The following is a 72089-nucleotide window of genomic DNA, read 5'->3' as shown; positions in this document are numbered from 1 at the left end:
AACCATTAATTAACAAACTCACATCTGTCATGGATTTCACTCAAACCCAAACCACGTCTATGAGCATAGCATAGCATAGTAATATAAGCAAGCGTAGAAGTAACTCCCAGGGGTTTGAATATAACAGGGCAATAGGTTCTACCTCATCACCTACTTCCCAACCCACAAGTTAATGACATCCTAATCATGCAATGTTTGAGGATTGGAACTAATGCATAAAAACTGGGTGATAAAGGGGTATGATCAAAGTGTTACTTGCCTTGCTGACGATCCGCGAATCCTAGAGACTCGTAGTAACACACTTCGCACTCCGGGAATTCTCTCGCAAGAAAACAATAGCATACATAAGTAACAAGCAACGATGCACAAGCAAAACTCAAATAAAAGAGGTTGACCAGGAAGTTCAAATTAAGAACTCCGGTTCGCAAAAAGAATCAAATCAAATGGAGCAACGAAACTCAAACGGCGAAAGAAAGAAGCTTCGTTTTCTAATCTGAAACTAGGTCAAATTTTACAGTAGCAAAAACTTGTTTGAGTTGGTTAAACGGAAAGATGGTTTCGAGATGAAACTCCAGGCGCTTGAATCGCCTGATTCTGATAAATGAGCGAAAAGATAAATAGAAACTAAGATCGGATCAGAAATCGCGATCTGGAAAATCACGGAATAAATCCGAGAAAAAGAAAAATGATGAACAGTTAACGAACGGACGTTCGTTATCTGGATCTAAACGAAGAACGCGTTCGTTAAAACGAACGAACGGGCGAACGCTCGCTAAATAAATAAACCGGAGAAAAACCGATCTATTAAAAAACAAAAACTAGGGTTTCGAAAAAGGAAAAAAATAAACCGAACGGTTTTTTAAAAAAACCGACGGCTCGGATCCGGCGGATACCTCCGACGAGAGGTCCGGCGAGGCGGGGTGCGGAGCGGCGGCTCGCGGGGCGGCGGGGCTTGGCGGCGGCGGCGAGCGCGAGGCGGCGGCGGCTACGGGCGGCGGGGTTGGCGGCAGCGGTGGTGGTGGTGTTGGGGTTCGGGGCGGCGGCGTATATAAAGGCGGCGGGGGCGGCGACTTGGAGGAGGGGGCAAGGCGCGGCGGAGGCGGAGTCCAACTCGGACTCCGGTCTGAGTGGCGGCGGCGGCTGGGCCTTAGGCCCAGTCGGGCGCCGACCGAAATAAAATTCTAGAAAAATAAATAAAAATCTAAAAATGCCAAAACAAATTTTCACCGTCTAAATAAAATATTTAGAACGGGATGAACATTTTCTTCCCTAAAATGAAATTTTGAAAACATGCAATTTTTCTAATGCAAATAAAATCCGAATAAAATCAAATAAAAATCAATTTAATGATTTTAATATTTTCCTCCAATATTTAATTTATTTTGGAGAAGTCATATTATCTCCTCTCTTTAATTTTTAATGTGAAATATTTTTCGGAGAGAAATAATTAAAATCAAATCCTCGTTTCATTATTTGATAAAAGAATCAAATATGAAAACCGGGAAATCCCCAACTCTCTCCGAGGGTCCTTGCGTTGCTTAGGATTTCGAGGATTACGGAACGGAAAAGCAATAAAACATGATATGCAATGATGATCTAATGTATAACACTCCAAATTGTAAATTTGGGATGTTACAATGCCGCTATGTCGTGCTCCGACATGTGGGGATATAGCCACATCGTGGGTGTTACAAGTTGGTAATCAGAGCTTTCCCCGACTTAGGAGCCCCCTGCTTGATTGAATCACTAGCGTTGTTGAGTCTAGAAGATAATGTTTTGAGTCTTATAGGATTATATATATCGGAGAGTAGGATTCTTTTTACTCCTCAGTCCCTTCGTCGCTCTGGTGAGGCTTCCTGACGTAGAGTTTTGACTCTTCTCTCCTCAAATTTCATGATTTTTTTAGGATCACGCAGGTATCTTGGAATCGTTCTGATGGTTTTGTGACGAGAACATTGTTCTTGGTGCCTCCTGACATTTAGGGGTTGTGGCAGTGTCCCGGGAAGTTAAGCTCCGAGGTGTTGTCGTCACAATTTTATCGTTGCAGTTCTGGAATACCTGAGTTCGCCGACATCGAAAATCTCTTTTATGCAGTTGTTGGTGAGATAACCTCGACGCCACCCAGTACTGGGGCGGGAGTTTGGGAGTATTGCCATAACTCGTATAACGGATGCTTTTCGAAGGTTGAGGTAGATGATTTCCGAAGATTTCTTGGTTATGTGTTGAAGGATGGATACAGCTGGATGTAGGATTTGCTAGTTTTGGGTGAGATATTATGCTTCCCCTGTATCCCCAACACCTGATTGCATAACCAGAAAGTTTCGGGAGTTTATAAGTGGGAATTCAAGTATCATGTAGGATATCTTTTCAACAGACACATGATACGATATGGGATCTATCATATGTTTGTTTCCGGCTTATTTTGCAAGCCAATCCTTTGTTTTTGTTTTCAGTTGTGGTATTCGAGTTGCTTCGAAGTCAAATGTTGATTCCATACCTTTCCTAAGCAGTGTTTTCATATTTCTATGGGAATACTAATCCTTCATGATAATCGAGATTGTCATGTCAATCCTTTTTCAACCGGTGTGCTTCCCTTCAAGTGGATCCGATCATTTCAACATCCGCAAGATCAACTCAAAGTCTTCTCATTGTTATTTGTTTCATCCGTCCCAAGTTGCCTTTGTTTTTCCCGCGCCCCACCCTTTTTCTTCAAGGATTCAGATTTCTTAATCAAGTATCCATCTTATTGATGTGAAGTCTCTTCATTCTTTCTTCAATGTTCTTACCCGGTGATTTCTCATGGAGATGCTCAGAAGCTTCAAGTTCATTATTTTTCATTCTCTTTTCTTCTCCGGTGGATTCAATTCAAGCTTTGGTTTTGAGCATAGTCCTTTCTTTTGCCCAATTCTTTTCTCATGCCGGTGCACCTCATAATCATTCCCCACTTGCTATTCAATTATTCCGGAGTGCTGAAGATATCTCAGAAGATTCAAGTTGCCATTCTCAATTCGCTCAAATTCTTTCGAGGTTGTAATCTCATTCAAGTCATTTAATTCAACCGGCGCAATCTATCTTCAAATCATTTCAACGGTGTTTCCTTTCAGTGGGCCCTAACCCACAGGTCTTTTCCCAGGATCTTACCTGACTTTTCTAACCTTCCCGGAGTTACTTTCAAATTATTTTCAAAGTTTGACGTAAGAATGAGTTATCATCAATCAAATGCCTTTCTCCAAGATCTTTCAAACTCTTTTCATCATTGGCTCAATCTCTTCGCTTTTGATTCTCCCAGAGTGTCTAACACAATTCAAGGTGGTGTTTCTCGTCGTCATTCTCGGAGTTGAAGACCGAAAAAGTGTTTCCTCTAAATCTTGGTCCATTCTCTCGAAGATTCGTGGTGCTAGCTTTATGCCATCCTCTCATCATTGTTTTCGATTGTGAGAATTATTTTCACCCATTCGGGGTAATTCAGGAGTCCTTTCAGTTTGATTCTCCGGAGGCCATCATTTCGGGTTTATTCATTCCAGCTTTCAGCTATATATTGTTCTCCAAATCTTACAGGTGCATCATTCAAATATTCTCTAATCAGCTCGTGATCTATTCGTTCTCATGTATCTAAATTCCTTCAAGTATCTTCATTCGTTTTCCAATTTTCCCGGTAAATTGTGCCTTTGCTACGTTCATTTTCAATTCTTACGGTGGTTTGTTCAAGAATTCTCTTCCATTGTTATTGTATCAATTCATTTGTTCTTTCAAATCCTACCGGTGGTCCATTGAGTTTGCGCTAAATCTATCTTAATCTTTTTACGAGAATAAGTAGTATGCCAAATCTGTTGCTTGTCATCAATTTAAATTGGTGAAGGACACGCATAACATAATTCTTATTCTTGCTTCATCCAAATGATGGATTCATTCTTCCGGAGTTTGTTCATGATGAATAAATTCTCGGTCTTAATTGTTTCATCTTTTCTTTTCCCGGAGTTCCAAGCTCTCATCATCACGAAGATCCATCTAAATCATTACAAGGCTTCACATTGTGTTTTCAACTTCTCTTTCTTTTTATCATCATTTTGTTACCGGAGTTCTTCATGGAGGTTCTACATTGTGGTTCGTCAAGGATTCCTTTCATTCTTCAATTGTCCTCAAGGTTTCTCTCAAAGTTAAGATCCACCAAGCTATACTCTTAAATAAACATGGTGTTCAACACATGTCCAGTTTTGAGGAGTTCAAGCTTTCTTCATCTTGCATTCTGAAGTGAAATTCTTTCTATCTTATCTTTTGAGGTGGTGTTATGTCATTTTGACAGCTCCCTTCATGTTTCATGATTCACAAGTTGGCCGAAATGACATAGTTTAAACACATCATTTTCAATTCGTTCATGAGATCCTTTGCAAACCATCAATTTCTTCGTTGGAGGTTATCTTGGTATAGATTTCACCTAATGCCTTCCATTGGGAATGTTGCACCTTGTGATGATTACCTATGATCCAAGTTTTCGTATCACCTCGGTGGAAGAAGCTTTCTATCTTTTCTAGCTCTCAATCAAATCTTTTTCCCGTGAGTAGCACGTTGTCACCTCATAATTTTGAGATGTATTCCATAAGCCCATATCAAGCTTATCCTTTCGTTGTTGATAATCCAACAACTCCATTCTAGCATTTGTGGTAAGCGTGCTCTCTCAAGATCTTGTTTCCCTCCGTTCATTCGATTCCATTCTTTCATTTCTTCTAGAGGCATAGTGATGTTGCTCTTTTCAATCATCGTCTCGAATTGCGAGGATCGTGTTCTTTTTGTGCTTATCCATTTAACTGGAGTGTCGTGCCCTCTATTCAAGTCCTCTCATCTTATCAAGTTTTCCATCCTTTCTCAACCGGAGTGCTGTTTGAAATCGTTCTTACCCCTTGTGCCATTCTTAAAATAGTTCCGGAGGCAGTGTGTTGTTGATTTCATCGAGTATCCTCTCATACTGTCAAGTTCATGTTCAATTCCTTCCATTTACAGCCGGAGTGCTGCCCAAATTATATCATTCTTATTCCTTCTCTACCTTGTTTTAACCGGACTGTTGTGTCTATCATTCTTCTGCTAACCGGAGTCTCATCCAAGTGCTTTCATTTTGCCAAGTTCATATTCTATGCCTTCCATTTCTAACCGGAGTGTTGTCGTAATTGATCCTTATCGTTCCTTGTACATTTCGTTTCTAGCGGAGTGCTTGCATGTACTTCTTGCCAATTACAACCCTTTACTCATGTCTTTCAACCTACAAGGTTCTAGTAATGTTCCTTGTTCCTCTTTTCTAACAGAGTGTTTTCAACTTTGTTCATCTTCGTTGTATTCTTTCTTTCAAATTGTTCAACCTCGCAAGGTTCTTTGGTTTCACTCATTTGTCAAAGAAGCAACTTAGTTTTACCTTTTCTCTTCCTCTTCCGTTTCTCTTCGGTGCCATCCTAGATCTCGGGACGAGATCCTCTTATAGTGGTGGAGTGTTGTAACGCCCCGAGACTGATGCGCCAGGTGTCTCCCAGTTATTCGCCGTCATTGCCATGTCATTCGCTTGCGTGTTGCATCTTGTCATGTCATCATGTGCATTGCACCATCATGTTTTCAAAACTTGCATCCGTCCGGGTTCCCCCAGTTCTGTCCGTTGTCCGTTCTGAGGCTAACCACACTCGCACGCGCCCGCGGCATGTCCGAAATAGTATTTTATAAGTGGCCGGAAAATTTTCTCGGAGTGGGTTGAAAGTTGGCGTGCGGTGTTGTTTTATTGTTAGTAGGTCACCTGCCAAGTTTCATCGCATTCGGAGTCCGTTTGACGCCCCAACGGTTAACTATAGCGGCATTATAGCCGGTCTAACATCGGACGTTTTCGGTCTCCGAAAACTGTTGCCGGGTTTTCCCTCACTTTCCTCCCTAGTCCGTCTACACAGTCCACTACATACCGCCAGGCCCAACCTAACCTCTCTCGTCAGCCCGCGGCCCTCCTCACGCGCGCATCCAAAAGCTGTCCCGGACCCGACCCGGGCAGTCGTCACCAACGGGTCCGGATCATCCCCAAACATCTACAAAACATCACCGTTTTCTTATTTGGAATCCACTAGCTTTTTATCTCAACCATACGATTTTATACGGATGGTTCAAATACCCCTTCCTTTTCCCTATATAAAAAGCCCTGGTCCTAAACTGGTCTAACCCTAAAATCTAGGACATTTGTCCCTTACCCCGCCGCCGCCGCATCTTCAACGGGATCCATCCCGAGCCAACCCGCGCCTCCTTCCTCCACTGTTTTGCCTGAGCCAATCGACCAGCTCCTCTCGATCCACCACCCAACCACCATCAACTCCTCCTTGCGTCGATCCAGCCGACAAGAGAGGAGTTCCTCCTCTGTTTTTCTCCTCGTCACCGCTTGCTCCTCGCCGCATCCACCAGGACCGGCCTCGTCCCGCTCCTCTTCTTCCGTTGCTCTCCCTTTCTTCCTCCTTTTCTCTCTCTCACTTCTCGATCTCTCTCTGTTTTGAGCAGAGCACTCCGCCGCCAAGGACGCCAAGTCTCGCCCCACGCTCGGCATGCCTTGAGCCACCCGAGGTCTTCCTCCTCGTCGACGCTGCTCCGGCGAGCAGTACCAGGACGCCGCCGCCATGGCCTCAGCTCCCCGCCCGCCTCCGGCCACATCCTCGACTGGAACCGCCGGAGTCCTCAGCGCTGCTGCCTCTCCTACGCTGCTTCTCTTGCCCGAGCGCCTCAAGTCCGGCCGACGGAGATCCCTCGCATCGAGTCACCGTCGCTTCGATCTCGCGCCATGCTTCCTCTGTTTCGAGCAGACGAACGAGACAGCCATGGCCCTGTTCGACCGAACCGGCCAGAACCACGGGGCGTTGACCGCGCCTTTCCTCGCCTGCTTGTACCTTGCCCCTTGCCCGGATTCAACCGTCCCCGCCGGCGCGTCATCTTCAAGCCATCCGGTGTCTGGTTCCCCGTCGCTTGTTCTCTGTGCGAGGGAGACAACCGGGGAAACGCCAAGTCCCGCTCGATCCCCTGCGTTGACCAGACGAGCGCGTCCGCTCGCGGGATCCAGCCGCGCCCGCTCCAAGGCCCGACTTGCCTTGGCCTCCTCACTGACTGGGCTCGGCCCATGGTGAGGCCACCCCTGAGCCCCCCTTTTTTTCCATTGTTGGGCCTGCTAGATTCGGCCCGATGCCTATTTTTTTCCACAGGACGAATTTCTCTATTTCCAGAAAACTACATATTTACAGTTTACACCTCCATATTCATGCATATAATAATTCCACAACCGTGCATCAGAATTAAACAAACTCTATATGAAACATGCTTAGAATTTTGTTTAGTTTCATAATAGGCAACTTTCATCCATGTTTAAATTCGTTAAAATGTTGTCTGATTTGTTTTTGCTCATAATGCCGTGCTAAAATGTTTTAATTCATAACTAATTAACCGTAGCTCGGATTTTAAATAATCTTTATATGTAAATGGGGTAGAAAATTGCCTAGTTTAACATGGTGGCATTGCTTTGCATGTTTAACAACTCTAAAATATGCTTTAGGGCAGAATAGTACCAAACCTAAAATATGCATATGAGGATTTACCGGAATTGTTGTTCGTTGTTTCCGACCTCATTTAAACTTGCCTAGATAGGTAGTTTTGTTGTGCTTCACCCCTTGCCATGCTAACCAACATTTAATTTTGTTGAGTACTTAAACAGGAGAGAACTAAATAATTGTTGTGGTGTTCCGTCAATACGCAACTCGTTGCATATTGAGCTCCACTTAATTTGTAGTTTTGTTTGTGCATTTTGCCTTGCCATGCCTTTTTAAACCGGACATGCATCATACTTGGTTGCGCATCATGCCATGTTTATGTGATGGTTGTTTACCATGTTATTTGCTTCTTTCCGGTGTTGCTTCTTCGGGTTGGTTCCGATAACATCGCGTTTGTGAGGATTCGTTCAACTACGTCCGTTTGTCTTCATCATGTACCCGTTCTTCTTCCTTGCGGGATCTCAGGCAAGATGACCATACCCTCGAAATCACTTCTATCTTTGTTTGCTAGTTGCTAGCTCTATTGCTATGCCGCGATACCTACCACTTGCTTTATCATGCCTCCCATATTGCCATGTCAAGCCTCTAACTCACCATCCTAGCAAATCGTTGTTTGGTTATGTTGTAGGTGAAGATGGAGTTTGTTCCATGTTGGAACATGGATATTGTTGGGATATCATTACTATTATATCTTGTTTACTTTAATGCACCTATATACTTGGTAAAGGGTGGAAGGCTCGGCCTTATGCTTGGTGTTTTGTTCCACTCTTGCCGCCCTAGTTTCCGTCATACCGGTGTTATGTTCCTTGATTTTGCGTTCCTTACGCGGTTGGGTTATAATGGGAACCCCTTGATGGTTCGCCTTGAACAAAACTCCTCTAGCAAGGCCCAACCTTGGTTTTGCCATTTGCCACCTAAGCCTTTTTCCCTTGGGTTCTGCAGACTCAAGGGTCATCTTTATTTTAAACCCCCGGGCCAGTGCTCCTCCGAGTGTTGGTCCAAACTGGGCGATGTCCGGCGCCCCCTGGGCAACCAGGGTTTATGCCAACCCGACGTCTTGCCCATCCGGTTGTGCCCTGAGAACGAGATACATGCGACTCCTATCGGGATTTGTCGGCACATCCGGTGGCTTTGTTGGTCTTGTTTTACCATTGTCGAAATGTCTTGTAACCGGGATTCCGAGTCTGATCTGGTCTTCCTGGGAGAAGGAATATCCTTCGTTGACCGTGAGAGCTTGTGATGGGCTAAGTTGGGACACCCCTGCAGGGTTTTGAACTTTCGAAAGCCGTGCCAGCGGTTATGGGCAGATGGGAATTTGTTAATGTCCGGATGTAGAGAACTTGAAACTTAACTTAATTAAAATGCATCAACCGTGTGTGTAGCCGTGATGGTCTCTTTCGGCGGAGTCCGGGAAGTGAACACGGTTCTTGTGTTATGCTTGAACGTAAGTAGTTTCAGGATCACTTCTAGTTCACGACCGTGCTTTGCTTCTCTTCTTGCTCTCATTTATGTAAGTTAGCCACCATATATGCTATTGCTTGTTGCAGATCCACCTCACTACCTTTTCCTACCTTTAAGCTTAAATAGTCTTGATCTCGCGGGTGTGAGATTGCTGAGTCCTCGTGACTCACAGATTACTTCCAAAACCATATGCAGGTGCCGATGATACCAGTGCAGGTGACGCAACCCAGCTCAAGTGGGAGCTCGATGAAGATCTTGTTCGTTGTTTTGTTTTGTTTCCTCGTGATCAGCAGTGGAGCCCAGTTGGGGCGATCGGGGATCTAGCATTTGGGGTTGTCTTTCTTTTTTTTGGTTCCGTAGTCGGACCTTGGTTGTATTCTGGATGATGTAATGCTATATTTATGTATTATGTGAAGTGGCGATTGTAAGCCAACTCTTTATCCCTTTCTCATTCAGTACATGGGATGTGTAAAGATTACCCCTCTTGCGACATGCCTGCCATGCGGTTATGCCTCTAAGTCATGCTCCGACACGTGGGAGATATAGCCGCATCGTGGGTGTTACAGTTTCTTAGATGACGCCTCCCAAACGCCCCCTTTCCCATAGATCCCCATCACCATCCCCATCCCCCACTCCAGAGCGTCGCAGCCTAAGCCCGGCTACGCTTCCCGTGGAGCTTGAGGAGCGACTGGCCCAAAAGAGGTGTATAGTGGTCTCTTCGCCCGACGTCGCTGAGGAAGGTGGCGACCATTACTGGCGGCAGGCACTCAAGCAGCGGGCTAGAGTATGCGGGCATGTCTTGTCCGCCGGCTACGACATCGAGGTCATCGACAACGACGCCCTGAGGCGGGATGTGTCACAGGTTAAGTGGCCCACCACTAGTAGAAAAAGGGCCTATTGTCCCGGTTCGTAAGGGCCATTTGTCCCGGTTTCTGAACTGGGACTAAAGGGTCGTTACTAAAGCCTTAGGCCTTTAGTCCAGGTTCTTACACGAACTGGGACATATGGGCCTCCACGTGGCTGATGCTGCGAGCCCAGGCAGGAGGGCCTTTGGTCCCGGTTGGTGGCACCAACCGGGACCAAATAGGCTTCCACGCGTCAGCAGCAGGCAGGAGCTGAGGTTTTTGTTTTTTTCTGAAAGGGGGTGGTTTAGGGTGTTTTGCTGAATCATATAATTTAGGGTGTGTTAGCTAATAGAGAGAAGTGTCCTCTCTTATCTCTGTGCTTGGTTTACCAACGCTACTGCTATGCCTAAACATGGCTTAGATTAAAGTGAATGCAACATGTGTGGTGCATGTGGTAAGTAATATTAATCCTAACATGATCAAGTTTGGATTAGTACTACTTTCAACATTCACCACACGCATGTTGCCTTCACTTCAATCCAATCCATGTTCATTTCACCCATTGATATATAATAACTCTTCATGCCTCCATCATGCATGCATCATCATAATAATAAGTCCTATTAAGCATCATCATACAACTTCTACTCGTTATTAATAACAAGTCATACGATCATCATCGTCATAGTCATCGAACCAACCCTACTTAATTGTTCTAGGCACATGATCATCAGTATTAGGTAGGACCTAAATACCCTCTTTAAGTTAAAATAGCCTAAAACAATATTGACCCTGACTCTCCATTATGGAGAATGGAGATCATCATGTCTCCAATTCTTGCGCTTCGCTTCCTTTTGCTTGCTAGAACCTCCTTACGACTGTCCATACATTTTTTCCATCCTTTGATTTGCATGTCTCCATTTCTTTTAGAAATCCGGTATGGATAGTTGAGATTCGTAGGATGACCTGGCTGTATGTTCAAAACATTAAGGCTACCTTTCTGATACATCAAATGAGGCACACAATCCTCTGGGATTATCTGTTGAAAAACATAGTAATAACTTCATAGTTAGCAAATGATGTACTATTTTTAGAAGTATGCAAAAGATGCATGAATGTCGTAATAGTAAAAAATCTTACCAGGGTATCTCCATAGTAGTTACCATAGTTCAACACGTGCACTAGTGGCACGTATTGACCATAATGTTGAGGAGTTTAATTGTAGATATTGTAATTCTCAATATCAGTACAAAATACGATCAGATGATTTTTCTCCTGATAATTTAAATTGGAGCCTTCGGTGTAGTAGGTTCTGTCTACCATCTTCCGCACATTCTTTGAAGAATGAAAAATAAGCTGTCAATGGAAATAAGTTGTCAACTATTTTGAAATGAACAATATAAATTAGCAAATAACTATGTTTGAGAAACTCACATAGCGGTAGAATTGGAGCCGTATTAATAAGGACCCAAATGTCCATATTGTCTTGCTCGATTTCAGGATCACCAAGATCCATGGTGACAAGCATATCCTCATGAAAACCATACATATTGCAAAGTGCTTCCCATTTTTTGCAACAAAAATGGGTTACGCTCTCAGAATTGTACATCTTTACTTCAAAATCCACACCATGATGGGTCCATAGGTGAATTTTCTTTGTTTTGAAACTTTCATGGTCTTCAAAACCCATCCTCTCCAAGACATAGTGCTACCTCTTAAGCACTGCGTTGGTTTTCCCTTGAAGAGGAAAGGGTGATGCAGTAAAGTAGCATAAGTATTTCCCTCAGTTTTTGAGAACCAAGGTATCAATCCAGTAGGAGATCATGCTCAAGTCCCACGCACCTACACAAACAAATAAGAACCTCGCAACCAACGTGATAAAGGGGTTGTCAATCCCTTCACGGTCACTTACGAGAGTGAGATCTGATAGGTATGATAAGATAATATTTTTGGTTTTTTATGATAAAGAGAAATAAAGATGCAAAGTAAAATAAACGGCAATAGAAATAGCAAAAATATTCCAAAAAGTGATGAAATATTTTTTGCTCAGGAAGGTGCCCTAGGGTTCACAGAATATTTATGAATTATCTCAGATTTTTCTGAGCCATAAAAATTAGGGTTGCTTTGAAGCAAACAGATCTGGCTAGGGTTTCTGAGAGAAAATGAATATTTTTCATTTAAGAAAAATATTCCAAAGATTATTTTGGGGTGGATCAGAAGTGAAATGATGATTTAGGAGGGAAGTGAAGCACTTGGGTGAAAGCCAAGGATGCCCAAGGGTTCAAGTCCTTATGAAAAGATTCAAGAACTCCAAGTTTCAGAAAATTTTCAAATGAAAATCAAGCAAATTAGAGAAGGCAAAAACCAGGCTGTCACAAACCTCCCCCACTTAGAATGAATCTCATCCTCGAGATTCGGTTGCTTGGGAAAACAACTCTGGATACTGATCCCTAAGGAATTCTTCCTGCTCCCAAGTCGCTTCTGACTCTGTGTGATGCTCCCACTGAACCTAGTAAAATTTTCTGACTTTACTACGAGTGACCCTTTCCACCTGATCCAAAATTTTGAACGGTCTCTCTTCATAAGTTAAATCTTTTGCCAATTCTATCTCAGCCATTGCAGTCCTTTTCTCAGGCGAGGATATGCATCGTCTCAATTGCGAAACATGGAACACGTTGTGCACGTCTGCCAATTCAGCGAGTAGTTCCAGTTGATATGCAACCGTACCCACTCGAGACATAATCGGGAATGGACCAATAAATCTGGGTACCAGCTTTCCGTGAGTCTGAAATCTCTTGACTCCTTTCATAGGGGTGACTCGGAGGTATACGTGTTCTCCGGGTTCAAAACTGACCTGTCGATGCTTTGCATCATAATAAAAGATAACCCAACATGCGACACGGTCCCGATCACCCCCAACTGGGCACCACTACTGATCATCAGGAAAGGAAATATAGTATCGTTGAGAGTCTTCGTCGAACTCCCACTTGAGCTCGAGCGTGTCACCTGGAGCGGAATCATCAGGCCCTGCATCTGGTGTAATAGTAATCTATGAGCCATAGGGACTCAGCAATCTCGCACCCTCGCGATCAAGACTATTTAAGCTTATAGGTAAGGCAAGGTAAATATGTGGAGCTGCAGCAAGCGACTAGCAAATATGGTGGCTATCCTATTCGCCAAAGAGAGCGAGAAGAGGAGGCAAAGCGCGAGCGAGAAACTAGAGAGCAACCTGCGCAGACATTACTCCAACACCGTGTCCACTTCCCGGACTCCGCCGAGAAGAGGCCATCACGGTAACACACTCAGTTGATTCATTTTAATTAAGTTAAGGTTCAAGTTATTTACAACCGGACATTAACAAATTCCCATCTACCCATAACCGCGGGCACGGCTTTCGAAAGTTCAAATCCCTGCAGGGGAGTCCCAACTTAGCCCATGACAAGCTCTCACGGTCAACGAAGGAATAGACCTCCTCCCGAGACGTTCCGATCAGACTCGGTACCTCGGTTCTTCAAGACACTTCGACAGGTTAAAACAAGACCAGCAACACCGCCCGAATGTGCCGACAAATCCCGATAGGAGCTGCACATATCTCGTTCTCAGGGCACACTCAGATGAGACTAGCTACGAGTAAAACCAACCCTCAAGTTTCCCCGAGGTGGCCCCGCAGGCAGCTCAGTCGGACCAACACTCAGAGGAGCACTAGCCCGGGGGGGGGGTTTAAATAAGATGACCCTCGGGCTCCAGACACCCAAGGGAAAAAGAGGCTAGGTGGCAAATGGTAAAACCAAGGTTGGGCATTGCTGGAAAAGCTTTAATCAAGGCGAACTATCAAGGGGTTCCCATTATAACCCAACCGCGTAAGGAACGCAAAAAACCGGGAACATAACACCGATATGACGGAAACTAGGGCGGCAAGAGTGGAACAAAACACTAGGCGAGAGGCCGAGCCTTCCACCATTTACCAAGTATATAGATGCATTAAGATAACATGGCAATATAATGATATCCAAACAAGTAAAATAATGTTCCAACAAGGAACAGCCTCCAATCTTCACCTGCAACTAGCAACGCTATAAGAGGGGCTGAGCAAAGCGGTAACATAACCAATCAACGGTATGCTAGGACAAGGTGGGTTAGAGGTTTGACATGGCAATTTGGGAGGCTTGAAAGCAAGTGGTAGGCATCGTAGCATTGGCATAGCAAAAGAGCGAGCAATCTAGCATAGCAAAGATAGTAGTGATTTCGAGGGTATGATCATCTTGCCTGCAAAGTTGTCAGAGTTGACTGGATCCTCGAAAGAAAACTCAACGGGCTCCTCGTTAGCGAACTCGTCTCCCGGCTCTACCCAAACAAGACAAACAAGCAACAAGGACACAATCAACCACGTGCAAGGATCAAACAATATGATGCAAGGATGGTATGCTATGCGGGATGCATATGCAAGATTTGACAAGGAATGCATGAACCTGGCCTCAACTTGGGAATCCAAGTGTGCCACTGGAAAGGTGAGATGAAATCGCTTGAAAACGATATAAAGAACGCCGGAATCGGAGTTACGGTTTGGAAATGGCAAGCAATTCAAATATGACCACGTTCTGCGATTTACAGCAAGTAGCCATCTAAATGCAATGAGATGAACAAGCTACAACACCCAAACATGACAACAAAATACATGGAAGGTATGCATTCATTATGCTTAACAAAAGTCTAGCACTGAGCTACGGCCAATTCATCCATTAACAGGTTCAAACAAGCATGGCAAAAATGCATATGACAAACAGATTTCAGACTTAGTGAAATTAACACTTGTCTGGAATTTCAGATCAGGTAGCACACTTCGGAGCAACAAAACTACATGCTACAGGACCTGAACATGGCAAAGTAAAGCATCGCATGGAGCTACTCAAAGATCTTAACAAAAGTCGCTTAGTGACCTTGAGCCAAAAGGGATCATAAAATACAATTGCAAGCATGTGAACATGGCAAAAACATAAACAGTTCTCAGACTTAGTGAAAACTGGAGCATGCTGAAAACAGATATCAAGTAGGCTTGTTTACGAGCTCGATGCACTCACTACAGAGCAAGTCATGGCAAGATAAGCATACACCCATCAAGAATACACAAAATGCAAGCTAGAAATGGCAAGAACAATAGCATAGCATGCACGGATCAACTGCAACATCACCGGCAAAATCGCTAACAAGTAGACAATCTTCCCAGATTCACGAAATAGCAAAAGTAGAGCTCGATTGACTCAAGCTAGGGTGCTCCATAATTGAAAACAAAGACATGGATGGATAGAGCACTACAAGATTAACAAAACATCTTTACTGATCATCCTCAAAAGAGGCACGGATCACTAGGAAACAACATGAACATATGGCCATATGAGATAAGCAGGTCAAGGACTTAGTGGAAATGCTAAGTCCCTGAAATCAGCATTACCAAGTGCCTCACTTTGCAAGCTTGTGCTAGCCACCACACACATCACAAAAATACATGGGTTGCACCTCTGGAAAGATGGCAAAACCCTTAACAAAACATATGTAGAGCTCATGGGCATATCATGCACACATTAATCATGGCAAAAATGACAAATATCTAAATGGAGTAGCAGATCTGACAATTAACTCAAGTAGCCCTCTTCTAACAGCATTTCGGGCATCAAGATGAACTCAAATGAAAATGATGCAATGGAATGAAATGATGTACTCTCTGAGACGAACATTTTGATATGCTATATGCCCAAAATGGATCTACGGAGAGAGAGTTATAGCACGATGAAAAATGCCAAAAACTTAAGGGGAGTGGAGAGAAAGTCAACCCTCTCTAGGGTTTACTGTAGCACCGAATCAGATCTGGGTGCACGGACTTCGAGGCGGCGGCGCTCTCGCGGGAGTTGACGAGGACGACGGCGGCCGGAGAGGCGAGGTGGCCGCGGGCCGGAGGAGGGCTCGCCGGAGGACGAAGAGAGCACGAGGGGGCGACGGCGGTCGTCGTCGGCGACCTGGGCGGCGAGGTGGGCGCCGGCGACGAGGAGGCGGGGCGGCGTCGGCGCGGCCGGCGGCGCAGCGAGGTGAGGCGGGCGGAGCTCGCCGGCTCGGGCGGAGGAAGAGGCAGGCGGCGGCATTTGGCGGTTGGGCCGCGAGGGCCCCGAGGGGGCCGAGCGGGCCTGGGGCGGCGGCGGCGATGTGGGGCTCCCGGGCGCCACGTGTCGGCCTCCGGTTGGGGCGGCGGCGATGTCCGGCGCGTCCGGACGTTGTCCGGCGCGCAGAGAGAAGGGGAGCTAGATTAGGGTAGGAATGGATCCGGGATTTTTGGGGGAGATGCCTATTTATACATAGGAGGAGCTAGGAGAGTCCAAATGAGGTGCGGTTTTCGGCCACGCGATCGTGATCGAACGCTCTAGATGATGGAGAGGGTTTAGGTGGGTTTTGGGCCAAATTGGAGGGGTGTTGGGCTGCAACACACACGAAGCCTTTTCGGTCCCTCGGTTAACCGTTGGAGTATCAAACGAAGTCCAAATGATACGAAACTTGATAGGCGGTCTACCGGTAGTAAACCAAGGCCGCTTGGCAAGTCTCGGCCCAATCCGGAAATGTTTAATCCCCACACACGAAACAAAGGTAGAAATGACCACCGGAGGAGAACGAAGCGCCGGAATGCAAAACGGACAACGGGGAAAATGCTCAAATGCATTTGATGAACACGTATGCAAATGCAATGCACATGATGACATGATATGAGATGCATGGCAACGATAACAACACACGGAGACAAAGACCCGAACCCGATAAAATAAAATAACTTAACGCCGGAAACGACAAGAGTTGGAATACATATTGGGAAAGTCATATCCGGGGTGTTACAGCAAGCAATCTTCCCATTTAACTCCTTTGGCTAGCACATAGGCTCGTAACATATCTTCGAGTATTTGATTTACACGCTCTGTTTGTCCATCTGTCTGAGGGTGATAGGCAGTACTATATTTCAGTGCTGTCCCCAAGGCTTGATGGAGACGGGACCAAAAAGCGGAGGTAAACAAGGAACCTCGGTCGGAAGTGATAGTTCGGGGTACTCCATGCAGACTGTCTATCCTGGATACATACATCTGTGCAAGTTCATTTGCTCTGTATCTGGTGCTGATCGGGATGAAGTGAGCAACCTTGGTTAGGGTGTCTACTATAACCCAGATTGCATCCTTGCCTCGCTGAGTCCTAGGAAATCTTGTGATGAAATCCATGCAAACGTCATCCCATTTCCACTGTGAAACTGGCAGCGGTTGGAGGAGTCCGGCTGGCTTCTGATGCTCTGCCTTCACCTTGTTGCATATGTCGCAACAGGCTACGAAATAGGAAATGTCTTTCTTCATTCCCTCCCAACAGAATATTTGTCTGAGATCCTCATACATTTTCGTACCTCCCGGGTGAATGGAATATGAGGATTCGTGTTTTTCTGACAGGATTTTCTTCTTCAAGTCCGATTGATTTGGCACACAAATTCGTCCACGGAATCGGAGGGTACCGAATTTGTCCTTGGAGAAGTTAGGGGTCTGCTTTGCAATCTGGCCCTTGGCACGTCTTTGCAGCTTGGCGTCAGCTGGCTGGGCCTTGCGGATCTCTGTCTCAAGTCTGGGGGTAACCTCCAAAATATTAGCGAGGCCAGCATCCACGATGACCAAATTGAGCTGAGCGATCTCCTCTTGAAGTTCGGTAGGCAATGATTCCAATATGGCATTTAAGCTGACGGGCTTTCGACTGAGGGCATCGGCAACGACGTTGGCCTTGCCTGGATGGTAATTTATTCCAATGTCATAATCCTTGACCAACTCTAGCCATCTTTGCTAACGGAGATTTAAATCTGGCTGAGTGAAGATGTACTTGAGACTCTTGTGGTCGGTAAAAATTTGGCACTTTTTCCCAATGAGGCAGTGTCTCCAAATCTTTAATGCATGAACTACCGCAGCCAATTCCAAATCATGAGTAGGATAATTTCCCTCATGGGGCCGTAGCTGTCGTGATGCATATGCTACTACCTTGCTGTCTTGCATAAGCACGCAACCAATACCTTGTCTGGAGGCATTGCAGTACACATCAAAACTGTGATAAATGTCTGGAAGAGTCAATACTGGTGCAGTTGTCAGACGTATCTTTAGCTCATTAAAACTCTTCTCACAATCCTCCGTCCACTTAAACTTCTTATCCTTTATGAGCAGCTCCATCATGGGTTTAGCAATTTTGGAAAACCCTTCAATAAAACGACGATAGTATCCATCTAATCCGAGGAAACTCCGGATCTGTGTCACAATCGTGGGTGGTACCCAATCGAGCACATCCTTTACTTTGCTTGGGTCCACGGCTATGCCTTCAGTGGATAGTACATGTCCGAGAAACCCAACCTTCTTGAGCCAAAATTCGCACTTACTGAACTTGGCGTATAGCTGATGGTCACGGAGCCGTTGTAGTACTGCTCGGAGGTGATCCTTGTGCTCCTCTTCACCCTTGGAGTAAATGAGGATGTCATCGATGAAGACTACCACAAATTTGTCGAGGAAGTCCATGAATACTTTATTCATCATGTGCATGAAGAAAGCAGGGGCATTGGTGAGACCAAAGGACATCACGGTATATTTGTAAAGACCGTACCGAGTAGTGAATGCTGTCTTAGGAATATCTTCCTTTTTAATCTTGAGCTGATGATATCCGGTCCGTAAATTGATTTTTGAGAATACCTTAGCCCCACTGAGCTGATCAAACAGATCATCAATCCTTGGCAGCGGATATTTATTTTTGATGGTGACCTCATTCAGTTGGCGGTAATATATGCACATACGGAGACTACAATCCTTTTTGCCCACGAAAATAGCAAGTGATCCCCATGGTGAAGAGCTGGGACGAATATAACCCTTCTGGAGTAATTTGTCAAGTTGTCTCTTTAGCTCCACTAATTCTGATGAGGGCATCCGGTAATACTTCTTGTATAATGGTGCGGTTCCGGGCACAAGATCTATTGCAAACTCTAGTTCCTGATCTGGTGGCATGCCTGGCAGTTCTTCTGGAAACACATCAGGGTATTCACTGACCACAGGAATAAATTCCAATTCAGCCACAGTGGTGCAAACTAGTTCTGGCTTGGGTATAGTCTTGCGAGCATAGAACTTGGTAAGTTGCCCATTCAAACTGTTCAAAGTGACTTCTCGTGTTGCGTAGTTTATGCAAACTTGATATCGGGTCAACCAATTCATACCCAATATAATATCTAACTTTTCAGACTCAATGATTATCAGAGATGTTGGAAAGTAGACCCCGTTGATATTGATCTCCAGATCACGGCAGACTAGATTGCTCTTGATTATAGATCCCGGGGTTTGTACCAGCATATGTTTGCCCAAAATCGTGCAAGGAAAATTGTTTTGGGCAGCGGAACTCCGAGAAATAAAAGAATGGGAAGCCCGAGAGTCAAATAAAATTACGGCAGGTATGCCATTAACAGAAAACATACCAATGATGACTTCGGGCTTTTCTTGGACTTCATCTGCGGAGATATGATGCACGTGCCCAGTGAAGTTTTCCTGGGTTGGCCATGACTCCATAAAGTTGACTTGTGGCCTGCTTAGAGCAAGTCTAGTAGAGCCCTCAAACCCTCAAACCCCTAAAAATAACTGCCTTTTTACAGTTTTCATCCAAAAAAGCCGTAGACTAGAACCTTTAAAGCCTCAAACACGTAAAAAAATTTAGAGGTCCAACCCTCAAACTGTTTCCCAACCTGTAGAAGTGAGGGTTGAGAGGAAAAACTCCCCCAACCTGCACTCCTCTTTCCTCTCGCGCGGGAGGGAAGTTTCATCCTGCCTCCCCGGCTCCTCCCGCCGCCTCGCCCCGCGCCGGCCATGGAGTCCTCCGCCGCCTCGCCCCGCGCCGGCCATGGAGTCCTCCGCCGCCGCGCCCGCCGCGCCCACCATCCTGCCCGCCCCACCCGACTCGGGCCCCGCCTCCTCCCCCCTCCCCGACTCCCGCCCCAGCCTCCATTCCCGCCCCGCCGCGGCGCCTGCCCCCAAGAAGTGCCGGCCGAAGGCGGCCTCTCATGGGCCGCGAGGGACGGCCTCCAAGGTCGCCGGCTCGTCCCCGGCCGTGAACAAGCCGCGGAGGAAGCCCGCGGCGTGAAAGAAGCCCATGGCCCCGCCCGCCGCCGTTGCCGAACCTGCTCTCGCCGCGCACGAGGTGTTCGAGGAAATGCCAACCCCATCCTCGTTCATGGACCTTCTCCAAAACACGGAGGTGGACCTCAGAGCTCCGCCTCTAGACCCCTTTAGGGTTGGTGACGACTTGGAGGAAGATGAGGAGGATGAAGGGGATGACAGGGAGGAGGTGGCCGAGATAGGGGAGGAGGCATTCACCGCCGCTTCCCGCCCACACGCGCGGTCGACAAACTACACCGAGGCGGAAGATATCCTCTTGGTTCGTGCTTGGGCAGCTGTGGTGATGGATGCAAGCACCGACACCGATCAAACCGGTAAATGGTATTGGTAAAGGATCGAGGACACGTATTGTAGGATCAAGCCGAAGAATAGTGGGTTCATCTCTCGCACTTACCGGTCGCTTCAAGGCCGGTGGGAGTTGATGAAGCCCGCTTGTGCTCGTTGGAGTGCGGCCATGGACCAAGGGAGGGATGCACCATAGTGGAACCGTGGAGAGTGACTATGTGAGTACACATCTCTTCACTATTTTGATTATGTGTGTGTACTATGCTATTGGTGAGTTCTTATGTGATTATGTGTGGTTGATAGGAGACAATTGCCGGCATGAGGTACAAGGAGATGGCCGCTTCCAAGGGCAAGCCATTCCCATTTAAGCATGCTTGGACAATTCTTCAAACATTTGACAATTGGAAGTTGAGGGATCAAGAGACCGCACCCAAGAAGTCGGCAATTCTTAGGATGGATGATAGTGAAGATGAGGAGGAGAGGAACTTGGGAAAGCCCGAGGGAAACAAGAAGGGCAAGCTAAGGGTGAAGATGGAAGGAGAGGCGTCAAGCCTAAGGGAGAAGATGGAGCACATGATGAAGGCAAGAGAGGAATTGACAACGAAGACATTGGAGACGAAGCTTCTTATCACCGAGAAGAAGAAAGAGGTCAAGCTTGCACAAGTTGAAGCAAAGCGTGGAGAAGCAAAGCGCAAAGCCGACTTGGAGGAGAGGATGATCAAGCTCAAAGAGGCAAAGGTATGGAAATAACTCATGGTGGAAGAGAAGGAGCACATGATGATGTCCAAGAAGGACATGGATCAAGACCAATTGCAATGGTGGAAGGACTACAAGGAGGACATCGTGGAGAGGAAGAGGATGTTCCGTGGTGCGTCCTCTACTTTTCGAGGTGACACTCCGATGAGTAGTTGTGGCGATGGCGGTGTGGACGACTCCGCCGGCGCCTATGGAGATGCTTGATGGAGCCCGAATGTGGTCTAGGAGGTGGCGCCGAGGTGTAACTTTTTGGTGATGGTGCCGATGAGAGGGGGAAGATGATGATTTTGTGATGTAAACTATTAAACCATGCATCAATGATTGTCATTTGGTAGTTTGTTTGAGGTTGAATTTGTTCTTGTAGTCATAAATTGTGATATGTGAAATGATAGATTTAAAGGTTGGGGTTGAGGCAAAGACTAGAACCCTCAAACCCAACCCTTAAAGCAGTTTGAGGGTTGGGTCTGAGGGCTCTAGTTTTTGCCCCTGTTTTGCAACGCTAAAAAGTGCCAAAAACTGGCACTTCTCAACCCTCAAAACTGCTTTAAGGGTTTGAGGGTTTGAGCGTTCTATTAGACATGCTCTTAGGGCATTCATCTTGTTGTTCTTGGGGCACTGTTTGGCATAATGTCCGTGCTGCCCGCAAATGAAACAAGAATTATTGCGCCGACGCTCCTCATGTGTTGGGTTGGTCACAACATTCTTGACTTGAGTGGTGGTCTTTTTAACATTCCGCTGCCAATTTGGCTTGAATTCCACCTGAGTCTGCTGCCAGGTACGAGCCTTTTGCACTGGTTGCCCTTCCTTCTTTGGCTCAAACTTACGCTTGTTGTCGTTGTTAACAGGCCTATTATCCGCTATAAGCTTGTGCTCCCGTTCAGTAATGAAAGCCTTGTTTACCAGCGTTTGGAAGTCTGCGAAATCAAGCATACTGAGAGTACACCGGAGTTGTGGATTTAGACCTCCAAGAAATCTGTCAATTCTCCTTTCTTCAGTGGCCACGTCATAAAGAGAGTAACGGGCCAGATGATTGAATTTTTTAAAATATTCTGCCACAGACTGGTTTCCTTGGACGAGTGCGAGAAATTCACGTTGCTTAGTCTTCATAACTCTAGTAGGGATATGATATTTTCGGAATCGCTCCTTAAACTTTTCCCAGGTGATTTCCTCATCCGCCGGCCACATGGCCTTTGTATTTTCCCACCATATGGTAGCAGCGCCCTCAAGAGAATGGGTGGCAAAGGGAACTTTGTCATTTCCTTCAGTATGAGCAATCTCAAGCCTTTTCTCCATTGTACGCAACCAATCGTCAGCATCCAATGGGTCAACAATCTGACTGAAGCCGGGTGGATTGGTCCTCTGAAAATCTGACAGCTTTGAGTGATGACCTTTCTGATTTCCATTCTGTCCAACCATAGCTTGCACACTTCTCAATATTTCAATCATGTCATTGTTCCTTCTTTCTTCGAACATACGCAGAATTTGCTCGGTGGAGGGAGGATCGGGCGGTAGAGGTGGTGGCTGAACGTACGGCTCGGGAGAATGTCCTGCCTGTCGTGCGGAACGACAAACAGGAGTTCCCTCACGAACGTCGCTACTACTACCTCCCCACATCATCCTATTGTGGATTTTTCGCAAGACAACACAATCGAGATGAGAAGCACCGAAGAATAAAATTGGGGAAAAGCCAGCGACAAGTCCCGGAAGAAAACAGGAGAGCGAAGAAAAACACGGCGAATAAAGTCTCAACATAATTATACATAGACTCATACATGAAAGGTAACAACATGACTGGTTCACTACTCTCATACGTGCAACGAAACATCATGACTCGTATGACTACATCCGTACATCATCCAGACAACTGCGAACACTCAAAGATACTACTGCTCTGCTGGTGCTGCCGCGTCCTCCCCTGAAGCGGTCTCGGATCCTGAACTGACGTGGTTAATGGAAACCTCTGGGTTAAAGGTAACATGACGGCGCTTCCTCGAGGGCTCTCCCTCAGGGGAAGGGGTAGGATGAATCATCGGGGCTGCAGGAGTAGCGAGAAGTGAGACCCACTCGGCAGGAGTACTAAGAGGGTTCACGGCCAAGGCGCCCGTGCTACTCGGGGGAGTAACCGGTGAAATAGGGGAGCTAGAGCTGACTCGGACATAAGGGGTAAATCCCAGTGAAGACGGAGTAGTGGCGGATCTAGAAGTGACCAAAGTAGCGGCTAGAGCAGTACGGGTACGACTCAGCTCTCGAGCCAGATCGTGGATCATGAGATAGCTAGCAGTGACATAACGAGCAAGATGGCTAGCAACACTATCAGACTCCGGATCAATGAGAGGGAAACGGACACGACCGTTGCCATGCAGAGATGGGTAGTAGTAGAAACCTGGGTGGTTCTGCATTCAGACCTCGTTGTAGCGAAGCTCGACAAGGACCTCGAATGCAGCAAACTGGATAGCCTGAGAAGCGGTGGAGGCGTAACCGCTCCGAGAAGTGCGAGTGTAAGAACTGGAATCAGAACTAGTGCGCAGAGTGACCACTGCGTGATACTCATACACTGAATCAGCTAGATGCTCCTGGTACACACGATAGACTGGGTCGTCTCCGAGAGGGTACAGTCGATGCCACACGTTGTGAAGGAGGTGCGGTGACGTGTACGGCATCAGCTGTAACTGGCACAGATAAGACACCAGAGCCATCTACACCCACAGCCATTAGCAGGTTAGCATAAAGATATATAAACCGAATGCAGCAATCAACACAAATTACTACCGGCACTAAACTTAAACTCGTATCTAACGTCCAGTTAACGCATCGCGGTCTAACATGGCCTACAGTCAGTGCAGCTCTGATACCAAGCGTTGTGGCACCCCGGCTCAGAGCGATTGGTTTGCCATGCATTGCCAGCTCAGAGACCATGTCTTCTGGCAACACACAACATCTTGGTACAGAAAACAACCACTTTATTATTGCTAGCGGAGCAGAGTTTACATTACAACAGCTGCCGAGGCCAAGTGGCACACCCGGTGCGGCTGAACAATATGTACATTATTTAGTGAACATAAAGGGGCCTCGATCTGAACAACTACGTGGCAGCAGAATAACGTCATGGCGGAAGCTCCATATCACAGGGACACCGATGTGGACACGATCTAGACTCGAACATCGCTCCTCTCCAACAATACTTTCCTGAAATCTGGCATGACACGCGAGGTCGGCACATTGAATGTACTTGCAAGATCACAACAGGCATAATCATAATGGCAAACTATATCATGATATTTAACCGATTATTAATAATGCAACACTATATGTCAACATGCCGTGATCATGCTCAAACGTCCCTCGGGACAGCTTACCAACTGTGATCATCCCTGGATCACAAACACACCACCAATGTGGTCTTTCACAAGAACAACTCGTGATCCTTACGGCGATCACAACCACAACCACGACCATCATCTGGTCCCAAATGTCTTGATGGTCTTTCTACCATCCATCACCAATGCATAGTTCATGGCATAGGGTGCAATTTTTATTCAACGTTGACTCATGGTGGGACCTACTACGAGGTGTCCGTAACCGTGGACTCGGCTATCGATAGATTATACACTCTGGAGAGGTAGCACACTGTACCCACACCACGGAACCCATGGCCTCGCATTCCCATTCGAGTGGACCAATGGCATTCCGACAAAACCCTTCCATTGCCACGACACTCTCCCGGCCACTCCGACCCACTCCCCAACGGGCTGGTCATGGGTGGCCCCGTGTCTACCAAAGACACCCCGACCACCGTCGTGGTCAAAACACTCCCACTTGGGGACTCGGTACCATAATCTCATCAACGAGCACACAAGATTATGCCTGCTTACCAGGCCAGGGCAAGCACCGCATAACCTTCCCTAGTTGGAGGCACCGACCAGAGGCCATGTGAATGGACCGAATCAAGGCCTTCCCAAAAAGGCAAATGTGGTTGCACTGGGAAAGAAACTCGATTCAACGGCACCATGACCCAGTCAACGGTATATTCAAGTTGAGTTATATTCAGGTTCAACTTCAAAATGAAAATGACCGGTGTCATAGCATGCCATGAAATGCAAAACTACACATGCATCACATAATAAAAATGACCGAGGTCATCCATATACACACCAAGCATAAACTTCAACAACTCATATCACTTTACTGCTCAAAATGACTCACAACTTAACCAAAATACTTTTGCAACAAGTTTTATTAATTTCTCACGCAAGAAAGTAACTCCGATAAATTTCTCATATGCTTGACAAAAGATTTCACTATCAACAACTCTTAATTTCTATATCAACTAAGTTGGGTTCAAGCATTCTGTAAGACAAGTAAAATGATTAAACAAGTATTTAACAGAATATTTTCTAGCAATTTTTATCAATTTATGTAGGCAAGAACAAAGCTTTAAATAATTTCTAACATGCATAACAAAATCATTTCTAACATCACCACAAATAAACCATAATTTGCTTTACCCACTATACTAGTTTCAATCATCCTGTAATCAAGTATAACAACTAACCAATATATAACAGAATACAAATAACGCAATAATTATTTGAATGCATGGATTAATCATTTCATTTAAGCAAGAAAATCACAAATATTGAAATGACACCATGAAAATATTGCTGTGGCTTGCCTTAGTGCAGATGAGGTTCACAAGCCTTCTGGTGATCCTCAAGACAAGCCTCACCCTCGGAAAATAAATTTAAACACAAAAAGCAAATATCAAGAACACTTCTGAAAATCACCAGAAATTCTAAACAACTCAGAAAAATCTCATCTTTGGTGAGCTGCTAGATTTCTTTTCAAAGAACACAATGCAAAAAGAATCAATTCATCTGGACTTATGGTTGAAGAGTTATAACTGTTTGAAGCTCTCTGGAATATAAGTAATTTTGAATTTAAATAAACAGCTGAGGGGGGGGGCTAACGTCGAAGGCGTAAAACCTCAGGGCGCCACCACTCGTACCGCTTCGCGCACGTACAGAGTGGATGACTAGCGGGCCCTGCTAGTCAGGTAGGGGAAGGGGGAGAAAGAAACAGAGAAGGCCACGGCTTCGCCGGAGCTCACGCTAGCGATGAGGGCTTCTTGGCCCAAACGAGAGGGAGGGATTTAGAGAGGGGACGATGGCGCACCTGCCCGTACCCGTAGCGTGGCTAGGGGTGGTCAGACGATGTCGGAAACAAGCTCGCAAGCGGAGGCAGAACGCAGAGGTTGCCGGAGTTGACGAAGACGGCGAACGGAGGCCACTCCACGGGCTCCAAGCAGGCGAAACTGCCTCACCAGAGAGAGGCGGAAGCCCTGGAGGGGTTGCCCTGGCCTGGGAGAGGCTAGAGCTTCCATGGCGACCAGAGGGGATCGCCGGCGAGCTCGAGCTCGGGGACGGCGGCCCGAGGCCTGCCCGGCCGGGCTACGGCTTCCTACGCAGTCGTGGAGGGTGTGGGAGTGCTGGTTGGTGCTCGAGGAGGCTGGGGGTGGCCCTATTTATAGGCGAGCGGCGAGAGGGCTTCGGGCTCTGCCGGTGGACACCTGTCCATGGCGTCCGGTGATGAGCGGCATCAGTGAGTGGGGGAGAAGGCGACGGAGGTCATGCGGCAACTGTGGGCGAACGGAAACGAGCACAGGATCGAGAGGATGGCGATGAGCACAGTGCATTCCGCACTGTGGGGCTGGCCGGACCTTGCCCGTGCTCGCTGCGGCGAGCTCCGGCATCAGCGAGCGCCAGAGAGAGGTTAAGGGCTTAGAGACGAAGATGGTGGCGCGGTTTGGCATGCTCGGGCAGGCGAGGGAAGCGAGCACGCGCGAACAGAGCGCTCGGCGACGCTCAGAGCGCGTCGACACGCATGCCAACACCCCTGGACGGACGTGGTCACCGCGTGAACTATGGCATCAGGCTGACCTAAGCACAAACTTGATGTCTGGCATTATGTTCGTGGTAGTTTTGAGTGTTACCTCGAATTGGTTTGGATCCAGGTGCAGTAGAGAGGTTTTTACAAGCCAAGTAAGTTTCTGACCAGTAACTTTGAACAACTACTGTGGTCAAACGGCTGGGAGATTGAGGCTGTGCTTTGGAGGCTAGTTATAAGTTACTAAGGTAAAGATGCACAAGACAGTTCAGATCAAATGGAGCAAGTAAAATGGTAGTTGCTGTAGAAACCACCATTTCTGTCCAGAACAGAAAATATGTTCTGTAGCAAAAATATTCCAAAAAGTGATGAAATATTTTTGCTCAGGAAGGTGCCCTAGGGTTCACAGAATATTTGTGAATTATCTCAGATTTTTCTGATCCATAAAAAATAGGGTTTCTTTGAAGCAAACAGATCTGGCTAGGGTTTCTGAGAGAAAATGAATATTTTTCATTTAAGAAAAATATTCCAAAGATTATTTTGGGGTGGATCAGAAGTGAAATGATGATTTAGGAGGGAAGTGAAGCACTTGGGTGAAAGCCAAGGATGCCCAAGGGTTCAAGTCCTTATGAAAAGATTCAAGAACTCCAAGTTTCAGAAAATTTTCAAATGAAAATCAAGCAAATTAGAGAGGGCAAAAACTAGGCTGTCACGGGGGATGCTAGCTATTCTTCACACTTTGCTAGGTGAACCTCGGTTGCGGGGCATGCAGTCATAGCTTAGGATTCCCTTTGTGCCGACACGAGAGAGGGGGGCTGATTCCCTTCATGCCGACACGAGGGAGGAGGGGGCCTGCTAGCTACTTCGCACTTTGATAGGTGAACCTCGGTTGACGAGGAGGAGGCATGCATTCATAGCTTAGGATTCCCTTCGTGCCAACACGAGGGGGGCGGGTGGGGCAAGCAATACCATGCTCTTTGCGAGAGAGGTGCCACATCGAAGTTGCATTTGGTATTTGAAAAGCAAACCACCCTTTTGATACATAAATTTGGTCCACATGCAAGTGTGTTCGTGTTCTTACCCTCTCCCGCGTTGTTTTACGCCAAATTTATGAACATTAGACAAGTCGGATGATGCAACAGACACGGTTCACTCAAACTAACCGTGTGCCACGCTGGTGCACCTGTCACGCACACATCCGCACAGTACATTGGGCTCCACGAGGCTCCCCCTCTCAAAAATATCTGCCCGCCTCGAGGGTTTTTCTGTTTCATAACACACGGTTGTTATCTTCGGACCGTGTGCAATGTTTCTTGTTCCCAGTCCCGCCTGCATCCCTAGAAAATATCTGCCGCCTCGAGGGTTTTTCTGTTTCATAACACACGGTTGTTATCTCCGGACCGTGTGCAATGCACTATCATCAAAATTTTCAATAGCCCGACATTTCACTCCTGCCTTTGACTCCTGCGTAGTAAAATTTTCAGTACCCGCATCATTTCCTCAAACACCCCACGTCCCCCTCCACATAGACACACACACACACACACACACACACACACACACCAAAAACTCCACGGGGTGCGCACGCGCGCGCGCACACACACACACACCCTCCCTCGCTCGAAACCCTAGCAAAGTCCCCGCCACCGCCACCGCAAGGCCTCCATTGTCAACATCCACCGGTTTGCCTGTGCAGCTTACCCACCGATCTCCATACCGAGGCCGCCCTGAGTTTCTTAGATGACGCCTGTCAAACGCCCCCTTTCCCATAGATCCCCATCCCCATCCCCATCCCCCACTCTAGAGCATCGCAGCCTAAGCCAGGCTACGCTTCCCGTGGAGCGTCTGGCCCAAAAGAGGTGTATAGCGGTCTCTTCGCCCGACGTTGTCGAGGAAGCTGACGACCATTACTGGCGGCAAGCACTCAAGCAGCGGGCTAGAGTATGCGGGCATGTCTCGTCCGTCGGCTACGACATCGAGGTCATTGACAGCGACGCCCTGAGGTGGGTTGTGTCACAGGTTAAGTGGACCACCCCCAACCCCTCGGGTTCAACCGCCGTCAATCTCATCCATGGCCTCGCCGCTGATCTCCTCTGGCTCACTGTCAACAGTTTGCCATTCTACATCGCCATCGAGCCCCTTTTGTAATTTCTGAAGGACACGTTCTGCGACACTGGCTTGGGATCAACAGCTTCCAAGTCAGACCTCATCGACGGCGACCATGAGGAGGGCACCCTCTCTGGCTCTTCCAAGGGGAAAGAGCCCATCTGCTCTACCAAGGGGAAAGCACCTGTTTGCGACATCGGGGAGGGCACCCTACAGCCGTGCTCTTCCAAGGGGAAGGAGCCCATCTGCGACAACATGGAGCGCATCCAGGGTCCGTGCTCTTCCCACTGGAACGAGCCCATCCGTGAAAAGTGAGGAAACCCATGATTTGTTTTGCCATGCCACTTCACAGGGGGAAACCCATGATTTGTTTTGTCGAGTCCCTTCTGTAGTGTAGTGAGAATATGTCCAGTTTTAATTGCTATATCTGGTTGTTTGCAGTATGCCTTGTTTATTTCAGTTGTTCACAATGTGATGCTCTACATGTGCAATTATTTACTGTGTAGTACATTTCATCAATCCAGTTTTAAACATACCGATAGGAATGCATATATTTGCTTGATGTTAAGCCTGTTATAGCTAGCATATGCCTCTTTTAATGTTTTTTGATTGTTCGGTTGTTTGTAGTTAGCATATGTTCAGTTTCAAATGCTATCTTTGGTTTGTTCGTAGTATGCCTTGTATATTCCAGTTATTCACAACGTGATGTTCCATAATTGCAAGTATGAACTGTGCAGTTCAATTTCATCAGTACCAGTTTCAACAATACCACTATGAATGACTACATTTGGTTGCTGCATCTTGTAGTTAACATGCCTTTCCATTTTTATTTAACCATAACCAGTGTACTTAGACCGGCACAATACCAGTTTGAATGACCATGTTTGCTTGTTGTTAAATGTTTGGCCTATTGCAGTTAGCACACATTTCCACTTGTTTTGCTTTACTAGCATGCTTAAACCTGCACACTGAAGCTATCTTTTGGAGATTATTTTTTCTGCCATGTGTAATTTTGGTTGATGTTTAGCCTGTTGTGCTTAACAAGCTTCTTGATGTTCCTACACAGGATAATTTTGGGAATGACTATTGTTTTCCATCGAGGTTAGTTTCATCCCATGGCTTATATCTGCCCACTGTTCAGGATATCGGTAGCTGGTACCATATTGGTTGGCGGCTGATAAGGGACTAATCGGTGAATCGGACTTTTAACTGAATATATCTGCAACCCATTTTTTCTTAGGTTAACTAGGGCCATATGTAATATATCTGAGGCTACATAGCAACATGCACTATACTTAATGTCTAAATATGCAATCCTAGGCTACATAGTAACAAGGAAGAGTGTTACATTAATGTTCTAATGATGTCTAGATATACGTAGAAGAGGAGCAGCAGCAGCAACAACAACACATCCCTGTTTGGATACTCAACTTAGCTAGAGGATGTTAATTCATCTAATATGTGAGTATATTGGATGCTATAAGATACCCCCTCCGTTCCTAAATATTTGTCTTTTAGAGATTTCAAATGGACTATCACATACGGATGTATATAGACATATTATAAAAGAGTGTTGTACTACATCATTGTGCAATTGCTATTTAGCTTCTAATATTAACTTGGTGCTTTTAGGTACATATGTCATTGGTAAAGATCCGCGTTTCGACCCTTTCTGCGTATGGGGCAATGAGATATCGACGAACCAGCATCAAGTGAGGAAGCTGATAAAGATTGTTAGTAAAATGGGTCCAAAGATGGCAATTAAACTATTTCTTTACACTTTATCCAAGACAACAGCGAACTGCAGGATGGTAAGTAAGAACTCTACAACCTTCTTTTTACTGCCCATAATGAGTTGTGTTAGATGACAATGTCTGAATCTTTTTCGTTTGCAGTGGTTGCCAAAGCAGTTTACTCAAGATTACCTCTCAAACTACATGATCGGTGGGCATGCAAAGGTTAAAATATTTCTACCAGAACACGATGATTATCTAGATGTTTTCATGAAGACCGTGAAGGATGGGCAATCGACCATCACAAGGGGTTGGACTAGAGTTGTGCGTGCCTTCTGCATGGAGGAGGGCACAATATGGGCATTCCGCTTCACCTTGTTCAGCAACCAGAATATATTTTGCCTCTTTCTTTACCGTCTTTAATATTACAATTATACAACTGTGGTTCATCATTCTTTATTTGGTTCTTATGTAATTCTGGAACATATGTACCTATGAATCGAAGAATGCATTGGTTGTTTGAACCTGATGGATATGAATAAAGCTGTAGCATACATTCAAATTCAAATCCAAATCCGGTACAATTTGGAAAAGCAGCAATTAAATTATGGTGAAATTACGCTCTCCAGGTTGTTACGGCACACATGGTTGGTAAGACACAAACGTTTGCAATATGCACCATAATCGGAGACGGTTCACAGAGAGGAAACGTGTGCAAGCATGCACACAGTTGCCGTTTGCAAAGCGTGTGCGATGTCAGACAATATCACAAACAATGCGGGCAAACTAAACGTTTGTGTTAGTTGCCTTATCGTACACGATTCGCAACCATGAATTGTTTCTGGTGAAGTATGCATCGTAAACATTGCACCACAGAATAGCGTGTGCGATAGTTGTCGTGTACGATGATGTTACGACGGTCCGAGGTTTCGTAATCCTGTCCGACACTCGTACGACGATTATCTAATCTTCTTAACGGTGAACCATTTGTGATGGGCCGTGCATCATACACGTTCTATAATAGCGAACCGTTTGTGATAGGCCGCACATCATAAACGTAGCACCACAGAATACCGACTACAATGGCAATGCGAGCAGAATCGAGTAGGAGTACTATAGGGGCCTGATACGTCTCCATCGTATCTACTTTTCCAAACACTTTTGACCTTGTTTTGGACTCTTATTTGCATGATTTGAATGGAACTAACCCGGGCTGGCGTTGTTTTCAGCAGAATTTCCATGGTGTTATTTTTGTGCAGAAATAAAAGTTCTCGGAATGACCTGAAACTTCACGGAGAATATTTTTGGAATATATAAAAAATAATGGCGAAAGAATCAACATCAGGAGGCCCACACCCTGTACACGAGGGTGGGGGCGCGCCCCCTGCCTCGTGGGCCCCCTGATGCTTCACCGACCTCAACTCGACCTCTATATATTCATGTTCGGGGAGAAAAAAACCAGAGAGAAGGATTTATCGCGTTTTACGATATGGAGCTGCCTCCAAGCCCTAATCTCTCTCGGGAGGGCTGATCCGGAGTCCGTTCGGGGCTCCGGAGAGGGGAATCTGTCGCCATCGTCATCATCAACCTTCCTCCATCACCAGTTTCATGATGATCACCACTGTGCATGAGTAATTCCATCGTAGACTTGCTGGACGGTGATGGGTTGGATGAGATTTATCATCTAATCGAGTTAGTTTTATTAGGGTTTGATCCCTAGTATCCATTATGTTCTGAGATTGATGTTGCTATGACTTTGCTATGCTTAATGCTTGTCACTAGGGCCCAAGTGCCATGATTTCAGATCTGAGCCTATTATGTTTCCATGAATATATGTGAGTTCTTGATCCTATTTTGCAAGTCAATAGTCACCTACTATGTGTTATGATCCGGTAACCCCGAAGTGACAATAATCGGGATACTTACCAGTGATGACTGTAGTTTGAGGAGTTCATGTATTCACTAAGTGCTAATGCTTTGTTCCGGTACTCTATTAAAAGGAGGCCTTAATATCCCTTAGTTTCCAATAGGACCCCGCTGTCACGGGAGTGTAGGACAAAAGATGTCATGAAAGTTCTTTTCCATAAGCACGTATGACTATATTTGGAATACATGCCTACATTACATTAATGAATTGGAGCTAGTTCTGTGTCACCCTATGTTATAACTGTTGCATGAGGAATCACATCCGACATAATTATCCATCACTGATCCATTGCCTACGAGATTTTCACATATTGATCTTTGCTTAGTTACTTTTCCGTTGCCACTATTACAATCACTACAAAACCAATACTATTACTTTTGCCACCGTTATCGTTACTTCCATATTACTTTGCTACTAAATATTTTGCTGCAGATATTAAGTCTTCCAGGTGCGGTTGAATTGACAACTCAACTGTTAATACTTGAGAATATTCTTTGGCTCCCCTTGTGTCGAATCAATAAATTTGGGTTGAATACTCTACCCTCGAAAGCTGTTGCGATCCCCTATACTTGTGGGTTATTACGGCCCTATCCCCAACGGTTTCTAGGTCGTGTGGGAAGGACCCCCCTATCGCCCACACTCATTTGGCGACGGTTCCAAATGCCATCGTGGAAAGGGGTTTTAAACCATTTGTTTAGGACCGACGCGCACCAGTGGTAAAAGCTTCGTTCAGTCCACTCTTGGCGGAATGACCTTCTTTACCACCACACCCATCAGAGTGTTGTGCTCCTCCATGATGGAAGCACGCTATAGTGCTTACACTAGAGTATTCGGTGCCTCCGTCTTAGTGGAGGTCGCCGATGGAACCGATGCCCCCTTCTTCGAGGGGGGCTGCTCACCCAATCCTAGAGCCACATTGGCCTCCGGGAGAATGTCCTGCTGGGGCCCAGATTGTTGACGGTCCCCACCGTCGGTTGCCATAGGGGTAGCTTCCCCTATGTCTTCGGCGACCGACGTATTATCCTCGGGCGCCTTCTCTACAGCCTCGCCCGCCCCTCCGCGGCTTGGAGAGGTCCTTCAGGATAACACCTCGGTGTCATCCATGGTGACAGGCGAGGAGGCATGTGGCGGCGTCTCTCTCTCTTTCATCTCGGGCAGCAGAGATATCCCCTCCAATAACGGAGTGTTCAGAAGATCGCATGGAGAGGGCTGAAGAGCACGTAGAAAATAACTTATATAATAGAAAGGGAGGACTAAAAATAAACGTATGCGAACACTTATGATGCGGCCAGGGGCTTCGCCCTAGGTAGCTTCTTGCGGATTTTTTCGGACTCTGAGTCCAAACTGTCTTGGAGGACGATTTTCCCCCTCCTGGACGCCCCCCGGGCCTTCAGAGGACGTCCTCTTCTTCTTCCTCCCCTTGCGGCGGGAGTCGCTTTCCGCTTCCTCCTCTTCTTCTTCCTCATCTCCCTCATGGGAGGAGAGGGCTTCGGTTTCTTCGGACATGGCGTCCGAATGACCTTTGTGGCAGGGGCCGCCCTTGGCCTCTTTACCCTTCTTATTGGACTTCTTCTCCGGGGCCTGATACGACGCCAGAACCAGCATCTCCGTCAGCTGGAGAGTGGACGGATTCTTTGTCAGGGGCGTTGGGCAGTCGATTTGCTCTACTTTCTTCATCCAGGCCTGTGTGAAAAGGGGCAAATATAATTTTTATCACGTTCGAAGTGTTAATCAAATAAGTCTTTGGAAGGGTCACGCTTATCGCTGAGGATAGGTCTTGATGTCGAGCCCGATGTTCTCAGTCTCCATGGGCCAACTCTTCTGGGCCTTGAGAAGATGCTTCCGTATATCTTTGTGTGTGGTGCCGAAGAAGCGCTTCAAGGTCCAGGGCTCATTCGGATTAAAGTCCCACATAGGGGAGACCCGGAGTTGACAGGGGAGGACACGACGGAAGAGCATCACCTGGATCACGTTTTTTAGTCTGGTGTTTTTGCCCAAGACATTGGAGATGCGCTGTTGCAGCGTCATCACCTCTGGCTGGGACCCCCAATCAAGACCCTTGGTGGTCCACGAGGTGAGTCTCGTCGGGCGTCTGGATCTAAAGTCAGGTGCGGCCGCCCACTTGGCATCGTGGGGTTCGGTGATGTAAAACCACTCCTGCTGCCACATCTTGGCTGTCTCCACAAAAGCCCCTTTGGGCCAGACGACATTGGGAAGCTTGCTCACCATAGCGCCGCCGCAATCCGCATGCTGCCCATGGACCACCTTCGGCTTCACGTTGAAGACTTTGAGCCACAGAGCAAAGTGTGGGGGGATGTGGAGTAGAGCCTCACACACGACGATGAACGCCGAGATGTGAAGGAAGGAATTTGGGGCTAGATCATGGAAATCTAGCTCGTAGTAGAACATGAGGCCCCGGACAAAGGGATGAAGGGGAAACCCTAGACCTCAGAGGAAATGGGGATGAATACTACCCTCTCATCGAGCTACAGAGTGGGCATGATCTGATTCTTGTTGGGAAGACGATGCGCGATATCCGCAGACTGGTAGCCCGCACCTCGGAGCTCCTTGACATCCTTTTCCGTAGCACAGGGGCCTCCCACTTTCCCTTAGAACAGGATCAAGACATGGCTAGAGAGGTTGGTGGCGGTGGAAAAGATTGAAGTTTTGGCGTTGGAGCTTGAAGATGGGAAGGCAGGAGCGAGAAGAAGGAGTGGGTGAAAAATGAGGATTCTTTGCCCTCTTATAGGCAGTGAAATACCAAACGCCCCCTCTCGAACCTTAAAACTCGCGTGTTCCCGAAGAGATCGTGTGAGCGGCACGGTTGTTTCACCCATGTAACGACCCGAGACCGACGCTCTAGATGCCTTCCAGTTGTTTCATTGTTGTCCTGTGTATTTATTTGTTTGTTGCATTCTTCATTGCATCATTTGCATTGCATCGACACTCTGTTGCCGTCATTTTTCAAAAAACGTGCATTCGTTTGTAGTTGCCGCTCCTTGCTTGTCTTTGTTGACCTGTCATATCAACCGGACCACTCTCTTCTCTCTCTTCTCCAAGCCCATCAAAACCCCCTTGTCTCCTTGGCCTTTTGTCAAACCCTCGCGCATGTCCGAAAGTTTTCCCGAAACCGAACCACTTAGTCGTCACCAATGGGTCCGGATCATTCCCAAACATCCCTCAAATATCTTCGGTTCTTTGTTGGACTCCCCTAGGCTATTCTTTCTCAACCATCCGATCTCGATCGGGTGATCCAAATTTCCCTCCTTTCTCTATTTATAGTCCGACCTCACCTAATCTAGTCTAACCCTAAAATCTAGAACATTTGTCCCTGCCGCCGCCGCACTCATCTCCCACCTCGGGATCCATCCCCATCCAATCAGTGCCTGCGTCCCCGATCCAAATCCCTTTGGCTTCCTCTGCCTCGATCCCTGAGCTCCATAGCCACCTCCACACGCCCCTCGTCCGCGAGCACCCGAGGCCCTGCCTCCTCCTCGTCGCCTCGTACCTCACCCCGACGTTGGAGACGGCCACCTCCGTCCCCGTGCTCGCCCCGACGCCCGAGCGAGGAGTTCCCCTCGGCCCTCCTCGACGTGCAGCAGCCACCGCAGCCCCTCGAGCGGGAGGGCTTCACCTGCCCGGAGCTCCGTGATGTCTACTACACAACCATCTTCTTGTAGACTTTGTTGGGCCTCGAAATGCAGAGGTTTGTAGGACAGTAGCAAATTTCCTTCAACTAGATTAAATAAGGTTTATCAATCCGTGGGAGGCGTACGATGAAGATGTTCTCTCTCAAACAACCCTGCAACCAAATAACAAAGAGTCTCTTGTGTCCCCAACACACCCAATACAATGTTAAATTGTATAGGTGCACTAGTTCGGCGAATAGATGGTGATACAAGTGCAATATGGATGGTAGATGTAGGTTTTTGTAATCTGGAAATATAAATACAGCAAGGTAACTAATGATAAAAGTGAGCACAAACGGCACTGCAATGCTAGGAAACAGGGCCTGGGGTTCATACTTTCACTAGTGCAAGTTCTCTCAACAATAATAACATAATTGGATCATATAACTATCCCTCAGCATGCAACAAACAGTCACTCCAAAGTCACTAATAGCGGAGAACAAACGAAGAGATTATTGTAGGGTACGAAACCACCTCAAAGTTATCCTTTCTGATCGATCTATCCAAGAGTCTGTAGTAAAAGAACAAAAATCTATTCTTTCCGTTCAATCTATCCTAGAGTTCGTACTAGAATAACACCTTAAGACACAAATCAAACAATACCCTAATGTCACCTAGATACTCCAATGTCACCTCAAGTATCCGTGGGTATGATTATACGATATGCATCACACAATCTCAGATTCATCTATTCAACCAACACAAAGAACATCAAAGAGTGCCCCAAAGTTTCTACCGGAGAGTCAAGACGAAAACGTGTGCCAACCCCTATGCATAGATTCCCAAGGTCACAGAACCCGTAATTTGATCACCAAAACATACATCAAGTGAATCAATAGAATACCCCATTGTCACCATGGGTATCCCACGCAAGACATACATCAAGTGTTCTCAAATCCTTAAAGACTCAATCCGATAAGATAACTTCAAAGGGAAAACTCAATCCATTACAAGAGAGTAGAGGGGGAGAAACATCATAAGATCCAACTATAATAGCAAAGCTCGCGATACATCAAGAACGTGCCGAATCAAGAACACGAGAGAGAGAGATCAAACACATAGCTACTGGTACATACCCTCAGCCCCGAGGGTGAACTACTCCCTCCTCGTCATGGAGAGCGCAGGGATGATGAAGATGGCCATCAGAGAGAGGTTCCCCCCCTCCGGCAGGGTGCCGGAACGGGTCTAGATTGGTTTTCGGTGGCTACAGATGCTTGAGGTGGTGGAACTCCCGATCTAGGTTTCCTTTTGGAAGTTTTGGTATATATAAGAGGTATTGGAGTCGAGAACAAGTCAAGGGGTCCCCGAGGAGGCCACGAGGTAGGGGGCATGCCCAGGGGGGTAGGGCGCACCCCCACCCTCGTGGGTGCCTCGAGGCTCTTTTGGCCCATCTCCTATACTTCGTGGGCTTCTCCTGGTCCAAAAATAATCTCCGTGAAATTTCAGGTCAATTGGACTCCATTTTGTTTTCCTTTTCTGCGATACTCAAAAACAAGGAAAAAGCAGAAACTAGCACTGGGCTCTAGGTTAATAGGTTAGTCCCAAAAATCATATAAAATAGCATATAAATGCATATAAAACATCCCAGATGGATAATATAATAGCATGGAACAATCAAAAATTATAGATACGTTTGAGACGTATCAAGCATCCCCAAGCTTAATTCCTGCTCGTCCTCGAGTAGGTAAATGATAAAAACAGAATTTTTGATGTGGAATGCTCCCTAACATAATTTTCAATGTAATTCTCTTTATTGTGGCATGCATGTTCAGATCCAAAAGAATCAAGATAAGAGTTTAATATTGAGATAAAAATAGTAATATTTCAAGCATGCTAACCAAGCAATTATGTCTTATCAAAATAACATAGCCATAGAAAGATTATCCCTACAAAATCATATAGTTTGGCCATGCTTCATTTTCGTCACATAAAATGCTCCCATCATGCATAACCCCGATGACAAGCCGAGCAATTGGTTCATACTTTTTAACACGCTCCAGCCTTTTCAACCCTTACGCAATACATGATCGCAAGCCATGGATATAGTACTATAGGTGGAATAGCATATGATGATGGGGGTTATGTGAGAAGAGAAAAAGGAGAAAGTCTCACATTGACGCGGCTAATCAACGGGCTATGGAGATGCCCATCAATTGATGTCAATGCGAGGAGTAGGGATTGCCATGCAACAGATGCACTAGAGCTATAAGTGTATGAAAGCTCATCAAAAGAAATTAAGTGGGTGTGCATCCAACTTGCTTGTTCGCGAAGACCTTGGGCATTTTGAGGAAGCCCATCAATGGAATATACAAGCCAAGTTCTATAATGAAAAATTCCCACTAGTATATGAAAGTGACAAAATAAGAAACTCTCTATCATGAAGATCATGGTGCTATTTTGAAGCGCAAGTGTGGAAAAAGGATAGTAACATTGTCCCTTCTCTCTTTTTCTCTCATTTTTTTCCGTTTTTTTGTTTGGGCTTCTTTGGCCTCTCTTTTTTTTATTTGTAGTCTGGAGTCTCATCCCGACTTGTGGGGGAATCATAGTCTCCATCATCCTTTCCTCACATGGGACAATGCTCTAATAATGAAAATCATCACACTTCTATTTACTTACAACTCAAAAATTACAACTCGATACTTAGAACAAAATATGACTCTATGTGAAGGCCTCCAGCGGTGTACCGGGATATGCATTGAATCAAGAGCGACATGTATGCAAGAATTACGAAGGTGGCTTTGCCACAAATACGATGTCAAGTACATGATCATGCAAAGCAATATGACAATAATGGAACGTGTCATAATAAACGGAAAGGTGGAAAGTTGCATGGCAATATATCTCGGAATGGCTATGGAAATGCCATAATAGGTAGGTATGGTGGCTGTTTTGAGGAAGACATAAGGAGGCTTATGTGTGATAGAGCGTATCATATCACGTGGTTTGGATGCACCGGTGAAGTTTGCAACAACTCTCAAGGTGAGAAAGGGCAATGCACGGTACCGTAGAGGCTAGCAAATTGCGGAAAGGCAAGAGTGGGATCCATGGACTCACATTAGTCATAAAGAACTCATATACTTATTGCAAAAGTTTATTAGCCGTCGAAGCAAAGTACTACTACGCATGCCCCTATAGGGATAGATTGGTAGGAAAAGACCATCGCTCGTCCCCGGCCGCCACTCATAAGGAAAGCACTCAAAGAACACCCCATGCTTCAAATTTGTGACACAACGTTTACCATACGTGCATGCTACGACACTTGCCACTTTAACACAAGTATTTCTCAATTTCACAATTACCCAACTAGCATGACTCTAACATTACCACATTTATATCTCAAAACAATCATCAAGTATCAAACTTCTCATATATAGTATTCAATGCACTCTATATGAAAGTTTTTATTATACCCATCTTGGATGCCCATCATATTAGGACTAGTTTCATAACCAAAGCAAACTACCATGATGTTGTAAAGACTCAAAAAATAATATAAGTGAAGCACTAGAGCAAACGACAAACTACTCCGAAAGATATAAGTGAAGATCAAAGAGTAGTTGAATAATTATGCAACTATGTGAAGACTCTCTACCATTTAAGAATTTCAGATCTTGGTATTTTATTCAAAATCAAGCAAAACAAAAGAAAATAAAATGACGCTCCAAGCAAAACGCATATCATGTGGTAAATAAAAAAATAGCTCCAAGTAAAGTTACCGATGAACGAAGACGAAAGAGGGGATGCCATCCGGGGCATCCCCAAGGTTAGGCTCTTGGTTGTCCTTGAATATTACCTTGGGGTGCCTTTTGAATCCCCAAGCTTAGGCTCTTTCCACTCCTTATTCCATAGTCCATCGAATCTTTACCCAAAACTTGAAAACTTCACAACACAAAACTTAACAGAAAACTCATAAGCTCCGTTAGTATAAGAAAATAAATCACCACTTAGGTCCTGTTGTGAACTCATTCTAAATTCATATTTGTGTAATATCTACTCTATTCCAACTTCTCTATGGTTCATACCCTCCGATACTACTCATAGATTCATCAAAATAAGCAAACAACGCAATGAAAACAGAATCTGTCAAAAACAGAACAGTCTGTAGTAATCTGGAGGTTTCGAATACTTCTGTCACTCCAAAAATTCTAAAATAAATTAGTGGACATGAGTAATTTGTATATTAATAATATTCAAAAAGAAAAAACCTAAACGCACTCTCCAGTAAAACATGGCAGCTAATCTCGTGAGCGCAAAAGTTTCTGTTTTTTACAGCAAGATCGCAAAGACTTCACCCAAGTCTTCCCAAAGGTTCTACTTGGCACAAACACTAATTGAAACATAAAACTACATCTAAACAGCGGCTAGATGAATTATTTATTAGTAAACAGGAGCAAAAAGCAAAGAACAAAAATAAAATTGGGTTGCTTCCCAACAAGCGCTATCGTTTAATGCCCCTAGCTAGGCATGATGATTTCAATGATGCTCACATAAAAGATAAGAATTGAAACATCAAGAGAGCATCATGAACAATATGACTAACACATTTAAGTCTAACCCATTTCCTATGAATAGGGATTTTGTAAGCAAGCAACTTGTCGGAACAAGAATCAACTTGCATAGGAAGGTAAAACAAGCAAATCTTCAAGATTTTCAACACATAGAGGAAACTTGATATTATTGCAATTCCTACAAGCATATGTTCCTCCCTCATAATAATTACATGTAGGATCATAAGCAAATTCAACAATATAGCTACCACAAAACATATTCTTAACACGATCCACATGTATGCAAAGTTGACACTCTTCCAAAATAGTGGTTTTAACATTAACTAAAGTCATGACCTCTCCAAACCCACTTTAATAATTATCACAATAAGATTAAACACCATCCAAAATAGTTGGATCATTACTTCCTAAATTTGACACTCTTCCAAACACACTTTCATCAATATAATCATCATAAATAGGAGGAATGCTATCATCAAAATAAATTTTCTCACAAAAACTTGGGGGACAAAAAATATCATCTTCATCAAACATAGCATCCCCAAGCTTGTGGCTTTGCATATCATTAGCATCATGGATATTCAAAGAATTCATACTAACAACATTGCAATCATGCTCATCATCCAAAGATTTAGGGCCAAACATTTTAATGCATTCTTCTTCTAACACTTTGGCACAATTATCGGAATCCTTATTTTCATGAAAGATATTAAAAAGATGAAGCATATGAGGCAACCTTAATTCCATTTTTTGTAGTTTTCTTTTATAGACTAAACTAGTGATAAAACAAGAAACTAAAAGATTCAATTGCAATATATAAAGATATACCCTCAAGCGCTAACCTCCCCGGCAATGGCGCCAGAAAAGAGCTTGATGTCTACTACACAACCTTCTTCTTGTAGACGTTGTTGGGCCTCCAAGTGCAGAGGTTTGTAGGACAGTAGCAAATTTCCCTCAAGTGGATCACCTAAGGTTTATCAATCCTTGGGAGGCGTAGGATGAAGATGGTCTCTCTCAAACAACCCTGCAACCAAATAACAAAGAGTCTCTTGTGTCCCCAACACACCCAATACAATGGTAAATTGTATAGGTGCACTAGTTCGGCGAAGAGATGGTGATACAAGTGCAATATGGATGGTAGACATAGGTTTTTGTAATCTGGAAATATAAAAACAGAAAGGTAACTAATGGTAAAAGTGAGCACAAATGGTACTACAATGCTAGGAAACAACGCCTAGGGTTCATACTTTCACTAGTGCAAGTTCTCTCAACAATAATAACATAATTGGATCATATAAGTATCCCTCAGCATGCAACAAAGAGTCACTCCAAAGTCACTAATAGAGGATAACAAACGAAGAGATTATTTTAGGGTACGAAACCACCTCAAGGTTATCCTTTCCGATCGATCTATTCAAGAGTCCATAGTACCATAACACGAAGCTATTCTTTCCGTTCAATCAATCCAAGAGTTCGTACTAGAATGACACCTTAAGACACAAATCAACCAATACCCTAATGTCACCTAGATACCCCAATGCCACCTCAAGTATCTGTGGGTATGATTATACGATATGCATCACACAATCTCAGATTCATCTATTCAACCAACACAAAGAACTTCAAAGAGTGCCCCACAGATTCTACCGGAGAGTCAAGACAAAAACGTGTCCCAACCCCTATGCATAGATTCCCAAGGTCACGGAACCCGCAAGTTGATCACGAAAACATACAACAAGTGAATCAATAGAATACCCCATTGTCACCATGGGTATCCCACGCAAGACATACATCAAGTGTTCTCAAATCCTTAAAAGACTTAATCCGATAAGATAACTTCAAAGGGAAAACTCAATCCATTACAAGAGAGTAGAGGGGGAGAAACATCATAAGATCCAAATATAATAGCAAAGCTCGCGATACATCAAGATCGTGCCGAATCAAGATCACGAGAGAGAGAGATCAAACACATAGCTACTGGTACATACCCTCAGCCTCGAGGGTGAACTACTCCCTCTACTCATGGAGATGCCGAGATAATGAAGATGGCCACCGGAGAGGGATTCCCCCCTCCGGCGGGGTGCCGGAATGGGTCTAGATTGGTTTTCGGTGGCTACAGAGGCTTGTGGTGGCGGAACTCCCGATCTAGGTTTCTTTCTGGAAGTTTGGGTATATATAAGAGGTGTTGGAGTCGAGAACAAGTCAGGGGGTCCCCGAGGTGGCCACGAGGTAGGGGGCGTGCCCCCACCCTCATGGGCGCCTTGTGACTCTTCTGGCACATCTCCGATACTCCGTGGGCTTCTTCTGGTTAATCTCTGTGAAATTTCATGTCAATTAGACTCCGTTTGGTTTTCCTTTTCTGCGATGCTCAAAAACAAGGAAAAATCAGAAACTGGCACTCGGCTCTAGGTTAATAGGTTAGTCCCAAAAATCATATAAAATAGCATATAAAACATCCTCGATGGATAAGATAATAGCATGGAATAGCCGGAAATTATAGATACATTGGAGACGTATGACCCCGCGTCCTCGCCTCCGTCTGGCCAACCACGTCGCCGGCGCACCCAGCACATGAGCGTCGACCCTGCTCCTTTTCCTTCCTCTCGATCTCTCCCTCAATTCTCTTTGTCGTTCTTTCTCCAGGTAACAGCCCCCATGGCGCCGCCGTGCAAGCCCGCCATTCCTGGCCCTAGCTGGCCTGTGTTCGTTGGGCCGGACCTCTTCTACGCCACTGCCACCTCGCTTCCTCGTCGTCCTCAGCGATGACCAGAGTGCCAAGTCCCTGCCGGCCTCGTGTTGACCTTGTCGCTGCCTCCCCATGCCTTCTACCACCAAGTCCAAGCCGCCTTGCCCGATTCCAACCGTTCTGCGCCGTCCCCGCCGACGGCAGCTCCAGCAGGTCCCACCGGACCAGATTCTCGCGCCCTGTTTCTCTTCCTCCTCTCTTTCTATTTCCTTCTCCTCCCGGTTCTTCTCGCTTCCTCACCTTGCGGCCTCTCTATTTCTTTAGGACGAACAAGAGCTCTAGGAGTCCATGGACGCCCGAACCACCTAGACCTCGAGGCTCCAGCACCTCCTCTCGTCGCGTGGCCGTCCATGCTCGCGCCAGCCAGATCCGGAGGGCCACCGCCCCTCGTCGTTCCCGTCGGCCTCTTTCACTTGTTCGTCTGCATCGAGCGAGGCAGGTACGTCCATGCCCACAACCTCTGCCTCGCTCGCCCGTGTTGACCCTGTCCTAGCGCGGTGGACCGGTCAACTCCGTCCCCTGGGACGGCCCTTCTCCTCCTTTGCTTCCAGCCAGGAAATGGCCCATGGTGAGCAGCCCAGCCGCCCTAGTGCACCTTTCAGTTTTGGCCCAACGCATGTTTTTTCCGCTGGACGATTTTAGCTAATTATCCCGAGTTGGTAGTTTTGCAGATTAGTCCCTAGTGTTCATGCATATCCTAACTCACAAACCATGCTCATATTAAAATGTTTTAAACATGTAAAATGCTTAGAATTTCATCCAGTTTCATAATATGCTGCTTTCATCTATGTTTAAAATGTCTAAAATGTTGTTTGATTAAATTTTCTCAAATGGCATGCTAAAATGATTTATTTAATATCTAAATAACCGTAGCTCCGAATTAAATAAACTTTATACGTAAATGGGTTAGAAAAAAGCGTAGATTAACATGGTGACACTATGCATGTTTAACAACTCTAAAATATGGCTTAGGGAAGAACAGTGTGAACTCGAAAATTTGCAGATGAGTATTTTCTGGAATTGTTGTTTGTTGTTTCTGGCCTCATTTAAACTTGCCTAAATAGTTAGTTTATTTATGCTTCACCCTCTTGCCATGTTTAACAACATTTAATATGGTTCGGTACATAAACGAGAGTGAACTAAATAATTGAATGTGGTGTTTCGCCAATACGCAACAAGTTGCATATTGAGCTCCACTTAACTTGTAGTGTTGTTTGTTGCACTTTGCCATGCCATGTTTCGTTAAACCGGACATGCATCATACTTGGTTGAGCATCATGTCATGTTTATGTGTTGTGTGTTTACCATGTTGTTTGCTTCTTTCCGGTTGTGCTTCTTCTCGATAGTTCCTGCTTCGTTGCGATTGTGAGGATTCGTTCGATTACGTGGCTTCATCTTCTTCATGGACTCGTTCTTCTTCCTAGCGGGATTTCAGGCAAGATGACCGTCAAATTGGATCTCACTACTATCTTTGCTATGCTAGTTGCCTCGATGCTATCGCTATGTCACGCTACCTACCACTTGTTTATCAAGCCTCCCAAATTGCCATGATAGCCTCTAACCTTTTTTACCCTTCGTAGAAAACTGTTGTTTGGCTATGTTACCGCTTTGCTCAGCCCCTCTTATAGCATTGCTAGTTGCAGGTGCAGTTGCTGGTTGTTCCATGTTGGTACATGGATGTCATGGGATAGCACAATATCTTTTATTTAATTAATACACATATATACTTGGTAAAGGGTGGAAGGCTCGGCCTTATGCCTAGTGTTTTATTCCACTCTTGCCACCCTAGTTTCTGTCATACCGGTGTTATGTTCCTTGATTTTGCGTCCCTAACACGGTGAGGGGTATGGGGCCCTCTTGATAGTTCGCTTTGAATAAAACTCTTCCAGCAAGGCCCAACATTGGTTTTACCATTTGCCCAACATAATAACTAAACCTGATAATTAGTTAATTTTCATAGGGGGTCGCGTCCCCGAGGATTCTTTCAACATAATACAGGGAGGGGCCAGTGCTGATGGTGTTGGTCCCAAACGGGTAGACTGCGGGGCCACCTCGGGGAAAATCGATGGCTGGTTTTACTCGTAGGATGTCCCATTCGGACGTGGCGTGAGACGAGATACACGCGGCTACTATCAGGGTGTCGGCACGCCGGGAGGTCTTGCTGGACTTGTTTTATCATTGTCGAAATGTCTTGTGCACCGGGATTTCGAGTCTGAATGAAGGGTCCCGCGATGGAGAATTGTCTCCGCGGATCGTGAGCTTGTCATGGGCTAAGTTGGGACACCCCTGCATGGTTTAAACTTTTGAAAGCCGTGCCCACGGTTATGTGGCACATGGTAATTTGTTAATATCTGGTTGTAGTGAACTTGAAGTAAACTCAATTAAAATACACCAACCGCATGTGTAACCATGACTGTCTCTTTTCGGGGAAGTTCGAGAGGAGAACACGGTTGGGTTATGTTTGAAAGTAAGTAGTTCGGGATCACTTCTTGATCATTACTAGTTGGCAACCGTTGCGTAGTTTCTCATCTTATTCTTGTACGCGTAAGTTAGCCACCATATTATGCTTAGTCGCTTGCTGCAACCTCACCACGTATGCACTCCATACCCATTAAGCTTTGCTAGTCTTGATACCCATGGTAATGGGATTGCTGAGTCCCCGTGGCTCACAGATTACTACAACACCAGTTGCAGGTACAGGTAATGCGATGATCATGACGTGAGAGCGATGTTTACTTGTCTTGGAGTTCTTCTTCTTCGTCGTCGATCTTGGGTTAGGTTCCTGGTCGGCAGCCTGGGCTAGCAGGATGGATGTCGTTTGAGTTTCTGTTTGTGTTTTATCCGTAGTCAGATGTTGTTCTCATGTATGATGTGTGATGTATTCTTGTGGCATTTGTATGCCTTGTATGTATCCCCAACTATTATGTAATGGTACGATGTAATGATATCCACATTCCAAAAGCATCTCCAATATGCGCTTCTATCCTTGGTGGGGCCTTCGAGTTCCTTTAGGATAGAGTCGCATATTGGGCGTGATAACCCGAAACCGTATTAATCGGAATCCCGTAATGAGTGGGCACGATCTCTGTTTTGACAAGACATGCCAATGGAGGCTATGCCTCGAAACGCGAAACGCGGGTATGGAAATGGTTCGAAATGTTAAAGAGCCAGATGTGACGTTTCGCCGAAAAAGTTGTTAGCAAAGAGACATTGTTTTGTCTAGATACTTTAGCTTCATGGCTAAGGGTTGTAACAGTTATGCAGAGCCGGATCAAATCCTTTGTGCAGGGACTTATCTTAAGAAGGAACCCGCCTTGCAATGCTGAAGACAATCCGCGTGCCAAACACATCGTCATCAAAGACTAGTTCAGGGGCTATTGAGGGAGTCCTGGATTAATGGGTCCTCGGGTGACCGGGCTTTTTTATATGGGTCGGACTGATGGGCCATGAAGATACAAACAGAAGACTTCCCCCCTGTGTCCGGGTAGGACTCCCCTATGCGTGGACGGCAAGATTGGTGTCCGGGTATGTTATTTCCTTTCCTTGCAAACCGACTCTGTACAACCCTAGGTCCCTCCGGTGTGTATATAAACCGGAGGGTTTAGTCTGTAGAGGCTATCGGAATTCTCATAGTCTAGAAGCTAGGGTTTAGGCATTACGATCTCGAGGTAGATCAACTCTTGTAACCCCTATACTCATCAAATACAATCATGCTGGACGTAGGGTTTTACCTCCATTAAGAGGGCCCGAATCTGGGTAAACATCATGTGCCACTTGTCCCTTGTTATCCTCGATCCTCAGACGCGCTGTTTGGGACCCCCTACCCAAGATAGGCCGGTTTTGACACCGACAATTGGTACTATGTTGTTTGGTCCACTCTTTTGCACCATGCATGAAAAGTCTCTCGCCTCTTGAATTATAGATCGTATGAAAATGAAGAGGGTCATCGTTTAAGCCTGGATGATGGCATCTTTCGTTTAGATTTTGCATATGATCTAGTCACTCTTTTCGCGTCTCGCCTCCATTGAATCGACATACACACATCCAATGGGCACCTCCTTAGTAATCCAAAGATGGAAGGGGGAATCAATTGAACATGTTTTCTTTAGATCTACTTGATACAAACCCTTACTCGAAAAGGAAAAAAAAGTTTGACAATCCTATGTACACAAAATCGGGCGCCCTTTCAAAAAACAAACGACACCCATCTAGTGATACAACTTGTGGTTGGCTCTCACTTGATGCAAGAGTGTATCTACGATTGGTCACTTGCATACATCACATTCGACGGGCGCATCCTGCATTCGGTTGCATGCATTGTCAAAAGATAAAGACGAAACCAACAATGATAGAGGATAAGCAAAACTAATAGATACCTCATGGTTTGGGTGCTTGGTGGAGTTGCAGTGGCATGATGCATGTTGCTTTGGCGCCAATCTAGTGACACGAAGCATATGTCGCAACCTTGTTTGTGCGTGATTGTAGATGCTACACACACCCATATATAGTGCATGTCAGTTGATGGTATTAATGTAATCGAATGAATTAATTAGTTGATGCATGGAATTAATCAGGTAGGTAGCTAGGAGTATGTTGGTACATATATACCTGAGCCTGTGCCTGTTGCAGGCGTAGAAGAAGACAAGGATGCCATTGAGGATGCCCCTGATGGCCCGGAAGATCTGCGAGAAGAGGTCATTCCATAGCGTCTTGAGCGTGGTCATGTCGAAGGCGCTTTGTTGCGCCTCCGACATGTGGTTGAGCTCGAAGATGCTACTCAGAGTCTCCCAGATGTCCTTGAAGAAGTTGTAGCTATTGGACAAGACGGACCCCGCGCACGCTGCGACCGCCACCGCAAACCTTGCCGGCAACACCACCACCTTGAGCACCGGCCACAAGGTTGTGACCAATCCGGCGCCCACACCACCTCTGCCAGGTCGACCACCAGGCGCCAGACGTGTGAGGCTAGGACGTGTGGCAAGCAGCTGACACAAGCCTAGGTCGGCCAATGGAGCGAGCATAACACGGAGCAGTGCCCTGGCGGCGTGCAGGAGCGCGAGCAGCCCCTGCATGAACTTGCGCAGGTTGCAGAGGAATAGGATGGTGCCCAGGTACTGGATGCGGGTGACCATGTCCCACGTCTTGATCCACTCGCAGAGCGGGCCACAGATGCGCACCGCCAGGATATTATTGCAATTCCTACATCTTCAAGATTTTCAACACATAGAGAGGAAACTTGATATTATTGCAATTCCTACAAGCATATGTTCCTCCCTCATAATAATTACATGTAGGATCATAAGCAAATTCAACAATATAGCTATCACAAAACATATTCTTAACACGATCCACATGTATGCAAAGTTGACACTCTTCCAAAATAGTGGGATTAACATTGACTAAAGTCCTGACCTCTCCAAACCTACTTTAATAATTATCACAATAAGATTCAGCACCATACAAAATAGTTGGATCATTACTTCCTAAATTTGACACTCTTCCAAACCCACTTTCATCAATATAATCATAATAAATAGGAGGAATGCTATCATCAAAATAAATTTGCTCACAAAAACTTGGGGGACAAAAAATATCATCTTCATCAAACATAGCATCCCCAAGCTTGTGGCTTTGCATATCATTAGCATCATGGATATTCAAAGAATTCATACTAACAACATTGCAATCATGCTCATCATCCAAAGATTTAGTGCCAAACATTTTAATACATTCTTCTTCTAACACTTTGGCACAATTATCGGAATCCTTATTTTCACGAAAGATATTAAAAAGATGAAGCATATGAGGCAACCTTAATTGCATTTTTTTGTAGTTTCCTTTTATAGACTAAACTAGTGATAAAACAAGAAACTAAAAGATTCTATTGCAAGATCTAAAGATATACCCTCAAGCGCTAACCTCCCCGGCAACGGCGCCAGAAAAGAGCTTGATGTCTACTACACAACCTTCTTCTTGTAGACGTTGTTGGGCCTCCAAGTGCAGAGGTTTGTAGGATAATAGAAAATTTCCCTCAAGTGGATGACCTAAGGTTTACCAATCTGTGGGAGGCGTAGGATGAAGATGGTCTCTCTCAAACAACCCTGCAACCAAATAACAAAGAGTCTCTTGTGTCCCAACACACCCAATACAATGGTAAATTGTATAGGTGCACTAGTTCGGTGAAGAGATGGTGATACAAGTGCAATATGGATGGTAGACATAGGTTTTTGTAATCTGAAAATATAAAAACAGAAAGGTAACTAATGGTAAAAGTGAGCACAAGTGGTACGACAATGCTAGGAAACAACGCCTAGGGTTCATACTTTCACTAGTGCAAGTTCTCTCAACAATAATAACATAATTGGATCGTATAAGTATCCCTCAGCATGCAACAAAGAGTCACTCCAAAGTCACTAATAGCGGATAACAAACGAAGAGATTATTTTAGGGTACGAAACCACCTCAAGGTTATCCTTTCCGATCGATCTATTCAAGAGTCCGTAGTAAAATAACACGAAGCTATTCTTTCCGTTCAATCAATCCAATTGTTCGTACTAGAATGACACCTTAAGACACAAATCAGCCAATATCCTAATGTCACCTAGATACTCCAATGTCACCTCAAGTATCCGTGGGTATGATTGTGCGATATGCATCACACAATCTCAGATTCATCTATTCAACCAACACAAAGAACTTCAAAGAGTGCCCCAAAGTTTCTACCGGAGAGTCAAGACAAAAACATGTGCCAACCCCTATGCATAGATTCCCAAGGTCACAGAACCCGCAAGTTGATCACGAAAACATACAACAAGTGAATCAATAGAATACCCCATTGTCACCATGGGTATCCCACGCAAGACATACATCAAGTGTTCTCAAATCCTTAAAGACTTAATCGGATAAGATAACTTCAAAGGGAAAACTCAGTCCATGACAAGAGAGTAGAGGGGGAGAAACATCATAAGATCCAAATATAATAGAAAAGCTCGCGATACATCAAGATCGTGCCGAATCAAGATCACGAGAGAGAGAGAGAGATCAAACACATAGCTACTGGTACATACCCTCAGCCTCGAGGGTGAACTACTCCCTCTACTCATGGAGATTGCCGGGATAATGAAGATGGCCACCGGAGAGGGATTCCCCCCTCCGGCGGGGTGCCGGAATGGGTCTAGATTGGTTTTCGGTGGCTACAGAGGCTTGCGGTGGCGGAACTCCCGATCTAGGTTTCTTTCTGGAAGTTTGGGTATATATAAGAGGTGTTGGAGTCGAGAACAAGTCAGGGGGTCCCCGAGGTGGCCACGAGGTAGGGGGGCGCGCCCCCACCCTCGTGGGCGCCTTGTGACTCTTCTGGCCCATCTCCGATACTCCGTGGGCTTCTTCTGGTTAATCTTTGTGAAATTTCATGTCAATTAGACTCCGTTTGGTTTTCCTTTTCTGCGATGCTCAAAGACAAGGAAAAATCAGAAACTGGCACTCGGCTCTAGGTTAATAAGTTAGTCCCAAAAATCATATAAAATAGCATATAAATGCATATAAAACATCCTCGATGGATAAGATAATAGCATGAAGCAACCAGAAATTATAGATACGTTGGAGACGTATGACCCCGCGTCCTCGCCTCCGTCTGGCCAACCACGTCGCCGGCGCACCCAGCACATGAGCGTCGACCCTGCTCCTTTTCCTTCCTCTCGATCTCTCTCTCAATTCTCTTTGTCGTTCTTTCTCCAGGTAGCAGCCCCCATGGCGCCGCCGTGCAAGCCCGCCATTCCCGGCCCTAGCTGGCCTGTGTTCGTTGGGCCGGACCTCTTCTACGCCACTGCCACCTCGCTTCCTCGTCGTCCTCAGCGATGACCAGAGTGCCAAGTCCCTGACGGCCTCGTGTTGACCTTGTCGCTGCCTCCCCACGCCTGCTACCGCCAAGTCCAAGCCGCCTTGCTCGGTTCCAACCGTTCTGCGCCATCCCCGCCGACGGTAGCTCCAGCAGGTCCCGCCGGACCAGATTCTCGCGCCCTGTTTCTCTTCCTCCTCTCTTTCTATTTCCTTCTCCTCCCAGTTCTTCTCGCTTCCTCACCTTGCGGCCTCTCTATTTCTTTAGGGCGAACAAGAGCTCTAGGAGTCCATGGACGCCCGAACCACCTAGACCTCGAGGCTCCAGCACCTCCTCTCGTCGCGTGGCCGTCTATGCTCGCGCCAGCCAGATCCGGAGGGCCACCGCCCCTCGTCGTTCCCTTCGGCCTCTTTCACTTGTTTGTCTGCATCGAGCGAGGCAGGTACGTCCATGCCCGCAACCTCTGCCTCGCTCGCCCGTGTTGACCCTGTCCCAGCGCGGGTGGACCGGTCAACTCCGTCCCCTGGGCCGGCCCTTCTCCTCCTTTGCTTCCAGCCAGGAAATGGCCCATGGTGAGCAGCCCAGCCGCCCTAGTGCACCTTTCAGTTTTGGCCCAACGCATGTTTTTTCCGCTGGACGATTTTAGCTAATTATCCCGAGTTGGTAGTTCTGCAGATTAGTCCCTAGTGTTCATGCATATCCTAACTCACAAACCATGCATCATATTAAAATGTTTTAAACATGTAAAATGCTTAGAATTTCATCCAGTTTCATAATATGCTGCTTTCATCTATGTTTAAAATGTCTAAAATGTTGTTTGATTAAATTTTCTCAAATGGCATGCTAAAATGATTTATTTAATATCTAAATAACCGTAGCTCCGAATTAAATAAACTTTATATGTAAATGGGTTAGAAAAAAGCATAGATTAACATGGTGACACTACTTTGCATGTTTAACAACTCTAAAATATGGCTTAGGGAAGAACAGTGTGAACTAGAAAATTTGCATATGAGGATTTTCTGGAATTGTTGTTTGTTGTTTCCGGCCTCATTTAAACTTGCCTAAATAGTTAGTTTATTTATGCTTCACCCTCTTGCCATGTTTAACAACATTTAATATGGTTGGGTACATAAACGAGAGTGAACTAAATAATTGAATGTGGTGTTTCGCCAATATGTAACAAGTTGCATATTGAGCTCCACTTAACTTGTAGTGTTGTTTGTTGCACTTTGCCATGCCATGTTTCATTAAACCGGACATGCATCATACTTGGTTGAGCATCATGTCATGTTTATGTGTTGTGTGTTTACCATGTTGTTTGCTTCTTTCCGGTTGTGCTTCTTCTCGATAGTTCCTGTTTCATTCCGATTGTGAGGATTCGTTCGACTATGTGACTTCATCTTCTTCATGCACTCGTTCTTCTTCCTAGCGGGATTTCAGGCAAGATGACCGTCAAATTGGATCTCACTACTATCTTTGCTATGCTAGTTGCCTCGATGCTATCGCTATGTCACGCTACCTACCACTTGTTTATCAAGCCTCCCAAATTGCCATGATAGCCTCTAACCTTTTTTACCCTTTGTAGAAAACTGTTGTTTGGCTATGTTACCACTTTGCTCAGCCCCTCTTATAGCATTGCTAGTTGCAGGTGCAGTTGCTGGTTGTTCCATGTTGGTACATGGATGTCATGGGATAGCACAATATCTTCTATTTAATTAATGCACATATATACTTGGTAAAGGGTGGAAGGCTCGGCCTTATGCCTAGTGTTTTATTCCACTCTTGCCACCCTAGTTTTTGTCATACCGGTGTTATGTTCCTTGATTTTGCGTCCCTAACACGGTGAGGGGTATGGGGCCCTCTTGACAGTTCGCTTTGAATAAAACTCTTCCAGCAAGGCCCAACATTGGTTTTACCATTTGCCCAACATAATAACTAAACCTGATAATTAGTTAATTTTCATAGGGGGTCGCGTCCCCGAGGATTCTTTCAACATAATAGAGGGAGGGGCCAGTGCTGATGGTGTTGGTCCCAAACGGGTAGACTGCGGGGCCACCTCGGGGAAAATCGATGGCTGGTTTTACTCGTAGGATGTCCCATCCGGACGTGGCCTGAGACGAGATACACGCGGCTACTATCAGGGTGTCGGCACGCCGGGAGGTCTTGCTGGACTTTTTTTATCATTGTCGAAATGTCTTGTGCACCGGGATTTCGAGTCTGAATGAAGGGTCCCGCGATGGAGAATTGTCTCCGCGGATCGTGAGCTTGTCATGGGCTAAGTTGGGACACCCCTGCATGGTTTAAACTTTTGAAAGCCGTGCCCGCGGTTATGTGACAGATGGTAATTTGTTAATATCTGGTTGTAGTGAACTTGAAGTAAACTCAACTAAGATACACCAACCGCATGTGTAACCGTGACTGTCTCTTTTCGGGGAAGTTTGAGAGGAGAACACGGTTGGGTTATGTTTGAAAGTAAGTAGTTCGGGATCACTTCTTGATCATTACTAGTTGGCGACCGTTGCGTAGTTTCTCATCTTATTCTTGTACGAGTAAGTTAGCCACCATATTATGCTTAGTCGCTTGCTGCAACCTCACCACTTATGCACTCCATACCCATTAAGCTTTGCTAGTCTTGATACCCATGGTAATGGGATTGCTGAGTCCTCGTGGCTCACAGATTACTACAACACCAGTTGCAGGTACAGGTAATGCGATGATCATGATGTGAGAGCGATGTTTACTTGTCTTGGAGTTCTTCTTCTTCATCGTCGATCTTGGGTTAGGTTCATGGTCGGCAGCCTGGGCTAGCAGGATGGATGTCGTTTGAGTTTCTGTTTGTGTTTTATCCGTAGTCAGATGTTGTTCTCATGTATGATGTGTGATGTATTCTTGTGGCATTTGTATGCCTTGTATGTATCCCCAACTATTACGTAATGGTACGTTTTAATGATATCCACCTTCCAAAAGCATCTCCAATATGCGCTTCTATCCTTGGTGGGACCTTCGAGTTCCTTTAGGATAGAGTCGCATATTGGGCGTGATAACCCGAAACCGTATTAATTGGAATCCCGTAATGAGCGGGCACGATCTCTGTTTTGACAAGACATGCCAATGGAGGCTATGCCTCGAAACGCGAAACGCGGGTATGAAAATGGTTCGAAATGTTAAAGAGCCAGATGTGACGTTTCGCCGAAAAAGTTGTCAGCAAAGAGACATTGTTTTGTCTAGATACTTTAGCTTCATGGCTAAGGGTTGTAACAGTTATGCAGAGCCGGATCAAATCCCTTGTGCAGGGACTTATCTTAAGAAGGAACCCGCCTTGCAATGCCGAAGACAATCCGCGTGCCAAACACATCGTCATCGAAGACTGGTTCAGGGGCTATTGAGGGAGTCCTGGATTAATGGGTCCTCGGGTGACCGGGCTTTTTTATATGGGTCGGACTGATGGGCCATGAAGATACAAACAGAAGACTTCCCCCCTGTGTCCGGGTAGGACTCCCCTATGCGTGGACGGCAAGATTGGTGTCCGGGTATGTTATTTCCTTTCCTTGCAAACCGACTCTGTACAACCCTAGGTCCCTCCGGTGTGTATATAAACCGGAGGGTTTAGTCTGTAGAGGCTATCGGAATTCTCATAGTCTACAAGCTAGTATTTAGGCATTACGATCTCGAGGTAGATCAACTCTTGTAACCCCTATACTCATCAAATACAATCAAGCTGGACGTAGGGTTTTACCTCCATTAAGAGGGCCCGAATCTGGGTAAACATCATGTGCCACTTGTCCCTTGTTATCCTCGATCCTCAGACGCGCTGTTTGGGACCCCCTACCCAAGATAGGCCGGTTTTGACACCGACAATTGGTACTATGTTGTTTGGTCCACTCTTTTGCACCATGCATGAAAAGTCTCTCGCCTCTTGAATTATAGATCGTATGAAAATGAAGAGGGTCATCGTTTAAGCCTGGATGATGGCATCTTTCGTTTAGATTTTGCATATGATCTAGTCACTCTTTTCGCGTCTCGCCTCCATTGAATCGACATACACACATCCAATGGGCACCTCCTTAGTAATCCAAAGATGGAAGGGGGAATCAATTGAACATGTTTTCTTTAGATCTACTTGATACAAACCCTTACTCGAAAAGGAAAAAAAAGTTTGACAATCCTATGTACACAAAATCGGGCGCCCTTTCAAAAAACAAACGACACCCATCTAGTGATACAACTTGTGGTTGGCTCTCACTTGATGCAAGAGTGTATCTACGATTGGTCACTTGCATACATCACATTCGACGGGCGCATCCTGCATTCGGTTGCATGCATTGTCAAAAGATAAAGACGAAACCAACAATGATAGAGGATAAGCAAAACTAATAGATACCTCATGGTTTGGGTGCTTGGTGGAGTTGCAGTGGCATGATGCATGTTGCTTTGGCGCCAATCTAGTGACACGAAGCATATGTCGCAACCTTGTTTGTGCGTGATTGTAGATGCTACACACACCCATATATAGTGCATGTCAGTTGATGGTATTAATGTAATCGAATGAATTAATTAGTTGATGCATGGAATTAATCAGGTAGGTAGCTAGGAGTATGTTGGTACATATATACCTGAGCCTGTGCCTGTTGCAGGCGTAGAAGAAGACAAGGATGCCATTGAGGATGCCCCTGATGGCCCGGAAGATCTGCGAGAAGAGGTCATTCCATAGCGTCTTGAGCGTGGTCATGTCGAAGGCGCTTTGTTGCGCCTCCGACATGTGGTTGAGCTCGAAGATGCTACTCAGAGTCTCCCAGATGTCCTTGAAGAAGTTGTAGCTATTGGACAAGACGGACCCCGCGCACGCTGCGACCGCCACCGCAAACCTCGCCGGCAACACCACCACCTTGAGCACCGGCCACAAGGTTGTGACCAATCCGGCGACGCAGTCGAGCACGACGTCGAACGGCGCCCACACCACCTCTGCCAGGTCGACCACCAGGCGCCACACGTGTGAGGCTAGGACAACCAGTGTGGCAAGCAGCTGACACAAGCCTAGGTCGGCCAATGGAGCGAGCATAACACGGAGCAGTGCCCTGGCGGCGTGCAGGAGCGCGAGCAGCCCCTGCATGAACTTGCGCAGGTTGCGGAGGAAGAGGATGGTGCCCAGGTACTGGATGCGGGTGACCATGTCCCACGTCTCGATCCACTCGAAGAGCGGGCCGCAGATGCGCGCCGCCGCCGACTTGAGCAGTGGCACGTTCTTGTACAGGTCGTAGAAGCCGATGATGACGGTGACGAGGGAGGCCATGACGTAGAGGCTCCGCGCCAGGGGCCGCATCCAGGGCCGGTACATGTGGCACAGCACCGGGTACGACTGCAGGAAGATGACCCACGACGGCAGCCCAGACTCGAGCAGCGTGAGCAGCCGGATGTCCGACGTGATGATCTGCCGGAGCTTGAACGGCAGTGCCGCGTCCCGGGACCGAAACAGGAGCAGGGTGTCGCTGTACCTATACTGCTGCATATGCATATGCATGGGAACCCGCCCTTCATCATCATGCTCCTTCTCCTCCTCCTCCTCCTCGTCGCGATCGGTGTGTTGCTGCTGCTGTAGGTTCTTCCTCCTAGCCCTGCTCCGCCAGCTCATCCTCCTCCTCAACGTGGGCGTGCACCTCTCGTCGCCGCTGCTGCTGGCCGCCATCGTATTCATAACGTCGTCGCGAGCGTGTTCCTCTTCTCCGGCGGACGCCGCGGAGGAGGAGCGATGATGGTGACGAGGACGAGGACGATGATGGTGGTGGTGATAGTGGAGGAGGTACCCTCGGAGGGAGTGCGTCTCGGAGGCGCGGCCGAGGAACCACTCAGACGCGCACCCGGCGGCCTGCTCGGCGCTGTAAAACTCCCACTTGTTGAGGTAGCGCGCCTCCAGGGCGAGGGACGTGTCAGTGAGCAGGTCGTTGTAGTAGTTGATGCCGTGCACGTCCCGCCATGACACCTCGAACACCAGGAACCCGTGGAGCAGCGCCGGGGTCGAGTTCGCCACCGCCAGCCACCTTCGCATCGCCGCCGTTATTTTTCTTTTCTCTGTGCCCGAGCTCGCCATCGCCATCGCCGCCGTGTCGGTGCCACTCCTCGAATTCACGAAGGGAGACATCCTGTACTGCATCAATTGCCGGATGCGAGCTAAAGCTTTTAAGTGTGATCATCATGTCCAACTTTCTTTCAGTTTGTTAGCTTCAAATTTCTCTCCGTTTATAACATACATACATACATACATACATACATACATACATACATACATATATCTATCTATCTTGCTTTCTTTGAGAAATTAATAGGCAAACATGGATTAACAAGAGACACACTAATTTCTCCATCCTTTGTATATCAAAAATGCACATCATACTATATATCTCCCCCATGGATACATTACATAGTACTCCCTCCGTTTCTTTATATAAGGTGCATTTGTTTTTTGATAAAATTTCAGAATGTAAGGTGCATTTCTTCTAATTCCTCATAATTCCTTTGTTAGCCCTCCAGAAAAATGGAATGTATCTCTCTCCTGATTGTCTGTATCTCTCTTTGTAGCAAAAGAAGGAAAGTATCTCTCTGTTGATTGCATGCATCTCTTAATTTCCTGGACTAATTGATTTACTTACCACTAATCAATAATTTGCCAAGGGTAATTTAGTTCTAACATGTCTATAATTCCGTGCCTTGGTCACCGTGCCGAAAATAATACACCTTACATAACGAAACGGAGGGAGTACATACCATTGGGATTGGGGTTATATTTTAGACAACATCACTTAGAGTATTATTTTTGTAGGATCATATCCATTGGGAGAAGAACACATGCATGCATGAGATCAATCAAATTAATTTTTCTTTCTTTCTTGAATTAGAGGCTATGATATATATGATACCACGAGCGAGTCTCTCTTTCTTCATATATATAATGATGATACGCCTACCATCAAGGATTTGGATCCCGAGTGCATGTTTTTTCTCGCGGGGCACTGGAATTCTCAGTTACCACAAAATCCCGGAAAAATTTCGGATGAAATTTGAATTCAATTTTTTTTATCTTCTATAGATAAGCTCTGGGCTCAATATTTATAACAGCGACCAACTGGCGTAGTGGTTAGTTCGTATATGTGCTTCTGTTGCTTGCAGGTTGCTATCAAAACTCGCCGGCCTCCTTTATTTCTACATCATCTTCCTTTTTATCCTAAAAATTGTGTAAAAAAACAAATACCACAGGACTATAGTTAATAAGTCCACGTTAACCATTGCGCCGCGGCAGGGTAGATGTTCTCTTTAAGTTCCTAACATATCTAATCTAACTATCAGAGCTTAAATTCAAAAAAATAAAAAAAAATCGCTTGGTACATATGGTTCTCGTGGGGTGGCGAGAAATGCGGATACCGGACGGTATCCGAATATTCCGCCCGGTACCCAAAACCATGCCTACCATACGTTGTTGTCGGGTCAGAGAGGTTAATATATGCAGAATCAACCAATTAAGTAAGAGTAATGCATGCACCTAATATATACTGTAATAATAAACCAAAAAGATGCATGTGAGTACCATATAGGATAGGGGTACCTTTGTGATCATGAACTGCCATAGCCTTGCGGATCTGGACTGCTTGCTGGTCATCCATGGCTGGTTGTCCACCAGAATAAGCACCTTCTTGCTCACCGGTGCAAAATAGAGGAACGCCCGGGAGATGTAAGACTGCATGTCCCTGCGGCATGCATACATCTGAGCAATGTGTAATTCAATTACATGCATCACCCAATCCATCGATTGGATTCCTTCACAAGCTAGTGGAATTCAATTGATTTACCCAATCTGCAAGCTTGTCAAGGGATATATATCCGGCAGAGGATCCATGCATGCATGCAGATAGCTAGCTAGGATGACAACGGCCGGGACCTATCGAATCGACAGGACGCCACATCAAATTGTATAGATTGGATTAATTCTTGCAAGAGATCTCCATAGGGTTCATTGTCGATTGCGGAAGTTGGATAAGAGAGAGAAAGTCACTCTTCTCCCCCCACCCACCACGCTGGTGAAGGAAGGAAGGAAGGCCGATCGAGGGCGCATGCCTCCCCCTCCTCAACTCCATTTTTAGACCTAGATGATCCATGCATATTATTAGATGTAACGTGTTTGCTAAAACAAGGCTACCATGACATGCTTTATTGATCACAACTAATCATTCTCAAGGTTGCCCAAAATAGAATTATGGGCTCGTCATTGTAGGATATTTTATCATTGAACAAAACCCTAACTAATCGATGAGCAACACTATTGGTCTCCTAGGTGTGGCACCCTGGCTCAGAGAAACCGGAACACCCCGTATTCTAGCCCAGAGATCAAGGAGAAGTCTTCTGGAATACGGCACTGCTTAGCATAGAACAAATCAGCTATTTATTACAATCTATATGGGTACAAAGGGATTACATCAGCACGGCGACACCACGCCTGTCACGGTTGCTCTATGCAAGCAGCAGAACAACACGATGCAGCGGAACAGCGACAACGGTGATGAACTCCGCTCCGCAGGGACTCTGGCTGGAACGCTTATCCTAGCTCGCAAACAAGGAATCCACGACAAACAAGCAATCAAATCCGACATGACCTGCAAACTGGCATGACACGCCAGGTCAGTACAATGAATGTATTTGCAAGCTCATAATAACCAGAAGCATTCAAGACAAACAACAGCATGGCAATTACAGGTTAAGCAGGAATTATTATGAGATCATCAGGATAGCATGGCATGAACAAAATGAATCTGATACAGCTACAACAATATGAGCATGGCATGAACATATAAATCTGATGATACTAGCATGCAACACGATGACACCATATGCACCACTTATTCTCCTCGGGTTACCTCGTAACCATCACATGCATCACTTACCAACCTCGGACATCACACGATCATCTCAGGATCAAATCAAGCTTGGTATAAACAATACCGTAGTAATCATTAAATGACCACAAGGAGCTTGATCTTTACTCATGATTCTCGCACAACATCACGAATATCAAACAACTCGGTATCCTCGATACCACGGTGATCATTCACGGATCACAAAAGGAACCACTCTGGGCTCAACGGGTTACCTCGTAACCAAACGATGATCATTCACGGATCACATAACCAACTTATCTCATCCTCGAACCAGGGTTGTTATTAAGAACATCATTATTATTACTATTGACCCATAGTGTGACCAACTACGAACTGGGCCCTTATCCACGGGCGCGGCTATTGATAGATTTAGTATGCACTCTACAGAGGTAGCGCACTGTACCCACTACCCACACCACGGAACCCATGGCCTCGCACTCCCATTCGGGTGGACCAACGGCGTTCTGAGAAAACCGTCCTACTACCATGACACTCTCCCGGCCACTCCGACTCACTCCCCACTGGGCTAAGTCCTGGGTGGCCCCGTGCCTACCAAAGGCACCAACGGCCACTGTCGTGGCAAAACAAAAACGGTCCAAAACAGGGACAAGCCGGCTACAACAACTACAGGCACACAAGGCTTATGTCCGCCTACCTGATCAGGGTAGCGTGTGCCCATAACCTTCCCTCGTGGGAGGCACCGGCGAGAGGCACGACAATAGACCCAGTTAGGATCCTCCAAAAAAGTCAAGTGTGGTTGCACTGGTCAGCTCGATATGGTGGCACCATGACTCAACCAACAGTTGTTCAAGTTCAATTTAATCTGGTTAAACTTCAATGCAAATATGACGAGTCATATTAAAATAACATGATGCAACTACAATGCATGAGCATGATATCAAGATAAGCAGGGAAGTGCAACATAATCATCGAGCATAACCATAATGAAACATTAACCAAATGAGCATGGCAAACTGATGAGCATAACATTACACTTGAGCATGCCATGACCACTAGCATCATAAATAAATACCATGCAAGAACTCATCCAGAATACTACCAAGTAAGCATATAACCAACTAGATACAAAGTAACATGCATAGCTACGACACTAGATAACAGGTCGTAAACATGCATCCGAAAGAACACACTGCTACTACTACCAAGCATGACATATAATAATAATACTAGTAATAAGTGCAAGATAACAAGATGCAGAAGAGCATAGCTTGAAAGTGAACACATATCTCTAAGCATCACCGAAACAACGACAACCGTAACAAAACAAGCAAACATTTGTCAAACATTCCAGTTGAAAACCATGGCTACTGCATGACTATCATGCAAGCGGTTGTTGTGGCTTGCCTGTGGTGGAAGAAATCACCGGAAAGACATGCGAGAAGCTCGCGGAAAGAATCGCCGGAAAACATTCTCTCTCGAAGAGGCTGATTAGAAGCAAGGGAAAAATGTTCATTTTCACTATGGGACCACCTAGTGAAAATGTTACCAACAGAAAGATCTCGATGAGACGAAGAAGTAGGCTTTGGAATCACCTCATTTGGAGCTACGGGTTAAAAGATATGAGTGTTTGACTGCCAGGGACCCATCTGTAATGAAAATATTTTCAAACAAGGCCTGGACAGAAAAACAGAAAGTGCAATTAGAAAAATACGCTTTAACTGAACTGAATACGTATTCGTGGCTGAACAAGACAGAAAGTGCGCTTTCGGTGGAGGAAAACGTATTCCGAAGAATACGCTTTCACTTATCCACGTCAGCAGCTCGGGTCAGGGCATGAGACTTACAGGCGGGGCCCGCCACTTATCCATGTGGACCGGACCATGTCAACGTCTCAAAGACCAACATGTGGGGCCTGGGGCTCCACTGGACAGCTGGCGGGGCGGTGTCATCCTTCTCCATCGACGCCCGACGGAGCAAAGGGAGGGGAGCGGCGCCGGCGGCCGTCCCGACACCACCGGCCACCTCCGGTGACACTCCGGCCACCGGAGTGACCAGGAAGAAGAGCTGCATCCGCCTGGAGGGTTCTTTCCCGCCGAGAAGCAGCAGAGGGAGCAGTGCTCCGACTCCAGAGACGGACGGCGGCGATGGTGAAGATGGAGTCGGGTCTATGGTGGAGGGAAAGGAGAGGCAGGGTTCGGGAGGGGTTCGCCGGGGTTAAGGAACTCTTCTGGAGGTGGAAAGAGGGAGATGGAGGCTCGGGCTCGAGCTAATTTAGGAGGGAGGCCGCGGCGGCCATGGCAGCCAACCGAGGCGATGAGAGGTTCTGGAGTCGAACGGATGGGTGATGTCTACTACACAACCTTCTTCTTGTAGACGTTGTTGGGCCTCCAAGTGCAGAGGTTGGTAGGATAGTAGCAAATTTCCCTCAAGTGGATGACCTAAGGTTTATCAATCTGTGGGAGGCGTAGGATGAAGATGGTCTCTCTCAAACAAACCTGCAACCAAATAACAAAGAGTCTCTTGTGTCCCCAACACACCCAATACAATGGTAAATTGTATAGGTGCACTAGTTCGGCAAAGAGATGGTGATACAAGTGCAATATGGATAGTAGATAATGGTTTTTGTAATCTGAAAATATAAAAACAGCAAGGTAACTAATGATAAAAGTGAGCGTAAATGGTATTGCAATGCTAGGAAACAAGGCCTAGGGTTCATACTTTCACTAGTGCAAGTTCTCTCAACAATAATAACATAATTGGATCATATAACTATCCCTCAACATGAAACAAAGAGTCACTCCAAAGTCACTAATAGCGGAGAACGAACGAAGAGATTATGGTAGGGTACGAAACCACCTCAAAGTTATCCTTTCTGATCGATCTGTTTAAGAGTCTGTAGTAAAATAACACGAAGCTATTCTTTCCGTTCAATCTATCCTAGAGTTCATACTAGAATAACACCTTAAGACACAAACCAACCAAAACCCTAATGTCTCCTAGATACTCCAATGTCACATCAAGTATCTGTGGGTATGATTATATGATATGCATCACACAATCTCAGATTCATCTATTCAAACCAACACAAAGAACTTCAAAGAGTGCCCCAAAGATTCTACCGAAGAGTTAAGACGAAAACGTGTGCCAACCCCTATGCATAGGTTCATGGGCGGAACGCGCAATTTGATCACCAAAACATACATCAAGTGGATCACGTGATATCCCATTGTCACCACAGATAAGCACGGCAAGACATACATCAAGTGTTCTGAAATCCTTAAAGACTCAATCCGATAAGATAACTTCAAAGGGAAAATTCAATCCATTACAAGAGAGCAGAGGGGGGAAACATAATAAGATCCAACTATAATAGCAAAGCTCGCGATACATCAAGATCGTACCACCTCAAGAACACGAGAGAGAGAGAGAGAGATCAAACACTTAGCTACTGGTACATACCCTCAGCCCCGAGGGTGAACTACTCCCTCCTCATCATGGAGAGCGTCGGGATGATGAAGATGGCCACCGGAGAGGGATTCCCCCTTCCGGTAGGGTGCCGGAACGGGTCTAGATTGGTTTTCGGTGGCTACGGAGGCTTCTAGCGGCGGAACTCCCGATCTATTCTGCTCCCCGAAGTTTTTAGGGTATATGGCTATATATAGGAGGAAGAAGTACGTCGGTGGATCTCCGGGCTGTCCACGAGGCAGGGGGAGTGCCCAGGGGGGTGGGCGCGCCCCCACCCTCGTGGGCAGCCCGGGACTCTTCTGGTCCATCTTCGATACTCCGTGGGCTTCTTCTAGTCCAAAAATAAGTTCCATGAAGTTTCAGGTTAATTGGACTCCGTTTGATTTTCCTTTTCTGCGATACTCTAAAACAAGGAAAAAACAGAAACTGGCACTAGGCTCTAGGTTAATAGGTTAGTCCCAAAAATCATATAAAATAGCATATTAATGCATATAAAACATCCAAGGATGATAATATAATAGCATGGAACAATCAAAAATTATAGATACATTGGAGACGTATCAGCATCCCAAAGCTTAATTCCTGCTCGTCCTCGAGTAGGTAAATGATAAAAACAGAATTTTTGATGTGGAATGCTACCTAACATATTATCAATGTAATTTTCTTTATTGTGGCAAGAATATTCAGATCCATAAGATTCAAGACAAAATTTTAATATTGACATAAAAATAATAATACTTCAAGCATACTAACTAAGCAATTATGTCTTCTCAAAATAACATGGCAAAAGAATGGTCATCCCTACAGAATCATATAGTTTGGTCATGCTCCATTTTCATCACACAAGAATGCTCTCATCATGCACAACCCTGATGACAAGCCAAGCAATTGTTTCACACTTTAGTAATCTCAAACTTTCTTTTAACTTCCACGCAATACATGAGCGTGAGCCATGCATGGATATAGCACTATGGGTGGAATAGAATATGATGGTGGGGGCTATGTGGAGAAGACAAAAAAAAGGAGAAAGTCTCACATCGACGCGGCTAATCAATGGGCTGGGGAGATGCCCATCAATTGATGTCAATGCAAGGAGTAGGGATTGCCATGCAACGGATGCACTAGAGCTATAAATGTATGAAAGCTCAACAAAAGAAACTAAGTGGGTGTGCATCCAACTTGCTTGCTCACGAAGACCTAGGGCATTTGAGGAAGCCCATTGTTGGAATATACAAGCCAAGTTCTATAATGAAAATTTCCCACTAGTATATGAAAGTGACAAAACAAGAGACTCTCTATCATGAAGATCATGGTGCTACTTTGAAGCACAAGTGTGGAAAAAAGTATAGTAGCATTGTCCCTTTTATTTTTTATTTTTTATTTGGCCTTTCTTCTTTTTTTATTTGGCCTTTTTTTGGGAAAATGCTCTATTAATGATGATCATCACACTTCTATTTATTTACAACTCAAAGATTACAACTCGATACTAGAAAAAAGTATGACTCTATATGAATGCCTCCGGTGGTGTACCGGGATGGGCAATGAATCAAGAGTGGCATGTATGATAAATTATGCATGGTGGCCTTGCCACAAATACGATGTCAACTACATGATCATGCAAGGTAATATGACAATGATGATGTGTGTCATGATGAAGGGAACGGTGGAAAGTTGCATGGCAATATATCTCGGAATGGCTATGGAAATGCCATAATAGGTAGGTATGGTGGCTGTTTTGAGGAAGATATAAGGAGGTTTATGTGTGACAGAGCGTATCATATCACGGGGTTTGGATGAACCTGCAAATTTTGCACCAACTCTCAAGGTGAGAAAGGGCAATGCACGGTAACGAAGAGGCTAGCAATGATGGAAAAGTGAAAGTGTGTATAATCCATGGACTCAACATTAGTCATAAAGAACTCACATACTTATTGCAAAAATCTACAAGTTATCAAAAACCAAGTATTACGCGCATGCTCCTAGGGGGATAGATTGGTAGGAAAAGACCATCGCTCTTCCCTGGCTGCCACTCATAAGGAAGACAATCAAATAACACCTCATGTTTCAAATTTGTTACACAACGTTTACCATACGTGTATGCTATGGTACTTGCAAACTTCAACACACATATTTCTCAAATTCACAATTACTCAGTTAGCACGACTCTAATATTACCATCTTCGTATCTCAAAACAATCATCAAGTATCAAACTTCTCATAGTATTCAAAGCACTTTATATGAAAGTTTTTATTATACCCCTCTTGGATGCCCATCATATTAGGACTAGTTTCATAACCAAAGGAAACTACCATGCTGTTCTAAAGACTCTCAAAATAATATAAGTGAAGCATGAGAGTTCATCTATTTCTTCAAAATAAAACCATTGTCGTGCTCTAAAAGGATCTAAGTGAAGCACTAGAGCAAATGACAAACTACTCCGAAAGATATAAGTGAAGATCAATGTGTAGTTGAATAATTATGCAACTATGTGAAGACTCTCTAACATTTAAGAATTTCATCTCTTGGTATTTTATGCAATCAGCAAGCAAAACAAAATAAAATAAAATGATGCTCCAAGAAAAACACATATCATGTGGTGAATAAAAATATAGCTCCAAGTAAAGTTACCGATGAACGAAGACGAAAGAGGGGATGCCTTCCGGGGCATCCCCAAGCTTAGGCTTTTGGTTGTCCTTGAATATTACCTTGGGGTGCCTTGGGCATCCCCAAGCTTAGGCTCTTTCCACTCCTTTTTCCATAGTCCATCGAATCTTCACCCAAAACTTGAAAACTTCACAACACAAAACTTAACAGAGAACTCGTAAGCTCCGTTAGTATAAGAAAATAAATCACCACTTAGGTACTGTTGTGAACTCATTCTAAATTCATATTGGTGTAATATCTACTGTATTCCAACTTCTCTATGGTTCATACCCTCCGAGACTACTCATAAATTCATCAAAATAAGCAAACAACACAATGAAAACAGAATCTGTCAAAAACAGAACAGTCTGTAGTAATCTGTAGGTTTCGACTACTCTGTCACTCCACAAATTCTAAAATAAATTTCTGGACTTGAGGAATTTATCTATTAATCTTCTGAAAAAATAATTAACTAAATATCACTCTCCAGTAAAAGATGGCAGCAATTCTCGTGAGCGCTAAAGTTTCTGTTTTTTTACAGCAAGATTGCAAAGACTTTCCGCAAGTCTTCCCAAAGGTTCTACTTGGCAAAAACACTAATTAAAACATAAAACCACATATAACCAGAGACTAGATAGATTATTTATTACTAAACATTAACAAAAAGCAAGGAACATAAATAAAATTGGGTTGCCTCCCAACAAGCGCTATCGTTTAACGCCCCTAGCTAGGCTTGATGATTTCAACGATGCTCACATAAAGATAAGAATTGTAACAGAGAGCATCATGAAGAATATGACTAGCACATTTAATTCTAACCCACTTCCTATGCATAGGGATTTTGTGAGCAAACAACTTGTGGGAACAAGAATCAACTTGCATAGGAAGGTAAAACAAGGATAACTTCAAGATTTTCAGCACATAGAGAGGAAACTTGATATTATTGCAATTCCTACAAGCATATGTTCCTCCCTCATAATAATTTTTGTAGCATCATGAATGAATTAAACAATATAACTATCACATAAAACATTCTTTTCATGATCTACAAGCATAGAAAATTTACTACTCTCTACATAAGCAAAATTCTTCTCAATTGGAATAGTGGGAGTATCATAACAGACTTGAATACTATAAATTGTTTCCACATTAAAGGAGTAATGTTCAGAAAAAGGGTAATCGTAATCATGACAAGTTTTATAAATATAATCGTCTCTACTTTTTATAGCATATGTATTATCACAATAATCATCATAGGTAGCAACTTTGTTCTCATCATAATCGATTGAAACCTCTTCCAGGATAGTGGAATCATTACTAAATAATGTCATGACCTCTCCAAATCTACTTTCATAATTATCACAATAAGATTCAACATCCTCCAAAATAGTGGGATTACTACTTCCTAAAGTTGACACTCTTCCAAACCCACTTTCATCAATATAATCATCATAAGTAGGAGGCATGCTATCATCATAACAAATTTGCATATCAAAACTTGGGAGGCTAAAAATATCATCTTCATTAAACGTAGCATCACCAAGCTTGGGACAAACATTAATTGCAGCAAATATATTCTCAAAAATGTCATTCTCATCAAACATAGCATCCCCAAGCTTGGGCCTTTTCATATCATAAGCATAATCACTCTCATCATTAATAGTATGGATAGCACCAATAGTATAGCAATTATCATCATCACAATGAGTAATAGGAGCAACATTATTTGGTAGAGATACCTTTCTACATTTTCTTCTCCGTCTTTTCTTTTCTTTTTCTTCACATCATGTGTGGGTTCAACCCTATTTTTGGAGCTCCTTATTAATGAGATTGGTTGAATAGAAGGCTCCTCCTCGTTACCTGATTCATCATAAGAAATAATAGGAGGATATTGGGAAGTCTCTTCCCTTTCATTAGTATTCTCTTCATCTTCTATTTGTTTTCTTTTTTTATGTAATTTGCAATATAAGGATTTTCAATACAATTCACCGCACAATACATATAAATTTCCTCTAGATCAAAATCAAGAAGTTTATCACGGGCAAATACTGGAAGATAGTTAGTTATACATTTCATTTCTTAATAACCCATAAGCAAACTAAGTTCATTATGATGTGCAAGGGAAATCAAGTCATCACAATTTTTGGAAACGATTAGATCATGAAACAATTTGCATCGGATGGTTAAATGACCACATTCATTGCAAAGTTCACAAGTACGGCTAAGAAAATTTAAATTTTCAGCACAAACATCTAGCCTTTCTTGCAACCGTTTAGTTTCTAAGTACTTATGCCTCTTGAAAAATCTATCTTCCCTAATTGGTGTGTACTTGCAAACTCTATGCACTCCACAAAAATCGACATGCTTATAAGAGACATTCTCATCATGACTAGTGCAATCATCATTAGTACTATGGATATTCAAAGAGTTCATACTAATAACATTGCAATCATGCTCATAATTCAAAGATTTAGTGCCAAACATTTTATAGACTTCCTCTTCTAGCACTTGAGCACAATTTTCCTTTCCATCATTCTCACGAAAGATATTAAAAAGATGAAGCGTATGAGGCAAACTCAATTCCATTTTTTGTAGTTTTATTTTATAAACTAAACTAGTGATAAAACAAGAAACAAAAAGATTCGATTGCAAGATCTAAATATATACCTTCAAGCACTCACCTCCCCGGCAACAGCGCCAGAAAAGAGCTTGATGTCTACTTCACAACCTTCTTCTTGTAGATGTTGTTGGGCCTCCAAGTGCGGAGGTTTGTAGGACAGTAGCAAATTTCCCTCAAGTGGATGACCTAAGGTTTATCAATCTGTGGGAGGCGTAGGATGAAGATGGTCTCTCTCAAACAACCCTGCAACCAAATAACAAAGAGTCTCTTGTGTCCCCAACACACCCAATACAATGGTAAATTGTATAGGTGCACTAGTTTGGCGAAGAGATGGTGATAAAAGTGCAATATGGATAGTAGATAATTGTTTTTGTAATCTGAAAATATAAAAAAGCAAGGTAACTAATGATAAAAGTGATCGTAAACGGTATTGCAATGCTAGGAAACAAGGCCTAGGGTTCATACTTTCACTAGTGCAAGTTCTCCCAACAATAATAACATAATTGGATCATATAACTATCCCTCAACATGCAACAAATAGTCACTCCAAAGTCACTAATAGCGGAGAACAAACGAAGAGATTATGGTAGGGTACGAAACCACCTCAAAGTTATCCTTTCTGATCGATCTATTTAAGAGTCCATAGTAAAATAACACGAAGCTATTCTTTCCATTCAATCTATCCTAGAGTTCGTACTAGAATAACACCTTAAGACACAAATCAACCAAAACCCTAATGTCACCTAGATACTCCACTGTCACCTCAAGTATCTGTGGGTATGATTATACGATATGCATCACACAATCTCAGATTCATCTATTCAAACCAACACAAAGAACTTCAAAGAGTGCCCCAAAGATTCTACCGGAGAGTCAAGACGAAAACGTGTGCCAACCCCTATGCATAGGTTCATGGGCGGAACCCGCAAGTTGATCACCAAAACATACATCAAGTGGATCACGTGATATCCCATTGTCACCACAGATAAGCACGGCAAGACATACATCAAGTGTTCTCAAATCCTTAAAGACTCAATCCGATAAGATAACTTCAAAGGGAAAACTCAATCCATTACAAGAGAGTAGATGTAACATCCCAAATTTTCAATTTGGAATGTTATACATTAGATCATCATGCATATCATATTTTATTTTGCTTTTGGTTTTGATCCTAGAAAATCCTAAGCAACTCAAGGACCCACGGAGAGAGTTGGGGATTTCGTTATTTACATATTTGAGTTTTCTCAAATTATGTAAACAGGATCATTCGATTTTATTTATTTTATCATCAATTATTTCTATTACAAAAATATGAGAGAGGGAATAAAATGACTTTCCCAAAATATAGAAATATTGAGGATTAATAAAAAATCAAATAAGATTTATTTCGGAGTTTTTCGGTATTTTTATTTGAATTTTGGAAAAATGTGTGTTTTTCAAAGTTGTAGTTTGGGCCCAGATAAATGTTCACTTTATCGGGCTTGATTTTAGAAACCCGGGAAAATTTATTTCGTGATTTTTGGAGTCCGTTTATTATTTCTTTTTAATTTTCTTCCGAGCGGAATTTAAAAAAAAATGCGGAACCGACTTTGGGCCGTACTCGGCCAGGACACCGCCGGCCGAGGCTTTATAAGCCGCCGACCCGGCCCGAGAGAGAGAGAGCCCAGCCGCCAGCCCCGAAACCCTAACCCTAGCCAGCCGCCCCAGCCGCCGCCGCCGCCGCCCGCCGCCGCCGCCGCCCCGCCGCCGACTCGCCGGAGCAGCGCGCCGCCCGAGGTTCGCCGCCGCCTTGTTTTCCGTGCCGTTAAAAAAAATTTGTTCGTCGTTTTTCTTTTTCATCGGATTTTCCGCGGTTATTTTCTGATCGTGATTTCTGATCCGATTTTCGTTTTAGTATAACTTTTCGCTCGTTTATCGGAATCAGGCGATTCAAGCGCCTGGAGTTTCGTCTCGAAACCCTCTTTCCGAATAATCAACTTAAACATGTTTTTGCTACTGTAAAAATTTGCCCTAGATCCAGATTACTAGAACGAAGTTGTTTTCTTTCGCCGTTTGATTTCTTTTGCTTCGTTCGATTTGATTCTTTTTGCAAACCAGGGTTCTTAAGTTGAACTTTCTGGTTAGATCTTGTATTCGAGTTTTACATGTGCATTAGATGAGTACTTATTGTATGCTTGTTGTTTGTCTGCGATAGAATACCCGGAGTGCGCCGCCTGTTACTTCGAATCTCTAGGTTTCGTGGATCATCAGCAAGGCAAGTAACACTTTGATCATACCTTTTTCTACAACCCAGTTTTATTGCATTAGATCAATCCTCACACATTGCATGATTAGGATCTAATTAAATTGTGGGATGGGAAGTAGATGAGGTAGTACCTATTACCTTTTTATTATCAAACCTTTGGGAGTTACTTCTACGTTTGCTTATTATGCCATGCTATGCTAGTAGACGTGGATTGGGTGAGTGAAATCCATGACAGATGTGAGATTGATAATTAATGGTTTATCTAAGGTGGCAACTTAAACACACATCTGGGTGGATTGAGGCACCCGGGGTTTCCAGGACTTGCCTGTTTTTATTTTGGACCGCCACCCAGGCTCAAAGGGATCATGAGATTTTTCATACTAGAAACTTACGTGTGCAGCCACAAGCCATTATGGGCTCTGGCATAGTTGACTAAGTTGTGCAAACTCTTACAGTGGTAGACTAGCAGATTTAGGGGATGTAGGTGGTACGGTCTACCCGATCGTAAGGTGCTAGCGCTTCTGAAAGACTATGTCTCGGTCATCCGTCTTCTCAAACACCCTGTAGTGCGAGAAACCAAACGGAGGCGATCGAGTCTTGTGGGGAAAAGTGCGCAAACCTCTGCAGAGTGTAACAAACTAATCATGGTTAGCCGTGACCCCGGTTATGGACATCTTGAGTATCTAGTACCTGGATTATCATGTGAATCTC

At 45.0% G+C, this 72089-nt stretch overlaps 3 protein-coding genes and 1 long non-coding RNA gene across 6 annotated transcripts; 1 reads left to right on the top strand and 3 right to left on the bottom strand.

Moving 5' to 3' along the window:
• The first annotated feature begins 6148 nt into the window (after positions 1-6148).
• On the top strand, positions 6149-9481 carry LOC147993275 (uncharacterized). Its single transcript, XR_015610168.1, has 2 exons — positions 6149-8012; positions 9204-9481. It is a non-coding gene; the product is annotated as an uncharacterized LOC147993275 (long non-coding RNA).
• A 12053-nt stretch (positions 9482-21534) lies between these two features.
• On the bottom strand, positions 21535-22509 carry LOC147993274 (uncharacterized). The gene has a single exon (XM_087539269.1). The coding sequence runs from the start codon at positions 22507-22509 to the stop codon at positions 21535-21537; it is 975 nt and encodes a 324-aa protein (XP_087395395.1).
• Positions 22510-47666: 25157 nt separating this feature from the next.
• Positions 47667-48817, bottom strand: LOC125533239 (uncharacterized). Its single transcript, XM_087539268.1, has 3 exons — positions 48294-48817; positions 48062-48173; positions 47667-47983 (listed from the first exon to the last, which is right to left on the bottom strand). The coding sequence occupies exons 1-3, from the start codon at positions 48815-48817 to the stop codon at positions 47951-47953; spliced, it is 669 nt and encodes a 222-aa protein (XP_087395394.1). The 3' UTR covers positions 47667-47950.
• Positions 48818-55514: 6697 nt separating this feature from the next.
• Positions 55515-59626, bottom strand: LOC125533238 (uncharacterized). 3 transcript variants are annotated; one of them, XM_087534041.1, is made up of 5 exons: positions 59361-59626; positions 59117-59275; positions 56136-57664; positions 55904-56015; positions 55515-55825 (listed from the first exon to the last, which is right to left on the bottom strand). In XM_087534041.1, exons 1-5 carry the CDS (start codon positions 59409-59411, stop codon positions 55793-55795), a joined length of 1884 nt encoding a protein of 627 aa, XP_087390167.1. In that variant the 5' UTR covers positions 59412-59626; the 3' UTR covers positions 55515-55792. The 3 variants fall into 3 exon arrangements, with proteins under 3 accessions (XP_087390167.1, XP_087390169.1, XP_087390174.1); XM_087534043.1 differs by having other exon boundaries at positions 59117-59258; XM_087534048.1 differs by lacking the exon at positions 59361-59626 and having other exon boundaries at positions 56136-57659; positions 59117-59251.
• Between the last annotated feature and the right edge of the window lie 12463 nt (positions 59627-72089).

This window comes from Triticum urartu, chromosome 1A (genome assembly GCF_056163025.1).
Source record: "Triticum urartu cultivar PI428250 chromosome 1A, HENAU_Tu73, whole genome shotgun sequence".
Taxonomy (NCBI): domain Eukaryota; kingdom Viridiplantae; phylum Streptophyta; class Magnoliopsida; order Poales; family Poaceae; genus Triticum; species Triticum urartu.
The sequence above is the reverse complement of the archived record's forward strand: the minus strand, read 5'-3'. Positions and strand labels throughout refer to the sequence as shown.

What these genes read in the sequence shown, in the direction of transcription:
- LOC147993274 (XM_087539269.1), bottom strand. Translation starts at nt 22,509, where the DNA reads ATGGTTGGACAGAATGGAAATCAGAAAGGTCATCACTCAAAGCTGTCA.
- LOC125533239 (XM_087539268.1), bottom strand. Translation starts at nt 48,817, where the DNA reads ATGGTCACCCGCATCCAGTACCTGGGCACCATCCTATTCCTCTGCAAC. An exon ending in TGCAACAGGCACAGGCTCAG is followed by an intron (nt 48,174 to 48,293) that starts GTATATATGTAC and finishes GGGTGTGTGTAG; the next exon opens with CATCTACAATCACGCACAAA. An exon ending in CCAAGCACCCAAACCATGAG is followed by an intron (nt 47,984 to 48,061) that starts GTATCTATTAGT and finishes AACCGAATGCAG; the next exon opens with GATGCGCCCGTCGAATGTGA.
- LOC125533238 (XM_087534041.1), bottom strand. Translation starts at nt 59,411, where the DNA reads ATGCATGGATCCTCTGCCGGATATATATCCCTTGACAAGCTTGCAGAT. An exon ending in GGCAGTTCATGATCACAAAG is followed by an intron (nt 57,665 to 59,116) that starts GTACCCCTATCC and finishes CAATTGATGCAG; the next exon opens with TACAGGATGTCTCCCTTCGT. An exon ending in CCAAGCACCCAAACCATGAG is followed by an intron (nt 55,826 to 55,903) that starts GTATCTATTAGT and finishes AACCGAATGCAG; the next exon opens with GATGCGCCCGTCGAATGTGA.